Source organism: Varanus komodoensis, unplaced genomic scaffold, assembly GCF_004798865.1.
Source record: "Varanus komodoensis strain SLA01 unplaced genomic scaffold, ASM479886v1 scaffold6_1, whole genome shotgun sequence".
In the NCBI taxonomy this organism is placed as follows: Eukaryota; Metazoa; Chordata; class Lepidosauria; order Squamata; family Varanidae; genus Varanus; species Varanus komodoensis.
Window position 1 is genome coordinate 229,224 of NW_025336345.1, and position 72,089 is coordinate 301,312.

At 43.6% G+C, this 72,089-nt stretch overlaps 1 protein-coding gene across 1 annotated transcript; it reads right to left on the reverse strand.

Moving 5' to 3' along the window:
• Positions 1 to 11,712: 11,712 nt before the first annotated feature.
• On the reverse strand, positions 11,713 to 24,209 carry NMUR2 (neuromedin U receptor 2). Its single transcript, XM_044451024.1, has 4 exons — positions 23,490 to 24,209; positions 20,135 to 20,219; positions 16,320 to 16,445; positions 11,713 to 11,972 (listed from the first exon to the last, which is right to left on the reverse strand). The coding sequence occupies exons 1-4, from the start codon at positions 24,207 to 24,209 to the stop codon at positions 11,713 to 11,715; spliced, it is 1,191 nt and encodes a 396-aa protein (XP_044306959.1).
• Between the last annotated feature and the right edge of the window lie 47,880 nt (positions 24,210 to 72,089).

The following is a 72,089-nucleotide window of genomic DNA, read 5'->3' on the forward strand; positions in this document are numbered from 1 at the left end:
GGAGCTGATAGAGGACTGGGGTTATATGAGAATAATGCCCAGTCCCTGACAGCAGCCTGACAGCTCTATTTTGCACCATCTGAAGTATCCGGACTGTCTTCAAGGGCAGCCCCACGTAAAGCGTGTTACAGAAATCCAACCTGGAAGTAACCAATGTGGGTGTTACTGTTGCTAGGCAATCCTCCTCCAGGTAGAGATGCAGCTCATAGATTAGCCGAAGCTGAAGGGAGGCGCTCCTCGCCACCACTGTCACTTGGGCTTCCAAGGACATCTCCTGGTCGAGAAGCACTCCCAAGGTGCAGACCCTGTCCTTTAGAGGGAGTGCAACCCCATCCAGGGCAAGGCCCAAGTCACCTACCCCCAGGTGCTCGAATCACCCACCAACAGAACCTCCATCTTATCTGGATTGAACTTCAGTTTATTGGCCCTCATCCAGCCCATTACTTCAGCTCAGCCACTGCCTCACCTAGATTAGTTGAAAAAGAGAGGTAGAGCTGGGTGTCATCAACATACTGATAACTCCACAGCCCAAACCTCCTGTTGACCTCTCCCAGCAGTTTCATGTAGGTATTAAATAGCAAGGGGGACAAAATGGAACCCTGCGGTACTCCATTGCAAAGTTGCCATGGCGCAGAGCCAAAGTCCCCCAGCACCACCTTCTGGAATCAGCCATCAAGTCAGGAGCGGAACCATTGCCAAGCAGTGCCTCCTACTTCCAACCCCGCCAGCTTATCCAGGAGGATACCATGGTCAATGGTATTGAAAGCCACTGAGAGGTTCAGGAGGACCAACATGGATGCACTCCCCCTGTCTCTCTCCCTGCACAGGTCATCGTACAGGGTGACCAAGGCAGATTCAGTACTGTACCCAGGTCTGAAGCCAGACTGAAATGGATCCAGATAATCAGTTTCATCCAAGAATACCTGGAGTTGTCCTACCACCACCTGTTCCAACACCTTGCCCAGAAACAGGATGTTGACCACCAGTCTCTGGATCCAGAGATGCCTTCTTTAGGACAGGCCTGGTTACCGCCTCCTTTAAAGGAGCAGACACCCAGCCGTCCCTCAGAGAGGCATTAATAACCTCCAGGATCCAGGAACAATCCCATGTTTGGCTTTGGTCAGCAGCCACGAAGGGCAAGGGTCAAGTAAGCATGTGGTGGGACGTACTTGTCCAAGCACTTTGTGCACATCATCGGGCTGCATTAACTGAAATTCGTGCATTAATACCTGACCAGACAGAGTCATTGATGTCTCCCCTAAGAGAACTGAATCAATTGTGGAGTCCAGCTCGTGACAAATCTAAGCAATTTTCTCCTTGAAGTGCTGGGCAAAGTCATCACAGCAGGCCATCGATGGAGGTACAGGATCTTTCTTAGGGCCGGGGTATATCACCCCATGTACCACTCAAAAAAGCTCCACTGGACAGCACTGTGAGGAGGCAATGGAAGTGGGGAAGAATTTTTTCTTCGCCGCCCTCACCGCCACAGCATAGGCTCGATAATGAGCACGTAGGCGTGTTCAGTCAGATTCATCCTGTGATTTCCTCCACCTACACTCTAGTTGTCTCCCAACTTGCTTCATCGCCCGTAATTCAGATGTATACCATGGAGATGGACGGGCTCTGCTTGGCAGGAGAGGAGGCTTAGGGGCAATTGAATCAACCGCTCTGGCCATTTCCCCATTCCACAGTTCAGCCAGAGCATCAACAGGAGTGCCAGCTTTATAAACTGGAATATCCCCCAGAGCCCTCAGGAATCCATCCGGATCCATCCAGCTCCGAGGGTGGACTATCACAATAGGATTCACACCCTTACAGAGGGAGAGGCCAGCTCCAAGCTCAAACCTCACGAGGAAGTGATCTGACCATGACAAAGGAGTCAGACGCAAATTCCTCACCCTCAAATCACCCTCTTCCTGCCTCATCGAGAAAACCAGGTCCAGCATGTGACCACATTCATGGGTTGGGCCTATGACATGGAGGCCATGAAGTCCCGAGCCGCTCCAGTCAGAACAGTCTTGGCATGGAGATTGGAGTCCCCCAGGACCAACATCCTGGGGATCTTCCACACCAGGTCCGAGATGATCTCCATCAGCTCAGGCAGGGAGTCTGATGGGCAGAAGGGTGCATGGTACACCAGCAGAAACCCCAATCTGTCTCGATCACCCAGCGCCAGGTATAAGCTCTCTAGACCTGGTCTCGAGGGAACAGGAAGCCCTGCGAGGAAAATAGATGCTCGGTGAATTAAAGCGATCCCCCCTCTCCTCCCCTCTGGACGTGCTGAACTAGATGCCTGGGCGGGCACAGCTGAGAGAGGGCTACATCCCCACCCTCTCCCACCCAGGTCTCTGTAATGCAAGTGAGGTCGGCCTCCTCATCCACAATTAAGTCGTGGATGAGGGATGTTTTATTATGGACCAACCTTGGCATTAAGCAGCAGCACCGTCAGGCCTGAGAGGGCAGTTGATAAGCTTACCCGGAACCTTCCAGTTGGAGGAATAACCAAAAGGGGGAACAGGTATCAACCATCTATCCCTCCTTCTTCTATGCCGACATATTAATCCCCCAAAGCCATATCTCCCTTTGCCCAACACCACCCCAATGGTAGCGCCCACATGCTCCCCAGGCAACCCCATAAAAACAGCAGCCAGAAGTGGAGTCACTAAAACAAATACAATAAAATACAATTTAAAACCCTCCAGCCCACCCACTACAAAAAACACAAAGTTTCTGGCCCAGCCCAGCCCCTCACAGCTCCAAATGGCAACGATGCCCTTAGGCCTAAACAGTGACGTTGCCCTTCAGCCGCCGGCCCCTGGCCGGGGCCAGTGAGTTAAGTCCGCAGCCCTTCCCTGCGCCCCACCCCCAATCTGGCACGGCTGCCACTCACACCGGGGGGTGGGGGGGAGAACAAGGGCAGGGCCTGCAGAGAACTTGCTGGCACAGGTGGAGGCGCCACAGGGCAGCAGCGTCCCCGGCCCCGCAGTGGCTGCCGTCTGATGGAGCATCATCGTCGTCGTCAGCAGGTGCGGTGGCGTCTGCGGTGGTCAGTCAGTCCCCGGGCGTACTTCGAGTAATGAACTTGCCATATTGCTGAGCCAAGTATCACCCATCTTGTCATGATGCATTTAGTATCTTTCTGTTAGGTGCCTCCGTATTTGTCCCTATTTAATCTCATTCTGTCAATTTCTGCCCTGGCCTCCAATCTATCAAGATCATTTTGAATTTTGATTCTACCCCACCGAATTTTGTGTCTAAAAAATAATGTTACAACCAGTCCGGCCCTAAATCATAAATGTCCAAAAGACTAGTTGTGTTTGTTGCAGCAAAAGCAACAAAGGATCTCCTTTGTTACTTCTTAAAAATTTAAAGATCCAAAGGGAATTGGTGCCTTATATATTCACTACTTACTGGGTCCCTCAGTAACTAAGGCTCTTTAGGTGGCTCACAAAAATTGAATCCCTAAAATACAACACGCCATGATCAAACATAACAGAAAACCCTTGGAAGTTTAAACAGGAAGAAAAGAAATCACAACAAAACCCAGATTCAAATCCAGCCATCAGCATAATGATCTAAAAACACAGTAGCGTACTTAGATGACAGTCCTACTACTGGTGGATGCACTGGGTCGCCATAGGAGAAGGCAGAGCAAGGAAGGGAAGGAAAAGAAAAAGACAGGAAAAGTCTTCTGAGGTCACAGTGAAGACTTTGCCTTCTGCACTTGCCCCCTCACCAGCTCTTTCTGCTGGCACAGCTCTTCCTGAACTGGTTGACCCTGAGGACTGAAAGCCATATTTGGGAATGGCATGGGGGCTGGCATTCTGAGGCACTGCAGCTTCCCCCCAGTTCAGAGAGAGCCAAACTGAGGGGAGCACCATGGTCCTCCTTGCCTCCATGATCTTCCCACACTTGCTTGTATTCCCATAACCTTCTCAGCAGCTCCCGACCTTTCCATAACCTCCTCGGGGGGTGGGGGCGATTACAGGCATCCACACAGGGCTTGAAAAACAAGCTTAAAAGGGGTGGCTGTGCAGAATGATCAGTCTCAGCAATCATCATAGCCTGATTGTTGTGTTCAGAGATGAGAACATTGATGTTTCTTCTTCAGCTAATGTTGAACGTACCCCTCATTTAAACATTAATTTGATCAAAGGAGGCCCACAGTTCTGCCCTTGTGGCTCTTCTCTTCCATTCTGGTTTCCTTGTTTATTCGCTACTTCTGCTAACCCTCAAGGGCACCGGGTGGAACACCACTCAAGCAGCCATGCATGTAATCATATTTGTTTTCTTGCTGCTTTCCCCACTAATTCCTTTCCCCATTAGTTCCTGTATCCATTATAAGGGATATAAACAGATACATTCTCTGCTCATTTTCCTCTATTTGTTTGCTTCTGGTTCCAGTTTGGCCACAAGAGTGCCTTGACATTTCCAGTGGCTGCCAATTTTTGAAATGGCACAGCAAACATTCATGCTGCAGTCTGCTAGCATACAGGGCTCGAGCAATGAGCAAATGATAGAAAGTGAAGGTTTGGATGATCTTCTGCCCCCCCAAAGTCGAAATCTTTCTGGAAGGATGCTATAAAGTGGTGTAGTTTTCTTCTGTAGAAGTATGCTGGGATGGTAAGGAGCATAATCTAGGAGCACTGTTGTCACTTGCCTTTATGCCAAAAATACATTTAAAACAAAAAAGAACGAGAAAGGAAGAGAGGGATGAAAAGCCTCTGCTGCCATTGAGCAAGTACAAGTTCCCACCTCCATCCCAATAATCTCTGCAAGCACGTTCAGGCGATGCTGCTACAGAGCCCTGCATGGGCCTCCACACTCAATGTGGGGCTGCCTGTGAAGGTGGTCTGGAGACTTTGCTTGGTTCAGAATAGAGCTGCCTGGATATCAAGGGGGACTGGCAGGTATTCACATATAACGCCAGTCCTCTATTGCTTCCACTGGCTTCCAATGGAAGTCGGGCCCAATTTAAGGTGCCGGTGATGACCCATAAAGCCCTAAATGGCTTGGGTCCTGGATACCTGAATGGGCGCCTTCTTCCCTAGCTGCCTTCCTGCCCCTTGAGATCTGAGGCAGAGGCTGGAGGGTGGTTAGGAGGGTGGCTACCTGGAGGAGGGCCTTCTCTGTGGTGGCACCCCGACTGTGGAATACAATCCCCAGAAAGGTTCACATGGCACCAACGCTTTTTTCTTTTTGGCACCAGGTGAAAACCTTTTTATTTCCCAGTATTTTTAATTGCTAATTGGTCTTAATTGTGGTTTTACATTTATCACTGGGTGCTGTACCATTTTTATCTTATTTGTGCTTGGTGTAAACCGTCCTGAGTTGCCAGTAATGGGATGATATATAAAAGCTTTAAATAAATAAATGTACCAAGGCCTAATAGACACACAAGAGTGTGGGGATGTGGAGGGGTGCATGATGCTCAGGCCTATGTCCTCTTCAACATTTCTGCCCCACACAGGGAATGTGTGCACAGGACTACCTATCTGGGAAAGAATTACAGCTACTTTCTATAGATTTAAAGATACACACACTGGGCAAGCTATCAATATTGCAAATTACCAATGTTATGCACTGCACCTGACATTCTTAAACACGGGAAACACACATGGCTTGTGTTTGCAATCTGAAGGAGCAAGCTTTCCTAGTAAGCAACGGGTATATCTGAGAACCAAAACTCTTCAGAGAGGGATGGTCATGAGAATAAATAAACGAGCCATCTCATGCTTCTAGGAAGCTTTTAGTGATGGAGGGAGCATTCCTGTGACTCCTAGGCATTGGCTGGGATGCCATAGGAAAATGGGATGTGGAAGATGTTACCTCCTCAGAGCAGGGAGCTGGGGGGGCAGCCCTCTCTTTTCTCCACAGATGGCATGGAAAGAGCTGACCCGCTGGGCTCTCAGGTCAGCAAATCAACCTCAGTGGGGAGGAAAGGGGGTGTTCTGGTGGGCAGGTAGGGGAGGAGACTGGAAAGGCCAGAACACATTTATCCTGAGCCTCCCCTCAGGATTCCATCTGTTCCCCTCTGAAGTGGCGTTGCTGGACCTGTGTCTGTCAATCTTTGCCAATCTAGCAAACCAAAAACAAAAGACAATGAAAGCAAAAGACAATATTTCGAGAACAGGGAGGTGAAGGTCTCCTCCACCAGTCATCCAGTCCTGCTGGAACCCACTGAGAACCCATGCCTGGAACCCACTGAGATTGGGGGCGACCACCTTGCAGGGCTGCGGTGCGCAGGATTTGTACCTCAAGCTTCTTCTGCCACAAGGAAAAAGTCGCGGGGTCAGCACTTTGGGTCAGCACTTCCCTGGAGCCAAACACAGCACTATGCTCCTCCCCCACCTGCATTGTGGAGGAAGCGGAATGGTGGCTGGGCTGCCAGCACAAGGGCTGCTGTTGCATCTTGTGTGACAATGAAAAAGAAAACAAAACAACAGAAGAACCCAAAGTAGCTGTGCTGAAATTCCCTGGCAATCATGAGACCCACCTATGAGACGCTGTTGAGAAACACAGAAACAAAGCGAGCCAGAAGGGGTCTCCCGGGCCATCTAGTCTGACCCCTGGCTCCAGCCAGCTCCGCTCATGACATGCCTACCATGTGTACGTCCAACATGGTAGAACTTTTCCTCCTCTGGGTAAAATTTGGTGAAATTGATCCTTTCATTTCTTATCCAATAGACTGATGAAGGATGGCAAGAGTCCATTTGTTCATAACTCTACATCAGTGAAACTGAGAATCCACCCAAACAGCAAATGTTTGATGGAAATCTGGCAACTGGCCAACTCTGGCAATTGAGGCTTTGGAAGGAATCTGGTGCTCTTGGGCTCATGGTTACTTTCAATGCTGGTGACAATTCAGGAAGCAGCTGATGAGCCAGATTGTGCTCCTCAAGGCTCAGTGGGTCATGAGAGAGGAAGGTGAGAGGTGGCTGGGAGGAGGTGGTGCAGCCAGGGTTGCGGTGGGGCTCAACGTGGAGCAGCTGGGGGCTCTGGCTTTTGGTGGCTCCGCAAATTGTGAAGGGTAGTGGGACCTCCTTTGCCCCATCCCTAGCCATCCGTGATGTGTTGTTTTTCTTTTTCCGTCTTCTATGTAACATTGTACAAACATTTTGGTGTATAGGTTTTTGGTGCTGAGGGAAATCTTTCCCCTCATATGTTGCTGAGGTTGTAAGGGCACTACTTCCTCCAGTGGAACCACAGCTAAGCCAAGGGTAGCGATGGATGGAACTTTCCATTTTGGTTTCTCTCATTGTTTCATTTTTCATTCATTCATTTAAAACTAAATTCATCACAAACTGTAGTAATTTTCCCAATTTTAGGTTCCATTCATGATTTGAACTAATATACATATTTTGTATACAATTTTGAAGGAACTCCATTGCACCTTGCAGAGAAGTACGTGTATCAAAGGATAACTGTGTTTTGGTTCGCATTTTAGATAAAAAGTGGAAAACTGACTCAGTTTACATTAGAATGCAATTTTTTTCTGCATCTGTACAAGAATGTAGTACATTGGGTTATCTGGGTTCAGTTGCTGTCCTGGCATGGAGTTATCCATTCAGGAGACATGGTTCGAAATGTTGTCAACACTTCCACTGTTACAAAGTATGCCTAATCTAAAGAACACTTTTGACTGCAAGTTCAGTTTATTTAGGCACAGCAGAGTCACACAAATTGTGATGGGTCGATAATTCTTCACAAACATCACAAAATTATACACATTGAATTAGTCTGTATCTTTCTCTCTGCGTGTGTTTGTGTATGGAGTGTAAGGACACCTGGAAGGAATTTGTTCAAATTGATACATAAATACATAACAATAAATGCATTTCTTTGTCCACTTGGGGGTAGTAAAAGATTTGCCTATACCTACTGGGAGCAATAAAGTATCTTCAAAAATAAAGCAGACCCTTTTCTATCCAAAGTGATGCGTTACAGTGCACTGTTATTAAATATAAATTGGAATCAGAACACTATTGATTTAACTTCTGTGCCATTCAGCTGCAAGAGAGGCCTGGAGGCCTGTATCTCTGGATAAAGAAGCTTTATATCACCTCTGATAAATATGGAGTTATGCATAAATAAGATAGTTAAATATGCATGGAACTCTCAACGTTCAGAGATTTATGATATGTAGCAATTTCCTCAATTCAATGGTGTTCTTCAATTTCATTTCATTCTTTCATAAAATTTATAATAGCCTGGAAAAAAACAGGATCTATATGTCATAGGAATCATTGTGAGGTTGGAGAATATGATCAGCCACTATCTCTGAGTGTTGGAGCAGGGGATGAAGGAACCGAAGCAGCACCGCCTCTGAACACCGGATGCCTCTTTCCAGGGCATTTAATTCAGCTGAGTGTTCTGTGACCCAGTGGATCCTCCTGCACATTGCAAAGTGGGGTCCAGGGCCTCTGTTCATGTGCCAATGTACCTGATGATGCCTCTCCTTACCCCAAAGTGTCATAAAACAGTGGATCTCTGTCAAATCACACTTACAAATGCCATGCTTGTATCTGAAGAGCTCCTAGGTTGTCGTCGTCATCATCATCATCATCATCATCATCATCATCATTATCCTGATCACACCTTTTAATTATATATATTATCTAATTAATAACTATATTATTCATTTATATGTATTACTTTATTAATTAACTCTCTCTCTTTCTCTCTGTCTCTCATTCTCTGTGGCTGTGAAGACCTGTAGTTAGTAGTTTCCCTTAGGCAGATGCTTGACCTCGCAGCAATATGTGGAAACTTTGGTTCACAGACATATCCTTGAGGCTGGACAAAAACAAAGAACAAAAAGAAAAACAAAACATCTTCACTGCAGAATTCACTTCTGCTGGATACAGTGAGGGCCACCCATGCAGTTAGCTCTAAGGGGGAGGATCAGGCTATTCATGCCTTCTGGTCCAGAAGGCTACATGCTGCCAGTAGCAGTACAAAACTGATATACCTTTATAGTGCAAGTGTGTCCACAAATGCACCCACAGCTAGACAGTATTTATTTTGAGCTTCATCAAGCAATTATCAGCTGGAGCTCAGACAACTGCTGTTCTTTCATCATGGCCTTGGAAGTCCTCTTGACTGAAGCACAATACCAAAACACAGATGATCTCATACGGCAGAATTAGTTCTTCAGTTCTTTCATAGCCAGTCAACCAGTGACGAGCTCATGTTGGAGACAAGTGCAACTCACAGGCCAAGGATTGTTGATTCCAATTTGACTTTCTTCATCATCAGATTTTGCTACTAAACTTTAGTAACATGTAAAATTGTGCTAGTCTAAATTTTATCAAATAACTTGATGAGTGGTTGGTTGGAAGAGGGTCTAAACCTGATTAAGTTGAAATAGAAGAATAATATGCAGAGAAAGGATATTACTGTTTCTAGAATGACTGAGATGCAGTGGTGGACCCTTCCCTCTTTGACTCATTAGATCCAGTATTCCTATGTACCATTGATTCAAATGCTGGGCGTTCTGTCACACTGGGAATGCAGTGGGTCTTAATGTCTCAGGAATGACAGGGCAATATAACAGTAAGTGTTCTGTATCACAAGTCTCAGAAAGTAATTCTTAGAAAATCAGTATTAACTAAAATGTGTTCAGCTACAACATGATTATACACATGAGAATAAAGGAACTATTTCTGTCCAACTAAACCCTCTTTGCCATGGGAGTTGAAGACTACTGATATACATATGGATAAATTAAACATGAAGGTTAAACCAATCCTAAGTATGAAGGCCTAGATTTGTGCCACAGTAATGGCTGGATGTGAAGAGGAGAAATAAGACAGTGACTGCAGTGTACTTTATTAATTATTTTATTTTATTACATGTATGGCCACCCTACCTTTTCTCTATTGCAAGGAAACCAAGGCAGCTTACATGGTTCTCCCTTCCCCATTTTATCCTCACAACAACCCTGTAAGGTAGGTTAGGCTGAGAGTCTGTGACTGCCCCAAAATCAGTCAGTGAGTTTCATGGCTGAGAAGGGACTAGAACCCAGATCATCTGAGTCCTAATTCAACACTACAGCTCTGTAATGTATGTATAATTAAAATGATGTATGTATCAATAAACTTTTCTTCAATCTTACCTTATGGAACACATGCATAAAGTATGCAACAATAAAGTTTAATAAAATCTTGCCTATTTAATAAATTCTTGATTAGATTAGATTCTTGAACCCCATCAAATATCTTAAAATATTGAATAATAACTGTAAAATGTCTTTTATAACCTCTAAACAGGTACTGCAGTTCTAATCCTATCCCAGGACAGTCTATAAAACAGTTCATCATATGTTGGAAATCCAAAACCTGGCTTTTAATCTGAAGCATTTCCAATATTAACCTGAAGAAACATGAAAATCACTGGAATGGGGCAGAGCAGTCTTGCCCCGTTCCTCAGAACATGCCTTTGGCTAGTTCGGGGTCATTCATAAAGTTCTGTGAAGGGGGACATTCAATTTTCAGGGAGCAGCCATTTCAAACAGTGAGTTCTTAGAAAGGCAAAGAGAATTTTGGCTGTTGGGCAGTATGGAAAATAAACAAATAGAAATATGTATTGGTTTTACAGTGAAAATTAAGAATTTCTCACTTTATTCCAATGGCATTTTCTTTTTGATGTTGTTTGAACTTCTCTAGGATAAGCTCTGTGCAAGATTTTTCTAAAACATAGCTATGACTGTTATTCCTTCCTAATTTTTTATTCATCATAGGGATGAGTGAAGGGGCTTCAGCTTTGAGCAAACTTTCCACGGTCTCCAAATGAATTTGCAGATCTGGATGAGGTACATCCTGAAATCTGCATGCCAGCTGGACTGCTGAGGTGCTGCCTTCTGAGTTCGTTCTCCTTCTTTAACCACGACTAGTTTGCTGTGCTGAACAGGCCATCTGCATGGGCCTATGGAAGCTTTTATAAATGCATCTGGAAGTGGCTACAGAGGACGATGTGCTGTCCATTGCTGGATCACGAGGTCACAAAAAGATGGCTACTTTCTTCCATACCACGTCTCTGATACGTGTGGGACATGCTGCAGCTATAAATTATGAAAAAAGGAGGGAGGGAGGGAGGGATGGAGAGAGAGAGGGAAGAGCACCTAACCAGTAGTGACTTATAGAAAAGTATTATATACAACTTTAAATTTAAACTTTGAAGTTAAAAGAACTTAAATGTCCACCAAGCCACACACTTTTCCTGTTAATATCCACATGAAATTGGATGCAACAGGCTTAGATATGGGGGGGGGTATAAAAATCGGGGGGTGGGCAACACAGTCAGTCTGCCCTGGTTCATCATATCAGAAACTTCTGGAGATTAGGGGTATTTAAGAGATCCAGACTAGATGAGACAGGAGCAGCAAGGTGTGACCTTCAGCATCTGAATTCAAGCACTTTTCAAAGCCCCCCCCCCCTTTTTATCATACCTCTTCAGATCCTGGCTGTGGCTTTGCTTCACATCTCCCAGGAATGCCTCATCCTTAGGCATTAGAAACAGGGGCTCTTGAGACAGGCTCCCTTCTCTAAATGATGCAGTTGCATGAGCAGAGGGCCTGATCCAGGGTCCTTGCCTGTGGCATGGGCACTGCCTCTCCTTGTTAGGTTCCATAGGGAAGATCCTAACAATCAGCCGGGTCATTTTCATGCTCTCCCAGCACCACTGACAGGGGACTCTGGAGGGGCAGCAAGGTCACAAGCCGCTGGACAGGTGGGAACTGCAGATGGATGACTGATGCACACATGGGGGGGTTCCCTCTTCCACAAAGCCTTCCGTGTTGCGCTCCCCCAAGATGAAAATGCTGCGCTGGCATGGGGGGTGGATGGTGGTGTGCCGGGGGTGCCAGTACTTGCACTGGGGAAAGATGACGCTCAGGAAGGCTATCCTGAAGCGCCTGGACAGCAAGTTGTAGATGATGGGATTGACCACAGAGCTCAGATAGAAGAAGACGCCTGTGAGGCGAGAGCAATGACAACAGAAAGGAACAAGGGGAGGGGAGGGGAGAGGAGAAGAAGTTAGTGAGCTAGAGATCCTCTGAAAACTTATCCCTGTTTAACCAACTGACAGAAACCAGGTTAAGTGTATATAAAATGATGCCTTTGACTAGTTGATGCCTAATTAAAGGGCTTTCTTTGCATATATTATCTACTCTCACTCTCTTGAGTCTGAAAGGAAATTACAGCATCCCCATCAAAGCGATGACAGTGCTCCAATCCACATGCAAATTACTTTAGAGAAAAGGACACACTATACTACTCTTATGAAGAATGGTTGGAAGGGAGGGGACCTGGTGAGAAAATGATCTTCAGAAACTCGGGGTTAAACTCCCAATAACAACTGGCAGCACACCTGTGTCTTTCTGCACAGGTCTGCCTACCTGTGAACAAAGCAAGGAGGTCTGGCGGAACGCCCCATCGCGTAGGCGCTTGGGGAGGAGGTGCCGAGCCGCTGCTTGACCATCCCTAGTCCTGCTGCTTCTGCTTCCCCGACTCCGTCCTGCCTGGCAGTCTGGGTTCCTGGTGAGCACCCTCAAGACGGTGCCTGCCCTCGTGCTGCACAACGGCCATTGATCCACGCCTGCTACTGCCACCGGCAAGCAAGCAGGGAAGAAGGCCGATTGCTGGAAGAGCGACTGGTGTACCCGCTTGCCGTGCCACTTTCCCGCACAAGCTGCTGGCTCTGCTGCATGCCGTGGGTGGAGGAAAGGTTTGATCACTGGGAGCAGTGGCTGGTGTGCCCACTCACAGCTCCGCTGTTCTCCCACAGCTGCTCCTGATGGGGAAGGTTGCTGGTGGTGCAGCTGGGAGTCTGCAAGTAGCCGCAGATCTCCTTTTGGCCTGACTTGCTTTGCAGGACGGGGCCAAGCATGGCAGGAAGCCTGTGAGTTCTGGCGGAAGGGGAATCTCAAAGGCTTCTTCCTGGCCCTACCCAGCTTCTCCAGGAAAGGTTCCTGTCTGAATCCCAGAAGGCTGCTGCTGCTGGCCAGGGATGACACTGCTGGGGCAAACGGCTTCATTACTGGACTTGGGAATGTGCCAGCTTCCTGTGTTGCTCACACTAAAAGCCAGGAGAGGCATCCCAGGAGACAGGTAAAATGCCTTTTCTTGGCAAGAGAGCTCCTCATTGTGGCACTTTTTTGAAGCCAGCCAAGGGAAGAAGAGCTTGATGGTCTGAGACCTTTTTCCTGGCTTTGCTTGGACATCGATGGAGTTATGGAATGGCCTGGAATGGCGTAGGGTATGGAATCACTGCTTTCTGAGCTACCCGCCTCCTACCTATAACTTCACCCCATTTCAACTGCTCCACTGGATTATTTGAGGGCTTCTGCCAGCACTTCTGTCAGAGCAGCAGCTTATCTGGCATTTCCCTGGGGGCGGGTGCTTTCCCCAAATCCTATAACCTTTCAGCTGGTGAAACTTCAATAAAGGATTGAAACTGGGGCATTTGCATTTTATATCTAGTAAAATTCTTCCCCACTTCCTTGCACTCTTTAATGAGATTCCCTGCTTGGCTGAGAAATCCTCAAGGACAGCATTTTGTTTATTACCATCTATCTATATTAGAGATAAAGGGATGCGGTGGCGCAGTGGGTTAAACCGCTTAGCCACTGGGCTGGTTGATCGAAAGGTCGACAGTTCGAATCCGCAGATGGGGTGAGCTCCCGTACTCTGTCCCAGCTCCTGCCAGTCTTGCAGTTCGAAAGCATACAAATGCAAGTAGATAAAAAGGTACCACTTTGGTGGGAAGGTAACAGCATTCCGTGCACTTTGCTGTTTAGTCATGCCGGCCACATAACCATGGAAACCATCTGTGGACAAACTAGGAAATGGAGATGAGCACTGCCCCCTAGAGTCAGGCATGACTGGGCTTTAATGTCATGGGGAAACCTTTACCTTTTTATATTAGAGATGGTCTAGTAGCAACCCTAATGGCTTTTGCATATTGTTTCATGAGAAAAAATGCTGACTGGTATACAATGACATTTAGAGTGTATGTTTTCCTTAATTTTACAGATCTGGGCAATTCTTATGATTCCTTGCAAAATTCTCAAAGTTTTCCGGACTTTAGCACAAGTTTAGATTATGCATGATTAATTTTTGTCCAAGATTTTCAGGAGAGACAGTGCACACATTCAAGAGAAGGAATATTTGCAATACTTTCTAGAAAAATTGCTTTCTCTAATTGTGGTCTTGGTCACATCCACTGGGAGAGAAACAGCAGGCAGACAGGTGTCTGGGATTCACTGCAAATGTCAGCACGTGTGAATGGGAAGTGTTTCCAGTGTGCACGGGAGAAGTGGCAACTATTGGTTCAGACACCATGGTGCCCTATGGGGTACTGCTTCAGATGGCCTCCAAATCTTAGGGGGGATTTTAAAGGGAGGCACTGTGGGAAGTCACTGGGGGAACCGAGAAGTCCTCTCACACAAGCAGATGACTGTGTCCAGTGGACTGACTCCATGCTTCCTTTTGTTATTTACTATAATGTCTATCCATGTGCCCATATAGGCATTACAGAGCATGTGGCCAGACCAAACAAGGAAAGGACAACCGATTGGCTGCTTCCCCGCTGTCCTAGGACTGTGGAGCAGCGTCTCATCAACACACTTCCTCAGGAAGGCACTGGGGGACTACGCGGCCATCGTTCGGGCTGACATAGGTGGCAGGGATGCTGTGGGTGGTGGCTGTACTACTAGTAGTAGAGGGCATGGTTTGCGGAGGGCATCGCATATCTCATGACAATCCGTACAAGACACAGCTACTCTGCTAATGCGCACCCATGTTTCCACTTTTAAGCTCAGTGATATCTTTCTAATACTGGTAAATCATGTCATCTTGTAAATAACTGGGGCTTTCTTATTAATAAATAGATTGGGTACTAATTAGTGTAAAGTGTAATGGACTCTTAATAGAGCTAGAATGATTAAAACACAAATGCTCCATGAATGCTAAAGGATGGAAGAGAAAAAAAGAATATGAACTGGTGCTTCGGGGATAGAAAACAAGCTATTTAAACTGAATGGGAAAAGAAACAGTTGGTGACACATTTTGAAAAACTGGTGAGCTATTTTTGCCCTGAAGGTTGGCATCCAATTTATTCAGGGATACTATAATCACATTCTAATGAGGAAGAGGCATATGCTTAAAATAAATAACCATATTTTTCTTCCTAAAATAATTACTTCTAGTGAGGGTAGTGATGTTTGACAAACCCAGTACGTGTGTGGGAGAAAATCTAACAGATTGCCATGATTCATCCCCCTAGATTTCAGTTTGTTAGCCCTGTGGTGAAGCTAATTCATTGTGGTACAAGTTCAGCAAGTTGCTTTATCTAGCCAAGCTAAGATCTACATTTTCCCAACTCTAACCTGAAGTTTAACTCCAGCCCTAAAATGCAGTTAGAATCCTATAATTCAGAAACAATACAGAAAAAGAAAAGTCAGGGTCTACCTGTTGAACATCCAGCCTTTCTGACTAACACCTGGGTTTAACTCCTATAGCTTCAGACAACACACACAAAGGCAGCACTCAGGGTGTTCTTGTTGCCTGGTCACTTTTTCTGCCAAATCCAAGCTGTTTCTAGGTCCTTAGACTTTGCACTTGAATCAGGTGATCCTAATCCTAAACATAATCTGGAGCTTAATGCAAACTCTAGCCATGTTGCTAACAGAGTCACTGTGGTGCACATTGTTGCTTCAGTGCAAATGACATTTGTGCAAAAAAAATCATCCTAAAACTCAGTAACTTCATTGTGATTCATGCAGAATTGGCCAAATTGTGCAAATCATGTGTGCAAGTACAATCCCATGCAAATTGGCTGGTTCTGTACAAATCAAGGTAGAGCAATGCAGGGTTTCAAGTGTTGCTGTGCTCAAAATGCATTTGCTATTTTAAAAAGTGTGCAAAACACTATTGGACTTAGGGGTGGCAGTCCAGAGCCCCCCTCCCCCGAGAACCTGCCTGGCTTTTGATCATCAGATCAGGAGCAGACGGGAAATCTGTCAAGCTGAAACAAGCCAGATTTCCCTGTTTTGGCACACCCCTAGTGAGGACCAGCCCTACAATTAGGCAGAGGGAGGCAGCCCACCTTGTGCAGCTGATCTGGTGTGTCACAAAAGGGCAGTGACTTGTTTGGTACTCAATTTATCATTGCACTTTTATTCCCAGGAAAGGCGCTTGTGGAAATCTCTGCCCAGGGTGGCAAGCATGATCTGAGGCAAAAGACAGGAACACCAGTTTCTGCTTGGCCTCAGGGCAGCCAGTTGTTTCAGAATCAAATTCTAATACAGAAAAGATTACCTGACACCACATGGATTAAGTTGAACGTATTGGCAAGGGATTCTGTCCAGTTGATGACAAAGCTGTAGAATAGTCTGTCTGTGTGGAATGGAGCCCAGCATATTCCAAAAATTATTACTAGGATGACTGTCAGAGGGGAGGGATAGAGGGAAGGAGAGACGAGAGAAAAACACATAAGCTGCTATTCTGTGAACCAGCTGATACAATAAAGTGAATGGATTCTCCATAGGGTTTTCCACCTTGTCAAATGGAAAGGCCATGCTGTTGCCTCGAATGCTTTTTCTTTTCCTTGGTTCTGTTCCTCTAACATGCTTCAAAATTGTTTCCAAAGACAATGTAATTGCATGCTGATATCTAATCCTGCTAGTCAGAATGGGAGGCAGCACCCAACAGTGTCCTTCTGCTAGTGCAAATGGGCCGAGGGGCCGTATTATGTGTGATAAGAAACCAACCAAAATTATGTTTTCACATGTTCGGTTAAGCTACCAGTTGCCCAGCTAGTTGTGCCAGTTTATTGGGCAAATACTTGTGCAATGCCAGAGATTTGGTAGTCCTCAGCTAGTGCTCTTCAAGTTTATGAAATGATTCTGCTGAATATTGCCTGGGCAGATTGATTTTTCCTTTCCTTTCCTTACTTTTCTTTTTAATTTTTTTAAAGTGCAGAAAAAGAAATACATCAGCTGTTGCTGGCTAAAGCCAGAATGGCATTGGAATGAATGTGGCATAAACATGTAAATAAGCACTAGAGATTCTACTTGGGTGGGGCTTGTGAGGATTAAGGAAATTACTACATACGTGCTTTAATAAAGTATTGCTGAAAGCTTTTGGAAAGTATTATTTTAATGGTATCTAATACCAAGCATCCTGAACACACACAGACAAACAGAAGCACATGTTTTAGCAAGGAATGTTGGAGATACAATCTTTCGGAGCATATATGGGGGTGAGGGTTGGGTTAGAGACACACCCTAAAATAAATCCATGTGGTATTGCTAGTGGACCCTGTGCTGATATCGTGTTCTTGGGTGAAGAATGTTATCTAAAGACGTTGAAATAGTAGAACATTCACTGTCTGCAGCTGGACTGATTAGGAGGAGGAAGATTAATCCTCTTTCTCTGAATGATTGAGCCATGTGGGTTATATGTCTCCATTAGCCTATCCCTACCCTGAGAGAAGGGCAGAGAGGCGGCAGAGAGCACTCAGAGAATCCCACCTCAGGGGCGAGGGGGATCATGCCCGCCTCTCTCCCCTGCAGCAAGTACAGTACCCCCCCCCAATGATGAAGGTGGAGCGGCAGCAGCCCACTCTCCCCAGCTCCTCTCCCCACCTGCTGCTCTCCCTTCCCTGCCACACTGAAGGTAGTGCTGCCACTGTCGTCCTTCCAAAGGCAAGGGAAAAGCCACGGCTGGCGAGGGGTCCTCTTGGACTCCCCCACAGCCTGGTGGATGTGTGATGCGCATGAAGGCCAGGATGCTCCGAACATCACCTTGCCACCCATCTCCTGCCTGATCCCTGTTTGCCTTTACAAACCCTGCTTGCTCTGTGCTAACACCAACCTTGCACACCCTCAGCAGCTGAGATCTGAGCAAGTGCCTAAAACTAATATATGCAACTTCCTCCATAGAGTAACTTGGGGGCAGAGTCTGACCTTAGAGGAAAGTTGCAGGAATCAAGCAGGGATCAGGAACCAAATGAACAGGACCACATTCTCAAACATCTGCAGATATGTTTGTTTGATATGTGCTCTCACTCACAGTCACATCTGGAGCTTTGAATGGAGCCTTCTGAGGTGGTCCGCAAACAAAAATGAATTGCATATACATCCCTATTACTCTCTTCCCCCTCAAAAATGAGAATAAGGGGGGCTGGTCCCCCCCTTCCCTACTGCAGTGCTAACTTCTTGCCTCTTCCCTCAGCTCTGGTGACACTGGCAGGAGCTGTTCACCTACCACTGCCTCCTCATCCTCGTCATCCTCCTCCTCCTCCTGCTGTCACTGCCTCCCTCTTTCCCACTGCTCTCCTCCCTTCTCTTCCCTCAGCTTTGGGGGTGGCAGCCCAGGCCAGCTTGCGCACCACCCCTCTACTTGTCTTCCTGGCCAAGATGGACCGCATTCCTCCTCCTCCTCCTCCTCCACCTCACTGCCGCCACCTGGGAGTGGCAGTCCTCCCTCCAGCTTAACTGCCTTGCTTGAGAGGCCCTTCTTTACAAAAGGTGGGGAGCTGGTGGGGAGGCGTCCCTGCACGCTGCCTGCATCCAGGAGCCCTTCCTCACTAAGGCCTCATTCTACGGGAAGGCTGCTCCCAGTGCTGAGGGGACCGCACTGGCCATGCGCTCTGCTGAAGAGCCACAGGGGCTTCCCAGGCAGCTTGGGGCAGGGGACGCATCACATCCCATGGCAGTGCTGGCCACACTGCAGGGATGTATTAAAAGAGGGAGTTTACACATCCTCTCTGTTGTTAATGAAGGACATACCACTGCTCAAACATTTGCTTCACTGGAGATGTAACAAAACTCAGGTATTTAAGTGAATAACTATACATTTTCAGTGCTGAGAATGGTGACAAACTGAACTATAAACATTTATGAAACAGCTTCATATTCTTTCTATTTTACTTCCATGTGTGTTTATATATTGTTTATAAACAAATATATTATTGCTGTCATCCTTCTCCTTCTTCTCACTTTTAAAGCTTTGCCAGTTTTAATGACATAATCCTTATATTGTAGATTTGAAGGAAGAAGGGTGAGAATGAGAGAGAGGAAGAATTGGGTGTGCTGAAATGCAGCAACAATTACCAGTGTGTGTGTGTGTGTGTGTCTGTGTGTGTGTGTGGAGAGAGAGAGAGAGAGAGCGAGCGAGTGAGCGAGCGAGCCAGCCAGCCAGCAGTGATGGTAACTCCAGTGCTGGCAAATGGACCCCACGTGCCAGCGCAGGGCCAGGTTGGCTGTGGGTGGAAAGGTATAAATTATAAGTAGGTATAGACAGACTGCAGCTCCTGCTCTACTGAGTATCCTGTATCATTTCCAACATTGCTAAATAACAGCTACAGGTTTAGCTGAACCAAAGATTATTAACACCTGTGGCCCTAGCTCAGTCTCATGATTTGTGTGCTGCCTCCTCATTCTCAATTTGGGTGCAATTAATGGTCAATAGAGAGGCATTCTGTTTCTTGAAGTCTTTTCTCTTGGTGGCTCACCATGATTTAAATCTGAGAATGATGAATAATTATTTCATTACTTTTGAATGAATAGAGGAGGGTAGATTTATCCAAATAAGAGATTCAACTTATGTTACAATATTTTGAACAACCTTATAAGTTGCCCTGTACTGGTAATATAGAATGAGATGGCTTAGAATAGAGTGAAACCCAAGAGTGCAATTCTATGCACTGTATTCAGAGATAAACATCATTGTTTTCAAGTGGGTTTTCTTCCCTGGTAAGTGTGCAGAGGATTGCATTCTAACATATTCCAGCATTGTCTACCCTCAGGATGCGATGGTCAGCAGATGGAAGCACACACCATGCCTTCATCTGCATGACTGATATAACAACTTCGCCAGAATATCCATTCTTGTGTCAGGAGTTAGGGTAGCAATGGCTGCCCAGAATGAATTATCCATTATCCACCCTTCCTTCCCACCTGTTAGTTGGCAAAACATGGATAAAGAATTGGATCAGGCTGAAAAGCTGGACTCAGAACATGGACAGTCAGATATATCTGAATGACGTCCAAATGCCTTCTAAAAGACATTCTTCTGTACTATGCTTTCTCACAAAATCCATATTTATGACACCCTTTCTCAGTACTTACATAGCATTTTAGTAATGGACTTTCTGGACGATCTGTTAACATTAATCCCCATTTCATCTGTTTCCAAGGAACGGTCTCCTCTCAGCTGGTAAAAGGGGAAAAAAGTTAAGACAAAAAACTGCTACGAGAATAGATCTTACAGCATTTCCTTTTTGCCTGCTAACACTGTGATCATTTGTGAAGCAATGACATTTATATAGCTCTAACCCTTTGGCAGCCAAGAGAGGTACTTTTGCGCTTTCTCCAAAAGCTTTAGGGGCCCGGAGAAGACTAAAGATGCATCTCCTCTCTTTTTAAAGGGACACTGAGTGGACAGAGAACAGGTGGTTGTCAGCTCCAGGTCATTTAAAATAGGGAGTCTGGTAGGAAATTGGGTGGATTCATTCTGGGATGAAAGCCCTGAGATTCCACCAGGAACTTGAAAAGGTGAGGATCTAACTGAGAAGTGGGAGAAATGCCTCCAAACAGCCCTTCTCAGCTGAAGATCCCTTGCGGCTTGGGTTTCTCCTGGCTGAACAACTTCTCCAACCTGTCAAGGGAAAACACAAACAGTGAGACTCTCAAAGAGGGTACCAATTTCATTTTCAGCGGGCTATAGAATAGAAAAGGGGTGTGATGCTGTTTCACAGCATTATCCTGGCTAATGAATTGCTGCCTTTACTCCAAATATTCTTCACTTTTCCTGGACAATAAGTTTAGGGAAGCTGCATGGCATTGCAGTCACTATGGACCAGAATGGGACTTCCTGGAATGGGTAGCAGCTTGTTTTCACCTTTGCCTTCGTATCACTTACAAACACCTTGAAAAGACATACTTATACTAATTCATCCAATACCTCAGCTTGAAAAAACAAAATATAGAAATGAATTTTAACATGGAGGCTCAGCATGTGTTATTCTTTGATGCTGCTGATTTCTACTGGAATCCAATGGCAACCGTCTAGATAAGTCTTTCCAAGACAACCTCACCTGGAACCTTCATTGTGATCTTTCCAACATTAGGTGAAGACTTTTGATATCCTCGGGTACTTTAGTCTTGCATTTGCCTTTGTTTTCAGTTATTTACTGCATCTTAAATCTTTGCATTACTGCTAGGTTTTATTCTGGCTCGTATGTCTATGCTTTACTGCAGTTTTAAATGTTTATAATGTATTTTATGGTTATAATTGTGGTGAACCAGCTTGACTGCTTTGAATACTGGGTCAGATGGAAATGGAATGTATGAATGAATGACTGGCAAGGCGTGGGAGCTCCTGGACCAGTTTGGACTTTGGCATCACAGCAGCAAAAATTGTACTGTAAGGCTGAAGAAAATGATACCTATACTTTGGTACCTTGTGGTACCATCACAGCTACTGTGTTGGCAAAGGCTATACCCCGAGTCAGTAATTAGGGACAGTCAGGAGATCAACACAGTAAACAAATACCAGCAAATAAAGAATGTGGAGGGCTCATGTCCATTTCATACAACTTCTCATTCCACATGTGAAATATGTCCTTGGCAATCTTCTTCAAAAATGCACGTATCCCCTGAATGTGTGAACTAACGTGAAGTTTGTATCCTGAATAATATTCAGAAGATACATTTAAGCCCGAAGGAACCTTTATGCCCTCTGAGTGCAACAGATGCTTGAGAGTCTGCAGACTTCAGGCTCTGCCTGATACAACCAGCATGGGAACCTTGTAACATTCACAGGCAAGAGCAATTGCCAGCTTTCAGGAGTTATTTTCAGCATGGCTTTAGACCTCTCAGGGATCTCTGAAGAAATCTTTTCACTGAAGAGCTACCATTCTGAATCATTCCCAGAGTATGTTGTGAATGAAAGAAAGAAACCTACAATAGTGAGGAAGTGGTCATTTTTGCAAAAACTTCGCTAACTCAAGGTTATTAAAGTTATTACTTCTTCATACTCAAACTCTCAGCAGTTAAGACTTCATACATACTGTACTTCATACACATACTTCATTTTTTTCTTTTCCTTTTTTTTGAAACTCATGGCAAAGAAGAACAACTGGCCAGAAACTCTGGCTAGTATATGTTGGAGATATATGTTGGTTTCATATAGACTTCAGTGCTCATTATGATTAGTTTTATCTAACATCAAAGCATCATATATTCTCTTACAGAACTGCAGTAGCCATTTTTTCCTTCTTCACACTACATAATGAAAGAGAGAACAGATCAGGATGATATCTCATAAGTCGTTAATTTGGTGGTACGTGGTCATGCAAGAAAAACAATGAAGAATTCTGTTAATGAAATAAACAATAGCTACCTACTCATATACCTTCATTTTACAGAAGCAGCTTGACAGCAGTATTCTGAATTGCAGCGAAGATAATGTCTTGGTGAAAGGCAATGTTTATGTCAATGAGTCCACAGCCATTGTCTTCTGTGGATTACCTCAGATGAAGATTTTAGGATAGAAAGCCACATGCCACAGAGAAAAGAACATAGACAAAAGTGAGTCTTTTGAAATTATCATCATCGTTGGATGACTTTTCATCCAATTCAAGAAGAAAATTGTCCATTTTATGGGGAAAGTCAATTAAACAATTTCTGTAGGATTTCTTTTAAAAGCTCCTCCTGCTTGTGCAAGGAAAGAAAAAGTAATTCTGTGGTCATAATCAAACCACCAAAATTGGATGGAGCAAAGGTTTGATTATGTATATTTACGGGAACTATCTTTGTCTGTTTTCTAAGCTTAGATAGTCCTCTCTCTGTCACTAATTCCATTCATCATTAGATGCCTGTTTTTTTGTTTGGCTACCTGCTCAAAGAGTGTGAATGGAAAGTTGTTTTGCATACTTCTGGGCAAAGTTGGAGTGCTTATAGTAACAGGTTCTACTCCAATTCAAATTCAAGGCATATGCACGGATTTCTTATCCATAGGCAGTGAGCTCAGTGGCATTGCTGCATAAAACTGTTTAGGATTAGATAAGAAAGAGGTGAGACATGCTGAATTTTTTCAAAAACTTAATATTATTTTAAAAGAATAAATGCAAATATTGTTATGTCAAAAGTTAATCAAAATCAGAAACCTGACTTACTGCTTAGTGCTGTACAGCATGAGTCTGTAAAAATGCTAGATTAGGATGCAACTGAACAGTGAAATGATGTTTTACCGTAAAAATTGGTCAGATTGATTCTCTGTTACTTTGCTAATGGATTTTTATGGGAAATGGATTGGAGGAATCACTTCCCCATGGTAGAATCTGAACTTAGTCCAGCTGGACACTGCTAAAAAAGGAAAAGTGCTGTAAGAGTGTGGAAAGTGGCTAACTTGGAATGCAATGAAGTGGTATGGCATGAAGGAAGTTATGCAGAAAGAAGGCAGGGTTTAGTCAGGACTCACTTTCAGCCCCATCAGGCAGTACAGCACACTGATGACACTCATGGGAAGTATATAGAAGAGCAAAGAAGTCAACTGGATGATGCAGTTGTAGATCCACATGGGCTTGACCACAGCACATGTAGCAGAGCCAGGGACTTCGGTGTGATTTGGAAAATACTGCAGCACGATGCCATGGATGCTGGTGTTGGGAAGAGCGAAGAGAACAGACAGGACCCACAGGGCAACAATGATCCGCAGCGCACGCCGCCGGGTGCTTTTCAGCTTGGCTCGGAAGGGATGGAGGATGGCCACGTATCTCTCTATGCTCAGGATGGTGACATTCAGGATGGACGCGAAGCACACGGTCTCAAAGAGTCCAGTCTTAAAATAGCAGCCAACCAGTCCAAACAAGAAGGGGTAGTTGCTCCACATTTCATAGATTTCCAAGGGCATCCCAAAGAGCAATACCAGCAGGTCTGAAATAGCCAGGCTGAAGAGATAGTAGTTTGTGGGGGTTTTCATATTCCTGTGCTTAAGAATCACCAAGCACACTAAAATGTTGCCAGATACTCCAACTATGAAAATCAAAGCATAGATCCAAGTCATGGGCAAGAACAGGTGGCTCCTCTTTGGTCCATATAAAAAGGCAAGGTAGTCCTCCGTGCTATTTATGTAGTTACAAAGTGGATCGAGTTCTTCCATTCTGTGGACGCACTGAGAGATGTTAATGCTCTGATCCATTATAAGTTGTGGAGGAAGGATCTTTTTCTAAGTTTCTGTTTTGCTTAGATTGTTCAAGATTTCCTTGTTCCAATGACTCACTTTTCCAAGTAGAAAGGAGAGAAAGAGATGGGTTCTTGAGAAGAGGCACACACGGAGAAGGGCTTTTCAGACTCGGAAGCAAAAAAGGCACCGAGAGAAATAAGTGTGTGTGTGCATGGGTGTGTGAGAATGCATGTGTGTGCATGCACCTTTGCTATTCTAACTGCTCTGTTGAGAAGAGCATCTTTAATGATAAGCTCCTCCTTCCACAGATCCTCATTGGTTAGCTGCATGAATCAAATAATAAGTCACAGAGCCACTTGCTTCAGCTTTCCTGGCAGAAACATTTGCTGAGCAAAAGGTAAAGGTTTAGTGAGAAAAAGTGGGAGGAATGGAGCTTTGAATCTGGGATCTTTCATGTAATGCTCCCTACAAAATGTGCATCCTTGTTAACAGGCTGAGAGTTGGAAGGAGGAGGGAATGCAGGATGAGTGTTAAATCCAAAGTTATGCTAAAGCGAATTCTTCCATTTTCTCCTGCTGGAAACTCTCTCCCTCTCTCTCTCTCTCTCTCTCTCTCTCTCTCTCTCTCTCTCTCTCTCACACACACACACACACACACACACAGAGAGAGAGAGAGAGAGAGAGAGAGAGAGAGAGAGAGAGAGAGAGAGAATATGAGGTTTCCTAAGGGCCTTACTGAAACTTTACTATACAGCAAAAAACAGCTATAGATTGGACTCTAGTACAGATCTATGCAGACACATTTCTAATATTTCCAGCATGTGTGGAGGTAGAAATTCATTGTATCAGAAATAGGGTGCCACACAAATAAGCACTTTTCAGCATGTCAGAAACTGTCCAGCCATGGCATGTGACTGTGGCTTTCAGCTTTATCGTGGATGTTAGCATTGGCAATTTTGCTGGAGCTAACAAGGTCTTTACGAGTAGAACTCAGATGTCAGTGGAGATACAGAGCTGAGGGAAGAACTGGAGTTAAGCTGCAACAACCCTCACCCAGTCCTGATGTGAATCAAAACTAGCAAGGGAAGCAGGACCTCAATGTTTATCCTGCAAACAGTATGAGGTTATTGATATGTCCTTAAAAATCTGTCTGTAAGTAGACTGAAAAAGGAAAACTTTTCAGTTCTGTATTGAGAACTGAGAAGCTTTGCTATGTCTGTTTTAAAGGTAGAATTGAGCTGAGAACATCTGCATAATATTTATTAAAAAGCAAAATGCATTCCAATCTTTCGGACCTTTGTGTCTGGCTAAAATATTAGATAAACGCTTTTTTGATGCTCAAGATATTAAAGATAATTTTGCTGGCTTCGTCAGTGGGTTTCTTTAGATAATATGAATTTTACATCCTGCTTTTCCTCCAAAAAGTCATGCTAAAGTGGCAGAGCACATGATTTACATGCACAAGATCACTACTTTAGTCCTCAGGAAGAACAGTGAAAGGATCCTGCTTGGAAGCCCGGAAAACTGCTGTCTATTAGTACTGAGGTTCCTGGGCTAGGGGACCAGTGCTTTGACTCCATGCAAGGCAGCTTCCACTGTTCTTAGGAGCTTAACGCAGCATACCTGGTTCTACCTCTTCCTGTTTTAGCCTCACAAACACCATGTCGTGATACTTTAAATCCAAGCCTTTCCAGTTCTGGGACAACAGTCTAAGCACTCCAGCACTGCATATTGCAAACATGAATTTAGATAGGTCGTTCTTGCAGAATTTCAGGCTGAATGTAGACAATCCTTCCTCCCTTCCTTTTGTTTTGACTGTTGGAAATATTTGAGATATAGATGCTTCATTTCCTGTGCATAAAGTTTCATGCTCTCTTTTTCACTTGTCCCCTTGTTGCAGTGGGTCACACAGGTTTGGCATACTGGGCAACAAAACAAACATTTGAACAACCCGTTTACTAGAGATGGAATGGGATTATTGTGCAGATCACAGTGATCTCTTTTTAAAGCTGCCTTCCTGTCTGACAAAGCCATCATCCAGCTTGGAATTTAAATTATCTGGTCACCATGAAACATATTTTTTGCATTACTGGCACTTCTGTCCTTTTCTGTGTAGAGGAAGGAAACTGTTTAGCCATTTTAAGTTTATTCTTTGCTAGCTCGTGGACAGTGGTGGTTACACAGTGAACTGAGGAGACAAGACTTTAAAACAGGAGAAAAAAGTGGTACCCAGTCAACATCTAAAATGATCCTAACAGGTTTGAACACTGTGCTGAAAGCAACTAGATGTAATTCAGAGATGAAGGCACTAATAACCAAAGGCACATATGGGAGGCCTGGACTGGCAGCAGAAGGTGCAAAATGGCTCTAGGCATCTGAGTTTGCCACCAGCTCGGCATGACACGATATCACAACGCAGCAGCTAGCAATGCTAATGTAATCTTAGGCCACGCAAGCAGAAATGTAGCAACTAGATCACCAGTGGTGATAGATCTGCCTAGGGGTTCTGGGCCTGGTTCTGGGTGCCACTATTTAAAAGGACACAACCAAAGTGGAACATGCTCAGAAAAGGGTGATGGGTTTGGGAGCCAAGTGCTATTAGGACTGGTTAAATTAACTGGGGATGCTGAACATGGAGGAGAAGGGACACCATGCGGAGCACAGAGCAAACTTGCTTTCTGTTTGTCCAGAGGACAGGACGGGAGTACATCACTGATGTATTGTGGTGTAACTGGATGCAGCATTTCAGCACCAGGTGTGGGGATTGCTTGAGAGTCAATGGTTGGTGGAATTTTGTAGCCTGAATTTTACAGCCCTGAGGATCAGAGTTTGTTATGTCAGACAGGGAGGGAGTTCTGCTACTTCAGGATGGTGACATGGTTGCAGTAGTCCAGGCAGCTGCCTAGAGCACTCCCTCCATTTTGGCATCAGCTACAGACAGGAGTGTAGGTCAGTCAGGACCACAGAGAGAAAGCTCGCTAGCTGTACCGGCCTTCTGCTTCTGGTGTGCTGGCTGAGCCTTTGAATCTTATGGTGCAGAAGGTACTGCCAAAGTGGTCTGAATGGCTGCTGCTGGCACCAGTGTGTATCTCCCTGTGTTCCCAGAATGACTGCTTCAGAATGGGGCAACGCAACTGATTTGTGTACTGTATGTTAAGGTCGTGCAACCTAAAAAGGAGTGCATATGCATCTTTAGTGTGAAATGCTCAAAACCAAATTTTAGGCATTTTTTTAAAATCACAGATTGCTGCAGAATTGGAGGAGACTTGTTTTTTGTTTCACTCTGTCCTGATTTTTTAAATGCAATGCAATGAGGTGGCATGAGTTAATCATGAACTTTATTTTAAAAATTGAAAATCTAGAGTATAATCAATAATTTTACAAGATGAGACGACGAAAAGTAGTGTAGGCATTCCTAGCACAGGTTACCGATACAGATATGTCACAATTTCTATTAGAAATTAAATATAGATATAGATAGATATATCTGACAGATTGGAGAAAAGGAATCCCAGATAGTTGAATTGCAACTTTTGAAGAAGAGTTTGTCACTATGTGGAATAGAAAACAATGTAATGTCATTAGTTATACAAAGAGACACCTTAAGGTATACTCTCATAAGAATCGCAGATAAATTGAAATGCAGAGATAAATGCTTTAGGACTTCCAAGTAAAAAAGCAACAGAACAGAACATTACAAATAAGATGTTCAAAACCTAGCTCTTGATTCCCCAAATCTCTTTCAGCCTTAAGGGAACAACGGAAGGCTTTGCTCGAGAGTTTAAAAAGAAAGAAAAAATCCTTCAGGAAGAAAAACAAATAATGTGTTAGAAAATAGGTCTTTCAATTTGAAAGTGTCAGGGAATGGCAAGAAAGAACAGCTGGAGATAACATTTTAAGCTGCCGGGGTGACATATGAAATATTACACGTTGTATTCCACTTGGTCCATTATGTTCCAGAACCTGGACTTTTTAAAAATGCAAGTTTGAATGGTGAGAACAGAAATAAGATACAGGTCTAACAGTGCAGTGCAATCCTAGGTAGCAAAAAATCTGCTTATAATCACAACGTGTAGGATTCTTTCAAGCACAGCATAGGCTCACTGTGGGGTTTTTAAACATAGTACATACCTTAAAATGAGGTTAGATTAAAATTAGTCCAATCTGAGAATTCAGACTTTTAATTTACGTAAAAAAAACAGTACTGAAACACTAGAAAGTGCCTCATATTCATATCAGTTCATTTCCTGGCATCCTTAGAAAGCTCATAATAAACCTTTTCTTTAATCCTCTCTGCAGTAGCCATGGATTACTCCCCTGATTAAAACAACATTGAGGCAAAACTGCATCTCTGGGGGACTCAATTGATGTAGATTTACACTCACTGGTCTTTTGTCAGTAGAAATTCCCATGAGTCAGGAATTCACTAAAAACTCACTGGAGTTGCTGGTTTAGCAACACCTGGCTTTGTTTTTAAATGAGGTCCTCTGCTGTAATTGGATTCTGCAGTAATTGGGGGAAGCTAGCAGAACTGAAAAAGTAGGACAGACTTGTGAAGGAGTCCTGCCATCCAAGCACAAGGAGAACTCCAGGGACAAAGTATCAAAGCAAAAAGAAGTTAAGTGTGCACCCAACTAGGGATGCAGAACTGATTTATTTCAGGTCAATTTTGATCAAGATTCACCCAGTTCCCACCTTCTGGACTGCACATAATGCCTGAAGTCTGTATGTTTCTGACCTTGCTTATCCAAAATGTATTTAATCAGTGATGTACATTTCAAAGACATGCAAAGTATATTTTATTTGGGAGAATATGCCCCCAAACACACAATTTTTGTGTGTGAAAAAGATCACAATCTGATGGAGTTAGAAGAAGAGACATTCAAGAAGCAAAAAGACAGTTATCTGAGCAGGATGCACCAGCAAGGGGTTGGACTTGATGGCCTTCTTGGCCCCTTCCAACCCAGTTCTATGATTCTATGATGCCCAGTGGAATCTGGAGAACTACAATTTCCTCAGGTTGTGCTTGGGAGTAAACCCCTGCGTTTGGCTGACACCCTTAAAAGGAGTCCAACCTTCTGCTAGTAAAGACCGTAGCAGTAAAAGTTCCTGTAAAAGGTCAGCCCACTCAATAACAAGAGCACAGCTATGAAGGTAGAAAGTTATTGGTGGCATGGGGGCTATATAATGCATTGCACAGTGTCCACTATCGCTCTGCTTGCTAGACAGAAGTCATAGATCTGTGCTCACTGCAAGGAGGTCCTGGTCCTTGTGGCACAAGGTCAAGGTCACTGACTGGAAAAGCAGAAGGAAGCCGTGACCCATTTCAGGGAGACAACTCCTCTGCCCTGCTGGAGAATGTGGACCTCAGGGATAAGAGGGCAGCATTTCAAAGAGGGAAGCAATCCCTCAAAGATATCAAAACTAAGAGATGCACAGATGTGTGGGGGACATACATCTGGGCAGCAAAGGGCTTGTGGTGATGAGTATTTGGGCTTTGGGGTCCTGTTTTTGATTGGAATATAGACTGCAAGGTGAATTACTTGACTGCTGAAAAGGTTGCAGATGCAGCCTAGTGCTGAGTTCAGTGGCTGTACTGCACACTGACACCGGTTAGATGTAGAGCTGTAGCCATAAGTTCTGGGTAGTAAGATTTCAGTTAGTAGGAGGTAGAAAGCCAGGACCTCTAAGCTAGCCTTATCTGAAATCCTGCCTATCCTATATGCAGGGCAGATTAGCAGCTGAAGCTGAGGGGTCTCAGCGCATGAATAAGACAGTGGTGTAGACAGGAGGGACTTAAATCTGTTAGGCATTAGGGAGTGTTTTGGAACAAGCCAAGATCGCACAGGATGGGTTTCACTTGAACCAGATGGATTCAGATTGCAGGGGCCAAGTAACATCAAAAATATGGCAGGAGAGCTTTGATACTGAACTTTACAGTAAAGGCTTCTGGTAGGGTAATCGTGCTTTTGATTCACTGTATTGCTATCAGATTTAATTTATATGTAAGTAGAAATTTGTCAACAAAAACTAATTTAACACAAGCACATTTATCTTCAAAAGTAGAAGCGTTATCTGAATAATGCTTTTCTTTCTCTCATACGCAGGCAGTCATAAAAACGGTGTGTGTGGGGGTGGGAGGGGGAGGTTAGTCATGAAGGTCCAAGCTTTCCAAAATGCTTGAAGGTTACTCACAATCAAAGTCATAGAAACAAAGTCACACAGACTCATCAGTATGGCTGAGAACATTCTCAAGGATGCTTATAAAGAAGGTTTCCTTCGAACATTGGAAACCTTGCCTAGATCAGGAGAACAAAATGAAGAGAATTTGTATAAAATCAATACAAGCAAGCAATATAGAATGGGCTTTGAGGCATGTGTTGCTAAAATGTTGGCAAGCTGACATTAGATATATATTTTGGTGAGTAAGCTGGTATTAATAATGGTTAATTATTCTCATTGCTGCCTTTTTGAGAGTTTTAGCCACCAGATAGTATTTATAAAATGTCTTTAAAATGGCTTTTATTATCATTTGATCATTATAATTTTATTGCTAGTTTTACTTTTATTGTCTTAAAGTTTTATTTTTTTAACTGTCCCATTGATTAATTGAATGGTTTAATCCAGGGTTTTATTGCTGTACTCAGAGAGCCTTTTAGCTAAGGGTGCAGCATATAGATGTAATACATACAGTACACAATATAAAATACTATATAACCAGGGTTCTCATTTCGTTGTTCCAGTTATCCCCATCATTCCCTTTGACTCTTGGACACTTATTTGCTTTCTGAAATCAGTCACCAATCTTTAAACCAAGCAGCTTTGCCTCCCTGACCCTCTTTTCAAGAGCACCTGATCCAGGCAGTGTCATTCTAAGAGTTCCTAAAGACCTCAGATGTGAAACCGGTGAACTTCTAATGCCTCTAAGACATTATACCAGCAGACTAGAATATAGGCAATATAATGTCAGCTTCTAAGAAGAGATCCAGAAAGGATCAAGAAGTCTGCAGGCCAGTTTGTGTGACACCTATTCCAGGTAACTTGGCAGAAAAATTGGAGTGAACACAGAATTGTCAAGGATGGAGAAGGACAATTCTGCAAAGGTGAGTTCTATCACATTAACTTTTTAGGTTTCTTTGCACATGCCAAATGGATAATAGTTATCTGGAAGATATTATTTACTTGGATTTCCAAAAGGCTTTTGATAAACTCTCTCACCAAAGATGCTTGAGCAAACTTGGCAGCTATGCAAGAAAAGGACCAGTAAGAACAGCAAACAGAGAGTGGAATAAATGATAAATTCTCCCAATAGATTCCCACAACTATCTGCATTGGGACCAACACAGTTTAACTTATCAGAAATGAGCAGTCAGGTGGCCAGGTATGCTAACAAAACCCACTTGTTTAGGGTTTTAAAACAAACAGGCAAATACAAGTTTGCAAAGAGCTCCGAAAGACTTTCTCACAACTGGAGCAGAGAAGGCATTCAATAGCAAATTGAGCCATTTCACATAGAAGAGTAGAGTTGGAAGGGGCCAGGAATGACATTGAGTCCAACCCCTTGCTGTTGCAGGACACCATGTTACACCATTTTTGAATGTACGGGAGAGCCCACCACCTCTCTGGGCAGCTGGTTTCACTGTTGTATTGCTCTGACAGTGAGGAAGTTTTTCAGACTCATGACTCATGTTGCTGATTTAACCCATGATGAGCTGTGACCCATGACATGGAAACCTCATTTTGAATATGCTGACTCTGATTAGGGGTGTCATGTTATGCAAGCCTGGACATCAGGCTTGTGTAAGGTGTTAAAAGACTGAACCACCTGAATGGGATGACAAGCAGGGATAGGAGTGATATTGTACTCATGTCGTACTTCCAACTTTCCAGAGGCATCTGGTTGGACACCATGCACACAGGATGCCAGACCAGAGGGACCATGGTCTGATCCAGCACATCTTCTGTTCTGATGGGTTATACCTAGGAATGTGTGATGAATCCACCTGGGGAGTGGGAATCCATCAGGTTCCCTCAGCTCAGCTCTTCAGATTCCAGCCCATTTCTTGTACCAAGAGTCATACAAAGCACACCAAACATTCGTGCAGGTTCCCACCAGGAACTGAGTCCTGCTGGAATGCTGTGCAAGCAGCATCCCTCTCCCAAGCACATGTTCACGCTGCATGTGCTGCAGAAGATTGCTGAGGGTGCAGCTGTAGTCCTATGAAAGTTCATGGACTTCCTTTCAGCTCAACTAGTTTCCTAAGTCAGAGCCAAGTGGGAGGAGAAGTCTGATGAACAGAAGAGGGACAGGTCCTGAAAGGATTGCAACAACCCTAGTTGCATCCAATGTTACTCTAACTTAAGTCCCATTCATTTCAATGGGTCTAATCTAAATCAGGTTAATGTCATATTAATCTGACATCATTAATATGAATTATATGTGCACTGACATATTTATTTTTAAAAAGTGAACATGAGGCAAGTTGGGGTTGCAATGCCAGATCAAGCCAAAAATCCACCCATGCAAAGAATAATGGTGAGTAGCAGATAACTTCAATGACTGCACAAGCTTTATAATGACTAGCTGTGAAGCAGCACATCCAGAATGGAAGTTTGCTTTGAAGCATGGGTCTTGTTATTCCTTCAAGTACCAGGAAAACACAAACATAACCATAAACATGTGAGACTTTCATTGAAGGCATTTTCAAAGCAGCTGGTGTCATATTTCTCTCCACAGAGAAAGACAAGAGGCGATGTTTAATGGTGTTGTCAGGCAATACAAGGAGTTCGGATCAAACACAAATACAAAGAAAAATGCTTTTCTCTTTCTTTAAAAGCACATTATTGGGCAAGGAAGCATTTTCCCCCTCTATCCATTCAGGGCTGCAGTCATTGAAGATTCTCATCTGTATTCATTGCATGAGCACAGCAAAGTCATTGGAATATCACCATATGAAGCATATACCCGAAATCTAAGTAGTGCAAGCTCCTATCGGACTTTCCACCTGACATGCTTCGGCTGTAAGTGTGTTCCAGCAAGACACACAGCATGCTCTGAACACATGCAGAATCTAATTTATATTTATTTATTTAAAGCTTTTATAGACCGTCCCATTACTGGCATCTTGGGATGGTTTACAACAAGCACAGATAAAATAAAAATGGCTCAGCATCCAGTGATTAAATATTAAAACCACATTTAAAACCAATTACCAATTAAAATAACAGGAATGTAAAATGCTCCAGGGTGCTTCTCACACATGCGTTCCAACACTGGTAACCATGGTACATCCGTTTGAGTACTCTTGGACAATTACCACCACCATTGCCCTGCTCAATCTGCTGGCCTGCCTCTGGTCATGTCACAATAACACAGAGAATTGCCAAATATGCTGTCTAACTAGAGCCAAGATTAAAGATGTAACCAATAAGTTCACACATCTCATACAACCCATTGACAAATGCCCCTTCCTTCTTATCTATGTGGGAACTAATGACACTGTCAGGAGAAATCTGACATACAATATCAAACTTTGAAGCTCTAGGAAGGAAGATCAAAATCACTGTGCTCCAGATAGTTTTCTACCAGTACGCGGAAGAGGAACAGATTTCAAATGAATGCTGCTGGTGCCGTAAAGAGATGTTTGGATTCTGGGACCATCCAATTTGCCATCCTAGAAGATGGACTATTGGCAAATGATGGGCTGCACCTCACAAAGAAAGGAAAGAATATGTTTGGTCACAACATGAAAAAGTTCATCAATAGGGCTTTAAGCTGAAACTTCCAGGGAAGACAGATGTGCAGCATGGCAAACCATCACCTGACAAAAACTTATGTATTTCAGCAGAGAAAAAACCTCAAGCAGGGCCAGGCATCAGTCTCCCAAAAAGTGCAGGAGGACAACCAGGGCACAACAAGAATGAACTTTGCTTTCTCTACACCAATACCCAGAATATGGGAAACAAACAACATGGACATGTGCACATCTGTGTAAGGGCGATTACAGTCTTATAGAAATAACTGAAACTTGGTGAATTGACTCACTTGACTGGAACTCTACAGTTGATGGATACAAGCTGTTCAAGAAAAATAGAAAAGATAAAAAGGAAGATGGAGAGACACATATATACCTAAGAGACATACATATATGCACAGAAATATAAGAAGAGGAACTCAGTAGCCCCACTGAAAGCATATGGCTTAATTTAAAGGGAGAAAAAAAATAAGGGAAACAGTTATTGGCCTCTGTTACCAGCTACCCAGTCAAAAAGAGGACAAGGGCCTAAACTTCGAAAAGCAACTTGCCACTGTTTCCAAGAAGAATGATGTGGTCATCATGGGGGATTTCAAGTTCCCTGATGTATGCTGGGAGACCATTTCTGCCCAACGTGGTCCCTCCAAGATATTCCTGTCATGCATGACAACAACTTCCTCCAGCAGAAGGTAGAGGAAGAAACTAGAGTAACAGCTATCCTTGATTTGATAGTAAGTAACAGGGATGACCTAGTGGATAAAATAGTGGCCACAGGGATGCTGGGGAAAGTGACCATGTGATACTTGAATTCTCAGTTATAAAGGAGACAAAGATTAACACGGTACCCTGGACTTCAGGAAAGCTAACTTTAGCAAACTGAGAACAATGATAAGTGAGGTGCCATGGCAACACACTCTTAAGGGAAAAGGAGTTGAGGAGACACGGGAAATCTTGAAAAAGAAGATTCTTCAAGTAAACTGGGAACAATTCTAACAAGAAGAAAGTGTAGGAGACAATAGAGTATGCCCACAGGGCTCCACAAAAAGTTAAGTGACAACATGAAAGAAAAGAAACATGAACGAAAAAAAGAACAAGAACAGGAGGTGGAAGCAGGGCCAGGCCACAAAGGAAGAGTATAAACAAATAGCAAGGAATTACAGGGATAAGATCAGGAAAGCTAAAGGAGGAAATGAACTGAGAATAGCAAGGGATGCTAAGAACAAGAAAGTCTTCTTCAGATGTACATCCAAAAGACATGCAACAATAAGGTGTCCAGCTAGTTAAAGGGGATGGTGGAGTGTTAACAGATGACAAGGAAAAGGTGGAAGCACTCAATTCCTTCTTCTCATCAGTCTTCTCCCACAAGAAAATCTACAAAGATGTACAAGCTGAAAGTGAGAGATGGCAACCCAAAATCAAGGAATGCCTAGATGGAATGAACACATTCAAATCTGCAGAGCCTGATCAACTCCTCCCCAGAGTCATAAAAGAGCTACTGGAGGAACTCCACCCCAGAGTCATAAAAGAAACTCTCAGAACCACTGGCTGTTATCTTCAATAAATCTTCAAAACCAGAAAAAGTGCCAGATGACTAGCGAAGGGCCAACTAACCCTTTCCCCCATCTTCAAAAAAGGGGAAAAAGATGAGCCTGGGAACTACAGACCAGCTAGTCTGACATCAATTCCTGGAAAAATTGTGGAGCAAATTATTGAAAAATCATTGTGCAAGCACCTTGAAGAAAATGCAATGATTAATAAAAGCCAACATAGATTTATAAAAAATAAATCCTGTCAAACTAATTTAATCTCATTTTTTGACTGGGTAACCCCCAAATAGACAGCAGAAACATTGCAGCTATAATCTACCTGGACTTTAGCAAAGCTTTTGACATAGTGCCCCACAACGTTCTGATAGCACAAAGTGGACTAGATAGAAAGACTATTAGGTGAATCCAGAATTGGCTGCTAAATCATATACAAAAAGTGCTCATCAACAACACCTTCTCAAATTGGATGGAGGTAACTAGTGGGGTGTGACAGGGTTCAGTCCTGGGCCCAGTGCTCTTCCACATCTTTATTAATGATTAAGATGAGGAAGTGAAAGTGAAAAGAAAAAGAGTTGTGGACAACAGGCTAAATATGAGCCAGCAATGCAATGCAGCTGCAAAAGGGGCAAATGCTATTCCGGGATGCATTACCAGAAGAATTACTTCAAAATCACGAGAAATAGTAGTTCCTCTATACTCCTCACTAGTCAGACCTGATCTGGAATACTGTGTCCAGTTCTGGGCACCAAGATTTAAGAATGATGCAGAAAAATTAGAAAGGGTCTGGAGGAGGGCAACAAAAATGATCCAGGGTTTGGAAACACTGCCCTATGAGGAGAGATTGAGAGAACTGGGCATGTTCAGCCTTAAGAAGAGAAGACTGAGGGTATGAGGTGGGTCATGATATTCTATAAGTACCTCAAAGGCTAACATAAAGAGGAAGGTCAAGATCTCTTCTTGCTGATGCCAGAGTGTAGGACCCGTAATGATCAAGCCACGACAACCCAGAGTCATGTTGGACATCAGGAAACGTTTCCTCACTATCAGAGCAATACAATAGTGGAACCAGCTGCCTAGAGAGGTGGTGGGCCTTTTGGTACTGTCCATGGGGTTTTCATGGCAAAGATACTGGAGTGGGTTGCCATTTCCTTCTCCAGTGGGTCACGTTTTGTCAGAGCTCTCTGCTATGACCTGTCCATCTTGGGTGGCCCTGCACGGCATAGCTCATAGCTTCACTGAGCTACGCAAGTCCCTTCATCACGACAAGGCAGTGATCCATGAAGGAGAAAGCAACATTGCCACTTTTTAAATCCTGCCATTTTTGTGCAAGTCACAAAACTTTAACAAGATTTTAATGATAAAAATTATCATCAAGAATAAATCAAGAGAATGAAACATGTAAATCTTAAACAAAGCATGCCAAGGGCAGAATTCTGAGAATAGATTTACATAAAGAAAGGATGCTGTATGAAACTCTAAATTGGTCTTTATCTATGCAGTATCTTCTTGGAACTGGCTGTCTAGCTGTTTATGTATGTTTAGGATTGGGCTTTGAAGTAGAACTTCAGAGATCTAGCCAGCTGAGAGGTCTGCACAACTGCCAATGCCTGTTAGTTCAAAATTGGTGGCCTGGTCCCATCCCATTGACTTTGAATTCATCATTCTTTTGATTTTCTGCAGTCACTGGGTAGTGAGGACACACATCTTACAAAGTAACAGCACAGTGGTATTGAATCTCTTTGAGCCTGAGGACAAAATTAAAGTTAGGAGAAACCTGACTCTTTGGGTTGGAAAGGATCTGGGGCATGATAAAAAAAATCCCTACCAGCATAAAGCTCTTAGTGTCAATAACTGAGCCTTAGGAGAGCATCTCAACCATTTATACTGGGGCAGGGGGTGGCGGGAAACCACCCAAAGCTTGATAATCAGAAAGGCAGGGGAGAAGAGCATGGCTGCCTGTGGAACTCCAGAGGGCTGTACTGCAACTCCAGGTGGGCCAGATCTGCGGAAGCAGCACTTCATGCTAACTTGCTAATTTAAACTGCCATGGCCCATGCAGGTGCACTGCTGCCCTGTGCCCCGGCAGAATCTCCCCCTTTCTCTTCCTGCCATCACGGTGGCTTAAAGAGGAGCTGCCCTTTCTTGCTCTTTGTGGAGATGCAGGTCTGTACCATTGGTACCTTCTCCCTTACAGTAGCTGGGAGCCTCCTAGCACCCTGCACTCTGCCAAAGGAAAGCATTTAGGAGGCCCTGAGATAATGTGCTAGGTGAACCATGAGTAAGGGAGAAAGCAGCCACATGTTCCTCTCTGCATCAGGGGAGGGTGAATGTCTTCCTCATTAGTGATCACAGGGGAGATGGCTTTCATTGTGCTTCTATGAGTAGCAAATGGCCAGTGACCACTGAGCAGTTGGATGGCTGATCCTCTAAGGAAAGAGGGAGGTCTCCCAAGGGCTCAGCAGACCAGATGAAGGAAGCCTGCTGTCAGATGTGCATTCCTATGTTTCCCTTTGTGTAATGTTGGATGCCATAGTGCATTTAATATTTTGATTTATACAGCCACATCCTAATAATTTGATTTATAAAACACATATGGTAGAACACCTAAGAAAGGGCAATGTTGTTATCATTCCTCACAGGCGTACCTGAGAGGAATACATGATATGGGAATTATTTAGCATAATAATGAGTCAATAAGGAAGACTTGCTACACTTCCCTTTCAGTATTTTTAAGCGATCCCTAGATCCCTGGCTGTCCTATTTGTTTTCCCCCACAAAGATACACTTTCTCTCTATGCAGATAACTGAGGTAGATTCACCCGAATCCGCATATATTGGTTGAAATAATGTACAAGGGAGCTCATGGGCCAAGTGGGTACATCCAACACATGGGGGAGCGTGGCATGAGGAGTCCCATGAACCTGCCTCAATGCTCACCCATCCAAACCAAAAGGTGCAGATCATTGTTCATATTAACAGTGAATGAGAATTTGCTATGCCTTACTTTTGAGGCTCAGAATTGTTCCATTGTTCCAAATGAATCCATTGTGGCACTGAAGAAGGATGATTTCATCCAGATGTTTCACTTTTCTGGATGAAGGCTTGGATACCGGTTTTTCATACTGTCCAGTACTCAGTTGAGTCTGCCCATCAGATGCCTACATGTATTTTGCATCCTAAGGCATGATCATAACTGAACATGACAAGTGGGGAAAATGAATAATCTTTCTCCTGCTGCCTAATCTCCAATATCCTACCAATGTGTCCCTGTAATTTATTTTTGCAGCTATCAGAAGTACTCCTAGAAAGTGCTTAGGTTTCTGACCTTTATCTGATTTGTGCAGGATATCAAGTGACAAGTTTCTTTGCATTTTGAGTGCTACATGTTCTGATTTTCAGAAGATGAAAGGTTCACAGCTTTCCCAAGATGATTACTGCAATGGAACTCAGAGATAATAGGAAACTGTATTAGCAGTTAGGAATCTATTGCGTAGATATATTTCTTTGTAAATTCTAATGCAAACTGCCTGGATCATTTCTTGCTGAGCTATTGAGCAGGTTGCAGTGTAATTATCCATTGCAATTCACACTTCTCTGAATTTTGCAATACATAGAAACATAGAAACAGAGCAAGTCAGAAGGGGTCTCCTGGGCCATCTAGTCTGACCTCCGGCACCAGCCGGCTCCGCTCACGACATGCCCACCATGTGGACGTCCAGCCTATCCTTGAACACCTGCACCGATGGGGCCTCAATGACCTCTCGTGGAAGCCCACTTCACACCCTCGGGGTCCTGACTGTCAGGAAGTGCTTCCTGGCGTCTAAACAGAACCTTGGCTCCCTGAGCTTTGCTCCGTTGGAGCGCGTTCTGCCTTCCTCTGCAGGAGAGAACAGGTCTCTACCCACCCCCGTGTGACATCCCCTCACATACCTGTATGTCGCCAACATATCCCCTCTGAGTCTCCTCTTCTCCAGGCTGAAGAGACCCAGTTCCCTCAGTCTTGCCTCATACGGCATCCCCTGCAAACCAGCCACCAACTTCGTGGCCCTACGCTGCACTGACTCCAACCTGGCTATATCTTTTCTGTAATGAGGGGCCCAAAACTGAACACAATATTCCAGTTGTGGGCGCACCAGAGTCATGTAGAGTGGTAGTAATACCTCTCTTGATCTAGAAGCCACACTTTTGGCTATGCAACCAAGGGTGGCATTCGCCCTCTTGACCACCACATCACACTGCTGACTCATGTTTAGCCTGCAGTCAACCAGTACCCCGAGGTCCCTTTCAAAAGTGCTGCTCTCCAGCCACTTGTCACCTAACCTGTACTTGTGACACCTATTCCTATGCCCCAAGTGCAAGACCTTGCACTTATCCACATTGAACGCCATCCTGTTGTCTCCTGCCCACTTCCATAGTCTGTCCAGATCCTTTTGGATCTGGAGTACCTGCTCCTCAGTTGTGGCCACTGCTCCAGTTTTAGTGTCCTCTGCGACTTTGATCAGCAGACTGTTCACCCCTTCTTCCATGTCGTTAATGAAAAGATTATACAGAATTGGCCCCAGGATAGAGCCCTGGGGGACCCCATTTGTTACTGGCCGCCATCCCAATGATTCCCCACTAATGGCTACCTTCTGCTTTCAGTCAGTCAACCATGCCCTAATTCACTGGACAGTGCTTTGGTGTATCCCAAAACTCCTCAGTTTCTCCACCAGGATATCATGGGCCACTTTGTCAAAGGCCTTGCTGAAATCCAGGTAAACCACATCCACTGCATCCCCTCCATCTAGCCATCTCAAAGCCTTGTTGTAGAATTCCACAAGGTTTGTCTGGCAGGACCTGTTTTTGCGGAAGCTGTGTTGTGTGGCTGTCAGTCTCCCTTCCCTATCTAGCATCACTAGATCTCTCTCTATTATGAGCCTTTCCATTGTTTTTCCTACAATGGATGTAAGGCTAACCGGTCTATAATTCCCCATGTCCTTTCTACTACTCTTTTTGAAAATTAGGACTACTGATGCCACCCTCCAGTGCTCTGGAACTTCGCCTGTTCTCCACGAGCTCTCAAAAATGGAGGCCAGCGGGCGTGAGAGAACCCCTGCCAACTCTCTAAGTACTCTCGGGTGTAACCCGTCAGGGCCTGGTGCCTTTGTAATGTCCAATGCCCTGAGGAGCCCCTCGACTTCAAGGGGAGTGACTCTAATCTGTGCCCCTAAGTCCCCAGCCTCATCTAATTTCCTATGCGGATATCCCCCGTCCTGCTTTGGGGAGAACACAGAAGCAAAATAGTCATTTAGCATCTGTCCCTCATATCAGTCACTGGATCTCCTTCCTCCTTATTTAGTGGTTCCACCACTTGTCTCCCCTTCTTCTTCCTATTTACATGCTGAAAGAAGCCCTTTTTGTTGCTCTTGATATTCTTGGCAAGTCTCAGCTCGTAATCAGCCTTAGCCTTGCGAAGAATCCTTCCGCAACGGGCCTCCTCCTCTTGGTATACCCTTTTGTCTATTTCCCCCAGTACCCATTTTCTATGGAGGTTCCTCTTTCATCTAATCCCTTTAACCACCTCCTTTCACATCCATGGCGGCACTCTCCTCCGCCTCCCCACCTTACTGACTAGAGGTATCGTCAAGGCTTGCGCCTCCAAAACCTCCCTTTTGAGTGCTATCCACCCCTCCTCAACTTGCTTACCTTCCAGTAACCTATCCCAGGAGACTTTCCCCAGTCTGGCCTTCAGTTGGCCAAAGTTGGCCCTCTTGAAGTCCCAGCTTCTAGTGCTTGACCTGCTGCCCGTCCGCAGTCCCCTGATCTCAAAGCAAAGGATGGAGTGATCACTCACATCCAGAGCTCCCCTAATCTGTACCTCATCTATCAGCTCCTCCCAATTGGTCAAGACCAAGTCAAGGATGTTTCCCCCCCTCGTCGCCTCTCAGACCCTCTGTGTGAAAAACCCTCCCTCTATAGCTTCTAGGAAGCGACGTGACCTGGCTGTCACCGCTGAGTGAGTCTCCCAAGTAATATCCGGGAGATTGAAATCTCCCATAATTACTGTGTCTCTCCCCCGAGATATCCATAGAATCTGGTCTGTCAGGACATCATCCAGGGTCTCAAGTTGACCTGGAGGGCGATAACATACCCCCACTGTCAGGTCTCTTTCCCTGTCAAAACCCCTAAGTTTCACCCAGACTGCCTCTACCGAATCCCCATCTGTGCTGCATTCTATCTCACTGCATCCTATCCCTTCCCTGATGTATAAAGCCACGCCCCCACCTCTCGTTCCCTTCCTGTCCTTTCTAAAAAGGTGATACCCTTCTATGTTCACATTCCAGACCTGCCTTTCATCGCACCAAGTTTCTGTGATTCCCACCAGATCATACCCTCCTATTCCCAGGAGAGCTTCAAGCTCTTCCTGCTTATTACCCATGGTGTACATGCACCTCAACTCCTTCCCACCGCTTCCTTTCCTTGGAGTTCCCAGCCTCCTCCTTCCTCCCATCCTCCCTAATACCTGGCCCCTCTCTGAAGGAGTCTTGTCAGTCCCTGCAGTATCTCTATAACCCTGCTCCCAGAGCCCTGATCCTCCCCCACACTTGTTCAGTGCAGACACATTCCTGGGGGGCCTGAACCCCCCCCGGCTCAGTTTAAAGTCTTTTCCCCATCCTCGTGAGGTGTAACCTGTCCCTTGCCAGAAGTCCATTGGCAAGAAAACGAGTGCCGTGGTCGAGGAACCTGAAGCGTTCCTTCTGGCACCACACCCTAAGCCAGTCGTTCACCTCGGAGGCCCTCCTGTCCCTTCCTGGCCCAAATCCTCGAATTTTTTAAAAAACAAACCAAAATCCATTAAACAATATATGTATTATTTTTATATTTTAAGATAGGTTTGGAAATGAATACTTGGAGATAAATACAATTTTGGAATTTACATTTTGTAAGAAAATCTATTAAAATAAGGATTTCAATATGATTTTTTCAGGAGGTGTTTTTTCCTAATAAAACTATCAATCAATGGATATAGAAAATGAAACAGATTTATGGTTTAAAGCACATGGAATTGTCATGGTACTGAAGTTCAGGAGTGGCACATGGGTAATTTTTTCCTCTGAAGAAAGCATCAGATTGAAATTTCCCATTCATGTGATAGTGAACAATTTTAGTTCTACTCTGAGCATCATTTTAAGGACTGCCCTCTTCAATTTTTAGCAATTTTGAGCCATCCTGACTTCTTATATTTTCCTACTGGATTCATCTGAGGAGTGCTCTTGCTAGATCCATGTAAAAACTCACATAGGACCACACAGAACATTGCAAAACCTGGTCTCAGGTATGGAGGATGGAAGATAGGAAACCATTGACTATCTGAAAAAGTTACCCAGTAATGGTACCTTGCTTTGGCAACCTAGAAACCTAGTATGCTTTAAGATCTTAATAATTTTAGCTCAGTGGCAACTGCTCCTTTTCAGGATTATGTTCCTGAGTGGGTGATATCCAACCAGCTCCAGGCACAATCTGGCTCCATTACCATCATGGTTCAGGCCAGTGTTGGGACAGAGGTAGCATTGGTCACTCTATATGATGACCTATGTTGGAAGAGAGGAGGAATGTTATCCTGTTGATACTGCTGGATCTCTCGAGAGTTTTCAATATCATTGGCTACGGTGTCCTTCTAGGGCGACTCTTTGAATTGGGAATGAAGCAAATTGAGTTGCAGTGGGCCCGCTTCTATTTGGAGGGTGGAAGGGAGTACTAGGGAATATTGTTTAATTCCATGGATTCTTCAGCATGGGGTTCTTCAGGGATTCTCTCCTATGCTATTTAACATATATATGAAATGGTTGCCCAGAGTTTAGAAGTGCGTCTCCATCAATTTATTTATTTATTTATTTATTTAGAGAACTTCTATGCCGCCCCATTTGCCGAAGCCTCGGCGAATACACTGATAACAGACAGCTCTCCTTCTCATTTTCCACTCCACTGGGTGAGAGCTTGCAGATGAGCTAAATCAGTGCCTGGCTGTGGTAATGGACTAGACGAAGGCTATGAACTTGAACGGATAAGAACCTGAAGCTTAATTTAGACAAGGCTGAGGTGCTGTTGGTGTGTGTGGGTCAACCTTTCTGGATGGAGTTTCACTCCTTGAAGTATCAGGTTTGTAGCCTAAGGTGCTCCTTGAAAACCTGGAAAGACATCACCTCATTAGCATGCGGTACCTTCTGCTAGCCTCAGATTGTGGTCCAGCTTTCCCCTTTGTAGTCAGGGACAGCCTGGTTTCTGTATCTCACGCTCTGGTACTATCTAAAAAAGAGCATTTGCAATGTAACTTACTGCAATTCCCTTGAAGAATGGTTAGAAGGCTGTGCAGAACATGGCAGCCAGACTAACAACAGAAGCAGTAGATCTGAACATGACCAGTTCTGACTCACTGATTCCAATTGCTGATGTAACCTATAAAGGCATACATGGATTGGAAACAAAATATTTCATGGGATGCCTCTCCCAGGTACAATCTACCTGTACACTATGGTTACATCCGAGGCCTTTCTTTGAATGCCAACTCTGAGGCAGACCCAAGGTTGTGGGGGAGGGGGAGAAGAGATAGAAAGAAAAAAAGGGAGGGTCTTCTCAGTGGTGTCACTTTCCCTCTGCCTGGTGCCTGGTGCCAACCATGTTATTCTCTGGTGCCAGGTTAAGATGGCCCTGTATGCCAAGGCATTTAAAGACATTCAAGGCCATGAGATGATCCATTGCAGGTGTTTGATAGGTCTCCCCTGTATCATATGTTGCTTTAGCTCTTTTTTTAAAATTTGTTTTCAATTTTTGTATTTTTGAATTTTATTGCATTTTATTATATTATCTGCATTATGAATTGTGGTAAACTGTGAATTGTGGTAAACTGCCCAGAGATCTGTGGCTACTGGTCAGTTCAGAGATGAGATGATAATAGGAATGATAATTGTTTACTTTCCTACCTTCCTTCTCCACAGCACCTTGAAAAGCCTCACCTGAAGTCTGGGGAAGCAACCTGAATGGAGGGTGGTGTGGAGTAGGATGTGGAATGGTGTGGGGGCGGCTGTGGGATGAAGGGAAAAGGGACTTAGGGAAGATCAGGCGTTTTGCCCAAAGTGGGTATTATGCTGTTTGCTACACTGCCCTCCAAACTGTATGTTATGCATTCAGACCTGCTCTAGTTTTCCCTGCCAGGAGCTGATCAGGCCTTATTATCTGCTATCATGCACTGACTGCTTGTTCTGGGGGAGAACTTTTCGTCCCATTAAGCTTCAGAAGGAATGACCCGCTCTCCAGCCCTGTTTTCTGCTGCTGTTTTGAGTTGCAGTATGGAAAGTCTGGCTTTATATTTCCTCTACACCATTTCAGCCCAATTCAGTTTCCATTCACCCTGGTTAAGTGCTTGATCCTCTGCATTTATTAGTTGCTTTCTATTCAAGCTGTGTTTTCAGTAATGCTCAACACTGATTTACATGACAGTATGGATTAAATGTGAATTTAACTGCCTGGTTAAAAACACAGCCCATTGTGTTCGAGGCCAGAAAATCAGGCATCGTATTTGTAAATAACAGCCTGATCATTCTGGATCAGGGTATCAACTTGCCTTATTCCATGTCCTGTATGCTCTTTGCACCACAGCAATGAGGATGCCGAGCAAGGCTTCTCTATGGATCATTTCTTCCACAGAAATCTGCAAAAGACTTCCTTGTTTTCCTCTGCCTTCATGTAAAAGACAAACTATTCAGCTTTTCAAGTTAATTTGAATTTGTTTCACTGAATTCAGTCTCGTTTCCTGGATCATAAGTGATTGTTCTAGGAGGCAGGATGGGAGTGGGAGAGGAGGTCTGAGAAGCTGGATGTGTTGTAGTTGCGTGTTTTGCTTATTGGCCTTTTCTGCTGCAAGGGGTGCTTAGGGTCAAAGAGGGCAGTGCCTAAGTTGCCCACTCCCACCAGGCTTATGGCTTTGCTGACTTTTGCTCTTGCATCGTACAGCTGCACTAGTGGAGCTAGGCTGGCAGTTGCATGACAGAAACATCTTGCAATTCGGATTTTGCATTGCTGTATTTTCACATAATATTATGAGAACCAGTGTGGTATGGCTGCTAGAATGTTGTGTGGGGTCCTGGGAGATCTGGGTTCTAGTCCACACTCAGCCATGAAGCTCACTGAGTGAGCAGTCACTCACTCTCAGCCTAACCTGCCTCAGAGGGTGGTTGTGAGGATAAAATGGAACTATGTTGCTGCTCTGAGTTCCTCACAAGAGGAAAACAGGTGGGATAAAGCAATCCAATATCATCCTCATCCTCATCATCTACACTACACCAGCACCTCAGGGTTTAGTTCCAATTTGATCCAACTGGTCCCCCAGTGAAGTATCAGAGTGCATTGCATTTACCTCAGCCCCAAGGCTTCTCAGAATAAGGCCCCAGTCTTCAGCATATTTACCAGGGAATGTGTGTCACTGAATTCTGCAGAGCTTACTTCTGAGCAATTAAATCAATAACGCCCGTAACAGTTTCCTATCAGCATTAGAATAGAACTAATGTGGAAGGGAATCCCGAAGGAAATAAATTCACTCTTCTTGCACAGGGAACTCTTGTCCTTGTCTGGGAGGCAAACAATTCTTCAGTCCCCGGGTGAGGCCCTGCAATCTCCTAGGCTCCATCCTACCCCCATTGCAGCTGGTGCAGAAAGGACCGTGCCAGCTCCCCCACCCCACCTGAGGTCACAACGGGGCCTCAGAGGGGGCCAAAGGGGCCTGCAGGAGGGTGGGGATGGGAGGAGGCTGAGCCAAGGACTCAGGATCATTCCTGTGGGCCTCCTTGCTTCCTCTCCCTGGGCAGGGGGGCAGAGAGTATGGCAGTGGCAGAGCCTGCTGCTGTCATGGGGTGCACAACATGCCCCCCTCCCCCTGAGATCAGAGGCTTCTGTACAACAAGGACACAGGCCTAGGACTGTGCTCTGAAAGAAGCACCACTATTATTATTATTATTATTATTATTGTTATTGTTATTGTTATTGTTATTATAACATTTCTATGCCGCCCCTTGCCGAAACCTCGGGGCGGCTTACAACATGATAAAATACATTGAAATACAATAGTACATAATAAATTACCATTAAATATAAAAATACAAAAAATACATTGCTTTACAAATACAAAATTAAAATTATCAGTATAAAATAAAAATATAGGAGGAGAAAGAGAAGGAAGAAGAAGTTGCCCCGGCCAGATCATATGTTTTAACAATTGAAATGATGTTTAAATAAAAAGGTCTTTACCTGGCGCCGAAAAACCAGTAACGACGGTGCCAGGCGGACCTCTTTGGGGAGTGAATTCCATAGGTTGGGCGCCACCGCAGAGAAAGCCCTCCTCCGGGTACTTACTCTCCTAATTTCTTTCATGGAGGGTTCCCGGAGAAGGGACTCTCCCGCAGATCTCAAAGGGCGGTCGGGCATATACGGACGTAAGCGCTCGTTCAGGTAGCCAGGACCCAAGCCGTTTAGGGCTTTGTAGGTCATAATCAACACCTTGAATTGGGCCCGGGCTTCAATGGGAAGCCAGTGAAGCTGATGGAGGACTGGAGTCATGTGAGCATAACGCCCCGTCCCCGTCAGCAACCTGGCAGCTCTATTTTGCACCAATTGAAGTGTTCGGACTGTCTTCAGGGGAAGCCCCACGTAAAGCGCGCATTATTACTAGTAATAACAAACACCAGGGAGACAGGAAGGTGAGAGAGAGGGTCATTAAAAAAAAAAAAATCAAGATGGAATGGTGGCCAGGAAGAGCAGCCAAGAATGCAGAAGAACAATAAAAATAGAAAAAAAGGCATATGTATTTATGAAATGTAAACAGAATGAGCACAAAAGCAAGGGAGGCAAGGACAGTGGGCAAAAGAAAAATAAGAAGCTCTCAGCAACAGAGACAATAATACTGAAATGTACAGAACACCACTTTTGGGTGGTGGTAGTGGGGAATGGCCAAAGGGAGGCAAAACCTTGCAGATTAAACAAGTTCAATATTGGGGACAGACTCAATATGACTGTTAAGAAAGTAGCAGGATCAATGCCTGTTCATTTTTAATGTGAGACTGAAATAAGCTTTCTGTCATAACTCAGAATATTGCTTTTTTAATAATCTTGGTTTTCATATGTCAGCTGTTTGTGAATGAAGGATGCATCATTTTAACTGCCTTATCCAGGCAGCTCAAAAGAGTTAGAAAATATCATGCTTGGTGTTTTTTTCTATATTTGGATTTTTATGAATCAACAACTCACTACATTTCTTTTCATAATCCTAGTTATCAAATGTCTATCCATCCAGTGCTGCAAGGTTATGTTCCTATATCAGCGCAGTAAATTATATTTTGTAATTTAACCAACGAGCTTTACCATTTTACGCATTAATGTACTGCCAAGGACAGCAATGTTGGCAATAAATTTAGGAGAAGCATGAAGAGATTGGCTTATTCTGGGAGTCTGCTCACATTTCTTGTGGCTGCCTTCAGTGATGCACATTCTGTTTAAAGGGATGCAAATTCTTATAGCTGCATTATAGCTGCTAGCCTTTGGCTTTAAAAAAATCAGTGGGAATGAAGGTGATGAATATGATGTATCCCAACTCATTTTTTATTTGTATTTGTATTTCATTGTTCATTGGGCAGTTAAATCATCAAAACTCAAGCTCATCAAAGTTCCCTGAATTCAAGCCATATTCTACCTTAAAGCTCACACAAAAACTTGTGCCCATATCAGACAGCAAACTTCCTTTTTCCCCATATGAATGACATTTTTTACATCTTGGTGTACCCATTTTCCAAACGTAGACTTCCATTGTGCACATTTTGAAAGCTACATAGTCTTTTTTTATTGATTCAAACATACACATGTGCACATGTTAAAACATTTTTCATGAACATTTTTCAAACCTACGCATGCTTTCAAATACATTTTTGGAGTCTCTGAATCACATTGCATCCTTAAAAAGAGATTCAAGTATAAGTCTAGATTAATCCTTCTCACACAAAAATGACTGTAACTTCCAGTACAGGCAGAGGAAAGTGGAAGATTCAGGATTCAATCCAAGCTCACCGGCATGCTTAGCTATCAATGCTGAAAATTCATAAACACAACAAACAAGAACTCACTGTCTATGGAAAGTGTAGGTATATATTCTGTGGCAGGATCTTAGCAACACACAGGTCAGAGAGACAAGGATCCAACCTGGAAGAAAGAGAAGGAGAGATCATGTGAATAAGGCTTCAAGTGGCTCAAATAGTATTAATTCTTACAGTGGATTTGGGTTAGTAAAGGTGAAAAAGTTCCTCAGCAAAGCTTCTAGCCTGAACATCTGCTTAAAAGCAAAGATGTGGCTATGATAGAAGGGATTTTAGACCTTTGCCTACTGTTCTACCTTTTGCATCGATGATGGATGTTCCAAGCTGATATACTGGTGACCTTGTGAAAGCCCCACAACTCCTGTTGCTCATGTTACAGGCTGTTAGCTTGTAATGGCATGCATGGGAATGATTTAACTCTTACTTTCTGCCCTAGGCTTCCACCTACTGATCTGGACTAGAAATCTTCCTAAGCCACTTTCGGTCAGCTTCTGACTAGGATCCACAACACTGGGGCTGGGCCTCAACTCTCTTGGATATGATCAACTTTGTACATTTTGATTTATTCATATCAAAAAGAAAATATTCTTTCATCTGCACCAGCCAAACTCACTGACTGCAGCTGTCCCTGCCATGGGTAGGGTCACGCTTCTGTTGAACATGAGGAGACTTCAGAAGAGATGTAATTCAGCAGTAACATCATTGTCACAGCAACCCAACTTCAGCTTGGATGGAAAACCCTGTCAGTTCCACTTTTTTCAATCTTGAGTTCTTTTTGTCCTGGCTATGGAGAATGCTCTCTAATGCACGTGGTTTGTGTACACATTCAAGTCATGTGTACATTGCTGTGAGAATGCTGGAAGCTAAGGTATTCAATAAAGGCCTTTTCAGAACACAGTGTACCTTGAGTAACAGAGAAGTTACTGCCCTGGCCTTCCCCTGATCACCTTGCCTTTTGGTAGAAACTTCCACAGTTTGCACAGCCAGGGGGACAAAGCTGGTTCAGGTACTAAAGTGGTGACGTCTACAGCCTTTGTCCATTCAAGGGACCTTTGTGAGTTGTGATTTCTGCTCAGAAAGAAAGAGAACATTCAATTTCAGTGCAAGCTTTCTCCACCACAAAAGTGGGTGTCATATGCGTTTCTGAGCTGCTGTCCATACCCTGCTACCATCTCTCAATTGGCTGTTTAATAGTTAATCTCCATGGGCAAAGGATGCATTAAGGATGCCTAAACACATTCTGCTTAGATTTACCAGTTGCATCTAAAAGCTCAGCCATGTTATGGGGTCCAAGTTATATTAAAGCAGTGTCAGTTTGGCCTCACCATCATTTCATTCAGTTCAAAACAATGCTGGTGGTCTACAAAGTAGAGCAACAACATTTCTAGGCCAAGTGTGCATCATCACAGCAGCAAAGGAAAGGCTGAGGCTCTTCATTTCACAGCCAACCGAATGAATAGGATCCTCAGAACATGCTCTTCAGATATCCCTGCCTGAAAGCACTTAGTACAGAACTAGGATTGGCTTTCCTATTAAATCCACTCTTGCTAATCATCTAACTTTGCTTCCCAAGAGTATTAAGGAGGCTTTACTGATCTTTACCTGAAGCTAGCAGTGACTGGCGATTATATTAGCTGTAATATAGCTTTGCCACTTCACGCATCCACTCACACTCCAGCTTTCATTTCCCTCCATTTCTGCAACTTGAAGTGGGATAAAAATGATAGGGCACTCTCCTGCAGTAGGGGGAAGGGGTGAAGCAGGTAGATGGAACCAGCGGTTGAAGCTTTTGCTAGGAATCTATGGCACATCCAGCTTACTTTGGCAACATCAGCATCCTCACAATGACTGGGTCCAGACAACATGATTGGCTGCACTCAAACGTTAAGTATGGGCTGTTGTTGAAACATGGGCTCTCATTTTTTCTGAACCTGTAAAGCCATGGTTCCTTTGACCATGAACAACCCATGAAGAGATCCTATGATTTGTTGTTCAGTTGAGAACTTGGCTGGGTTCCGGCAACACAATAGTCCCTGTTGAATCCTTGATTCAATGATAACCCATACTGTCATTGTGTGTGGGCAAACATGTTGTCTGAACCCAGTCAGTCTCTATCTATTTTTGGACCTAAACATTTTCTCTAGCATGACATGTTCTTCTGTTACAAAATAGAACACGATCAGTGTCTTTGGAACCTTAATAGCCTAGTGTTTGCTCTTTCTTTTTTTTCCATTTATGGGCAGACATATGCATCCTACTATCTGTGCAACGTTCATCATGGCTCTATGTGATCTTGGTATACACATGAATATAAGGGCTTGATGACTATGGATGAGCTTCATATCTGAAACTGGACATCCTTGACTGTTCTGGATTCAGAGGGACACAGAGAAACAGGCTGTGCCTGTCTAAAATTTCATCCATGTCTTTCAAACCAGTGTGGCGTAGTGTTTAAGAGCATGGGACTGGGACTCAGACGACCTGGGTTTGAGTCCCCGCTCGGCCATGGAGCCAACTGGGTGACTTTGGGCCAGTCACAGACTCTCAGCCCAACCTACCTCACAGGGTTGTTGTTGTGGGGATAAGATGGAGGAGGAGAATGATGTAAGCTGCCTTGAGCCCTTTGTAGGAAAAAGGCAGGACATAAATTGCAATATAAATAAAAAATAAATAAACCTCCCTATATAATACCAGACTGGGGAAAGGGAGAGAAGGGGTACAGTTTTATGACTGGCAACTCTAGCCATGGTGAATGACTTTCCCAGGGCTCTCCAATGCCAGTGCTTTGGCGAATATAATTATTTCTTCCAAAAGCAGGAACATTAAAAGAAAGTTTGGTGGCGTTTGTGAGACTTGGAAGATAGCATTGTGTACTTGCTTGGAAAATGCTAGCTGTTTAGGTACTTCTGCCTCTGCCATTATATGCTCCAGATTCATCATCTATCCCTGTTCTTTTGCAGTTTCTGTGACAGGTGCCAATTGAGCAAAATTCCCAGAATTCTGCAACTGAAGTTCATTTGGCATATCTCCTTAGCACTGGCACCTTTTCTTCTGAAACGCTGCCTAGGATCACAGCTGTGGGATCAACCATCTTCATACAGATTTCCAAAACAAAACAAAACCTCACCAGAAGCAATAAATCATTCTGTTCCCATCTGAACACTATTCTTTCACAACAATAACAACATAACATTGTGCTATCCTGAACAATTTCAGGTTTCATAAACAGGATGAATCCTGTGCTGTGTGCCATGTAGATAAGAATTGAGAAACAAAAACATAGGTCTTGTAGTAGAACACAAGAAATAAAGTAAAATGTTTGGGCACTTTCCAGTCATTTTGTGAGGAATGAGCCACTTTCCATCTTTCAGAGTGCTTAGCCAAGGAGTGAGGTCACAGCTATGATCAATATTTGTGAGAGTAAAGACTAGAGTGGAGATTTCTGCAGAAGGAATATCCTGGTTCATATTTAAATCCTCCCCCACCACACACAATTTTGGTGTATCCGGTGGGCTAGTGATTAATACCCATTGAAAAAAATTAGGAATTCCAGAATTTGTAGAGAAGCTGTGATATTGTGGTATTCAGTGGTGTCCAGCCCCAAACAATGGATAGCAGAAAAAGCAGGAGCTCATGTTTGTTCTTGCTCAGGTCTTATTTTATGCAACAAAAATAAAGTTTATTGCTATTTATTTAACCATTTGAAAAATAAACTCCCAACATAAATAAAGCTGTGAGGAGTATATTACACTTCTATACTGCCTATAATCAAAGTTCTGCAGGCACTTCGTAACATTTAAGTCCCCCATCCAAATTTCAACCCTGCTCAGTTTCCAAGATTAGGCAAGATCAAGCACTTCGGGCTATACGAAAGCTGTAAATACTGTGGCTGAGTACAGGTTACAGCAGTGCTGCAATGTAGCCCATCACTGATAAACTCACAGAGCTGGGAAGCACGGTACTGAATGCCATCACCACAACATCACTGCGATCAGAGTTAACTAGTCTGCCGGTTGCCAGGGATGGTGAAGAACTTAATGAAAAGAATGATATGTTCCTTCATTAAATACTCTCTGAACATGATTTTCTACAGACCTCACTGTTTAAAATTCACCACATGTATTGTGTATGAACTTAAACATCTTAATAGGACTCTGGGCATCTGCTAAAGTTGGCCACAAAAGCTCGTGCTAAAGTCAATGTGTCAGTCCTTAAGATGCCACAAGAATCTCTGTAGTGCTCTTTAAAATGTGTTTCTTGGAGTGGATGTTAATATAGGAGATGGAGGCACAGAGAAGAAATGTTGAATGCTAAATAGGATTGATATGAGATGGTGTTAGACTTTCACCTTTTTTCTCTGGATCTCTTTCAGATAAATGCCTGGATGCATCTTGTCTTTATTACCCATTAATATAAATGAGTGCACCAATGAAGCGATGCACAGGTGGCTATTTTGCATGCTAGGGAAGCTTCTTGTGAACACTAATTAAAGCAAATACATATTTCTCATATAGAATTATATACTTAATTTTATTATATTTCTATTATGCTGCTTTTATAGGAACTAAAAATCTTTCCATTTTTACTCTCACAAAAATCCTGTGAGGTAGGTTATGATAAAAGGAGTGGATTGGCCCTGAACATCCAATGAGATATATAGAAACATAGAAACAGAGTGAGTCAGAAGGGGTCTCCCAGGCCATCTAGTCTGATCCCCGGCTCCAGCCGGCTCCGTTCATGACATGCCCACCATGTGCATGTCCAGCCTATCTTTGAACACCCTCACCGATGGGGCCTCAACCCACCTTCCGTGGAAGCCCATTCCACACCCTCGGGGTTCGAACCGTCAGGAAGTGCTTCCTGGCATCTAAATGGAACCTTGGTTCCCTGAGCTTTGCTCTGTTGGAGCGCGTCCTGCCTTCCTCTGCAGGGGAGAACAGGTCTCGACCCACCTCCGTGTGACACCCCCTCACATACCTGTATGTCGCCAACATATCCCCTCTGAGTCTCCTCTACTCCAGGCTGAAGAGACCCAATTCCCTCAGTCTCGCCTCATACGGCATCCCCTGCAAACCAGCCACCAACTTCGTGGCCCTACGCTGCACTGACTCCAACCTGGCTATATCCTTCCTGTAATGAGGGGCCCAAAACTGGGCACAATACTCCAGTTGCGGGTGCACCAGAGTTGTACAGAGTGGTAGTAATACCTCTCTCTAGTAGTAGTAATACCTCTAGAAGCCACACTTCTGACTATGCAACCAAGGGTGGCATTCGCCCTCTTGACCGCCGCATCACACTGCTGACTCATGTTTAGCCTGTAGTCAACCAGCACCCCGAGGTCCCTTTCACAAGAAAAAGGAAGCATTCGTTGGCCATCTGCAGACAGCCAGCACTGACTGTATATGTCTGTGACTGGTTTAGCCGAGCAAGTTTTCTGTTTATTTTGTCTGCATGCTTTAGATCAGGGTCCCCAATCACTGGCACACCCAGCAGGAGGCGAGTGCCAGGAAAGCGAGCTAAACTTCATCCGTATTTGCAGCCACTCCCCAGCGCTTCCTTCTCCGCCTCAACTCTGCCTCAGCTCGTGAGGCATTAGATTCTCACAGGAGCGCGAACTCTGCTGTAAACCGCGCATGCGAGAAATCCAGCTTGCACGCTCCCACTGAGTGTCTCCAACTGATTCTGCATTATGGTGAGTGGTATCATTATTTCATTATATATTACAATATAATCATAGAAATAAAGTGCACAATAAATGTAATGTGCTTGAATCATCCCAAAAACATCCCCCTCACTCTGGTCTGTGGAAAAATTGTCTTCCATGAAACCGGTCGCTTGTGCCAAAAAGGTTGGGGGCTGCTCCTCCTTGTGACTCCTTGTGCTCTGGCCCCTGCTTTTCTGAGCTGCATTCCAGCTGGGCTCCAGCTTGTTGCTGCCTAACTCTGGTTTGTTCCCACCTTGCTCTAACTGAATATCTCTTCCAGCTTGACCTTGGACTGGTAACTTGCATTTGGCCTCAGGTTCCCAACTGGTTTTGAAGCTCCAACATGCATAGGTACCCTGGCCCCAGGATGCGGCTTGTCCCAGCCACTGTCCACATCCTGTTCCTTACAGGGGCAAAGGCATAGGCCTGGTCTAACAAATGTGCAAAACCACACACACACACACACACACACACACACACACACACAGAGAGAGAGAGAGAGAGAGAGAGAGAGAGAGAGAGAGAGAGAGAGAGAGTTTTCACCATTTGTTGATTTCTTATAACAGTCAGTGCAAGGCATGCACATCTGGATTTCTGAACCAAGATTCTAAGTTGGACCTGAGTCAACGCTCACAGCATCTGAATCCACCCAAACTGAATCAGGCTATTTGCTGGGTCACCAAATCAGGCTATGTGCTGAAGCAAGTTCTGTGGCCAGGGCACACCCATCTCGGTTGGCAGTGGGATGCCTCGTACTCCCATATCCTTCCCTGCCATCTCATTTGTCACTGTGGTAGACAGCTTTGGTAACAGCTCTGTGGGCACATCTCAGCCAGTCACTTCCAGGAGCGAGCTACATCTGCTGCATCCACTGTAGAGATATTTTGTCAAATCCTTAGGTTCCTTATTTGCTGCTGTTGACATGCAGCTTTTTTGTCTGTTGTTTCCATCCTTAATTTGCATAGAGTTCTGCAAAACTGATTTTAGTTTGCTCCTGCTGTTCTGAGACCTTCACTGACAAATAGCGCTGTGAGTATCTTTCCTTCTGATTCACGGCCTTCCACCACCACCCTCAGAATGCCATTTTCACGAATAGAAAAGAGAAAAGCATAGCAACTGGTGCTAGCAGATACTTGCAAGCTAAGTGCTGCTGATAGGGAGAGAGGGATTTTAAGGCACAAGGAAATTCACTTGAGTGCCATATTTGCGTGTCATTTTGCTCATCATTGCAAAATCTCAGGCATCCACCATAATGAAACCATGGAGGCATACTTCACATGCACTTGCCGAGTTCCTGTACTGCTCCGTCTGTGGTAAGTATCTACAAATCTCTGTGTAGCAGCACAGATGCACCAGTTCAATTCACAGAGCAGAAGGGAGCCTCACACACACCAGTCTGAGAGTTCTGGAGGACTGCTGCTCTGGTTTCAGTGTGAGCAATTCTCAGAGGCCAAGGGTTCTCAGAGTTCAAGGAGGAGAGTCAAGACAGGCCCAGGTTTGAGCATAGGCATGGCCGGGCCTCTGCCCAGGGCCCACTCCCAAATGTCCCCAGTAATGGCTCCCTGGTTGTGCTCCTCCTCTACACCATCAGCTCTCAATTCTTCACCTCCCTCCCACCCAACAAGGAGAAGTCAACTTTGCTGGTCTTCTTGGCTGAGCTCCAGGGAGGGCCACCACTGGTGGTTCTTCTCATCTCTCTGGCAGCCAGGTCCAGACTCTGCCACTGCCAGTTGCCTCTCTCCTCTGGCTGTCCAGAAACTGCTTTTGTAGCTGCTAGGCTTACCTGAATCTGCCTTAGCCATGGTGGATCAGAACACACACCTGTCTATCCAGCATTCTGCTCCCACAGACAGAGTTCTGATAAGGCTTTTATCTCAAAAGCCTATTTCTTTATATCAAATACAAGGCTAGAGTTTGTCTTTGACATGACGAAGCCTAGAGTGAAATATTCATATTCCAACATCTATTAAAGGCACCTCCTCCATCCACCTAACTGTGTGTGTGTGTGTGACACTTCACAGTCCTCTGCAAAGTAATTCAAATTTGCACTGTTTCCATAACTCTCAATCCCCTCTTTCTTTCTTCTGTGACTGATCACTCGCAGTTGGATTCTCCACCTTTTTTCACAGCTGGAAATTCTGTGGAGAAATTTCCTCATTATCTTCTCAGATTCCACATAATGACTTACCCAAGCTTCAGGAGCTCATGCCAGATGGTTTCTTGGATGTGTTAAAATCTCTGTCGTGATAGACTGAAAATACTGTCTGTGCATCCTGGAAGTAAAAGAATTAAGGAAATGCAAAGAGCTGACAGTTTGCTGGGTCTCCATTAGTACTGGTGGCAGGCATTGCATTTTCAGTGTTAGCAAATGCAGTTATGAAAAGCACCTAGTTGTAGCAGGAAACCTACAAGTTGGCAATTATCTCAACATACCCTTCATGCTCCTTGTGGCTTTCTGCAGGAGCAGCCCTGTTGTGACTGTGTGAGGCAATGCATACGCTGAAACTGGAACACGTTTGGAGAACGAAGAGCCTGGGTTTACATGGCCACACTCATCACGATCAAACAGAGCATACTGCAGACACGAAAGGCCAGCAGGACCTTGATATAGGTCAGTGGGTGAGGTCTCAGCTAGGGATGTACAGAGATGTAGCTGATGGTCACAAGTCATGCGAACATATCCTGCTTGCAATCTGGAATAAGAACTCAAGTGGAAAAGTATGTTTGCCAAAAACATTTGCAACTTCCCAGACTTACATTGACATTGCTTCATGGTGTGTCAGACAGAGCAGATATGAAGTCAGGTTACTGGGTCTGTCTAGCCCACTGTGATCTTCTCTGACTGTTGACTTTTCCAGTCCTACTACCACCTCTTCTTTCACTGGAGATGCTTGGGTTTGAAATTGGGACTTAACATTTTATGCATGAAGCACATACTTTGTTACTGAGGTTTAGGTCAATGAAAGGCAACGTCAGGCCCTTGGGTCCAATCTGACACACAGCATTACCCAGTCCGGCCTGTGGAGAGTTGGGCACCTTCCTCCTCCTCTCCAAAGCTCTCCCCATCACCTATTCTGGAGAGGTGAACTTCTTCTGATGGGGAATAACAAGTGATTCCTGTGTGCCACTTTCTTTTTCAGTGTGAGAGTGAGTGGTATGAAACTTAACCTTTTATCTCCAGTAAAAGTCTACAAAGTGTTTGTCCAAAAAGAGTTTGGCAATAACTGGTCCTCCAAGTCATGCCCAAGTGCCTTTCTTCACTGCACATGCCTTGCTTTAGTTAGGAGAGGTGTGGAAAGAGGAGGCCTGATTCAACTACACTCAATTAAGTAATAGGCAATCTAAATATAGGCATATTTAATATATATTTTCTATATATATTATGTAATAATTTATTTATATGGTGGGTTTCAACAGTATACACCACAGGATCTTTTTCTGTCAGGCTGCAAATTGTCTATTCATTACTTTTAAAAAACAGCTTTTCTTTCTGTCATTTTTACCTCCATGCAGTGGTAATTTGAGCTATTTGAAATCATGTCCTTGGGCCATCAGAAATGAGCAAAAAACAAACAAAAAAAAAAAAACAAAAACAAAAACAAAAACAAAACAAAAAAACAAAAAACCAAACCCAAAATTTAAGAGAGATTTACAGTTGAGGGTTAATGAGACATTTTGAGGTTGTGCCAGATTGGTCCCATTTAGTTGTTTCACTCCAAATATCTTCCCACAGTTTCTGTTTGCACCATTAATATCATGAGTGGGTGAACGAGATACTGGATTGCCAGCCAAGTCCTGAACAAATATATATCGGTAGATGACATGAAGCAGTCCTCAGCTTGGAGATGTTTCTGAGACTCTCTTGGTGGCTTGCCATCCTCAGTCTCACAGTGATGCCTGAAGATAGGCTAGGAGCAGGTCTTGGCTTTTCCAACACTCTGTCTGGTTCACTAGATTACATATACGTACAGCTCATTCACCCAACCTCTTTTGAGGAGTTCTCTCCATCCTGTTCAACAGACAGCATATGCTGGGATGATAAAGACATCAGAAAAGCCCTGCTGGATCAGACCCAAGGCCCTTCTAGTCCAGTGCTCCGTACACACGGTGGGAAACTGGCTGCTCACAGGATCCCTCAGGCAGGCTGCATGGGGCAAGAGCTCCTCCAGCCCAGCTCCCTGCAGCCGGGTATGCAGGCAGGCCACCTCAGCCAGCAAGGCTACAGCGTTCCTCTATTCTACCCCTCCTCCTGACTTGCCATGCCAAAATTCTTACGACTGGCTTGCTGGTGGTGAAATATGAAAAAGAGCTCCCTATAATGTAGCTTTCATCTAATGCTCTCCAAATGCCCCCCCCCCCGGACCATTGGCTGGGTGGGGCTGATGGGTATTAGAATCCCAAACACCCGAATGGCACTAGAGTATGGAAAATTGCCATACTGGACTGCACACATGAGCCATTTCATGACAATTGCGATATTTCTTAAGAACAAACTAGACACTTGCTTAAATTGCTTTCAAAGACATCTTTTCTGAACTGCACAATCTGTAGTATTTTATCTATTGGCATGTTTTTGGCAGTCAGGCTGTTTTTCTTGAGCCTACTTCCTACTGCAGGTTCAGTCACACACCTTCTAATTATACTTCCCGGTCCCCATATAGCTTCCTATGATCCTTTAAGTTTTACCAAATGCTTTGTTATTAATGCAAATAGCTGATAGAAAATGAAGTCCTTCTTAGCAGGGCTGCAGGTCCTAAAGAATGAGACCATCTCCTTATTTCCTAAGAGATACTAGGCTCGGTTATCCAAGAAATGTGCAGGAAAGGTAGGGGCAAAATATAGCCCTAATAATTCATGGGAAATGATGTTCTGTTTCATTTGAAGCTTAATCCAGGTAAGACAGAGGTGCTACTGGGGGAAATCTACAGTAGGGATTTTTACCATTATTGTAATGCTTGACTTGCTAGTGTGTCAAATGAAGTACACCCCAACATCCTTCCTCATGCCATTTCTTAAGCAGCTGTGTGAGTTTAGCAACAGGGCAAGGAAACCAGGGCAGAAAACTCTGTCCTCCCTTCCCATAGTAAGGCTGAACTGTAACTAAGAGTAAACTCTCCATCTTCTCCCAGTAATAAATAAATAATGCAAACAAACAAACCCAGCCATACTAACTAAACAGCAACAGTTAAATACCCAGTTATGAAGGTAGAAAGCCAGTAGCAGTGTGGAAGTAATCCAGTATACAGCACTGAGCACCAGATGTAGAACTATTGTAGGAACTGGGCCCAGTTCTTTCAACATAGAGCATTTCAAACTGGGAAGCTCAGACTCTGGAAGTGAGCTAGAAGAAGAGGACAGACTGGAATGTGTTCCTCAAGTGCTAAGGTCAATGGGTGAGATCAGCCACGTGCCTGGTAAAAACCAACCACCTCTGGTTTAGAGGAAAACAAGGAGGGTCAGAGGGAGAAAGGTGTGTTTTCAGAAACCCAGTGTTTCATTCTCAAGCAATATATGCGGGCTAATTAAGTAATGTCCAGCATCCCTGCTATCAGGCCAACAGGCTGTCCATGAGGTGGACTTTCAGAGAGGAAGGGAGGGGATTCATTCTGGAATCAGCCCCTGACATGGGCAAGAGCTGACTCCACCAATCACAGGGATCACTATTTGAGAGATGCTACTTGTTCACAATTTTATTATGTGTTTTATTGCTCTGTATTGCAAAGCCTACCTAACTCAATAAGGAACTTTATTTTAGATGATTTTCACCTTGCTGGAAAGGGAAAAAGAAAAGGGGAGAGAGGTGCCTATGACAACTATCAGCTAGCTGGAAAAAGGGTTGTGGGTGTTTGCTCTATGCAATGAGCTCCTGGCTTTCATGAGCAGCTGAAATCAAGCCATTATTGGATCAGCATGGCAGAAATATAAAAAGTGAGCAGACATTTGGATTTATATAACTAGTCTTCAGAAAAAGCAAAATGGACTTTGGAATGGGAAAAGGGGGAAAGAACAATTGAAGCTTCTGCACTTGGGCTCACGAAGGTGAAGACTTTCATTTATCATCTCAAAGTGTGAGGCACACATAACAGTCATGTCTGAGAAAAATATTACTATTAGACCTGTGCAGAAAGTACCAGGTTTAGAAGAGTAAGGAATGGCTCAGCCCGATGCATGTTTACTCAGAAGGCTCACTGTGCCCAATGGAGCTTCCTCCCCATAGGGTAATCTTGAGCTTGCCCATTAAATTCAGTGAATTCAAATCCCCATTGAATTCACTGAGCAAAGAGTGCAATTAGTCTCTTTGCCTCAAAAATGACATCTGTGAAAATTAACTTTCACCAGAGGCATCCAATATTTCTTGGTAATTGAAGAAGATGTTGTAATTTTAAGCAGGCAATATTGGCTTGCTAAGAAAGCACCTCAGCTGCAGTGACTTTGATTAACATTAAATGGAAGCTTCCTGGAAAACTGACAGGCAAGGAAGTAAAGCAAATCAACCCTGGGGGTGGGGAAAATCAAAGCCTTTCAAAGGAGTTTCTTTATGTTTGTTGTGCTCTTGCTTTCTGGTGTAGAACTTGGTTCCACATCATCTGTTGCATCAACACATTTCTCCCAAACTGCAAAGTGCAGAGAGAGAGGTAAGAACAGGAAGCTTCCATTCACTCAAGTATGTGTTTTTGATTAGCCATCATTTGCCTGAGTTTGTTGCTCAAGATCTATAAAAAGGACACCATCTAGAAAAAGCTGTTGCAGCCCAATCTAGTTTCAGCTAACTTGGAAGGAAGTCTGATTGATCTATACCCTTACTCCATAATGCATAAGGATCATCCTGGATGTGACATCATCTGTGCACTTTTTAAAGTAAGTGGCAAGTAGGAGGAAAGAAGAAATCCATGTAGGCATCCTGGCAGGTAGAAAAGGCTTTGCTTCTTGGCTCTGACCCCAACCCTGAATGCACCTATTCCTTGCATTAGGACAAAAGCTTCCTTTGGCACCCACAGATTCCTTCTGATATAATCAATAGGAATGTGGGGGGGGGGGGAGATGCACATTAGGACCAGAAGGAGGATAAGCCAGTTAAATGCCCTACTTTGATCCATTATGTACTAAAAACACAATAAAACCATCCACCCATTTGCTAAATCTGTGAATGGACAATATTGCATAGGAGGAGTTGCAGCATTTTTCCTACACTACCCCACAGAAATGGAGTGGGGGTAGTTATATGTTTGTTGTTGTTCTCCCTCTCTTCCTAAAAGGACGTGTCTAAATTGAGAGACAATGTTTTATAAAGGAATAGCTAGTGAAGATATTGCAATTATCTTCCAGATGAAATTGATTTCCAGTAAATTCTAGAAAAAATAGAGGTGTTCTAATGTGGAAAACATGATTAATTCAAGGAATTCATAAAAGTAATGCTATCCGAATTAGATTAGATGGATTTTTTAAAGGAAATGACAAAGACATGGAGGATAAAATTATCAACAGCTAATGGATATTAGCTGTTGATCATTCTCTTCCTCCCACTCTCTTTTCTACAAATGGAGGTTGAAGACCTTGAAAGAGCTCTCATCTGAATGCATCCTTTGAAGAAGGAAGGTACATCTTATTGAACTTGTTATCTTTATCATGCAGCCAAGGGAGAAAGTCACAGCCTCCACATTTATGGTGCATCTGCACAATCTAGCATGTTCACAAAACAAGTTCTGCTTGGTAAAAAAGCACTTGGGTGCAATTTGTACTAATGCAAAGGACTTGGTTCACCCCATGGAAATCCGCTTTGAACATTCATTTTCCTTATTAAGGGAGGCAGTGGCTCTTGTTGTTTTGCAGTCCAAGTAGAAATTGGAGTTGGCTCTGGAATCTCAATAAAACTTTAAAATCCTATTCAAATGCATCAGAAATTCAAATGCTATGTGGATCAAATTCAAATGGAAATTAATGGAACAAGTAGCCTGTCAGATTTCCTACAGGGAAGCAGCACTGAGCAATAGCAGGGAGGAAGGGCCGACAGCTGACAAGGCATCTGGGATGTGGCCATCCAACATGAAAATGAACCTATTTCCTTTGAAATTCTCATCTGCCTAAATATGTCTGAAAAGAATGACTGACATCAGAAAAGCTGGATAATGAGGTACAGAAAGCAGCTAAGTGACTAGAGCTCTCTCGCTCCCATCTTCAAGGGGCTGAGGCTCCTGTTGCAGAGGTGCCCTGACACTCTGGACACTTGTATTTCATGTTCTGGAAGACATGCCTCGGCTCAGAAATCCATTTTGTTTCCAAAGCAGCAGTCAGACAAATGAGCAGGGACATGGATAACACCCTAGAAGGTTGCTACAGGGCCAGATTTCTTGCAGGTGTGATTCCTCCATTGATTAGATTAATTCTGCATTCCAGGAGCAGGTGAACTGGGAAAAACCGCAATAAGACTTCTGGGCTTAGTGTAGAAAAAGTAGCTAGAAATGCTGCGGAATTTTCCCTAGTATTTAAGCTGGCTGCACAGCAGGGTTAGAATGTAGTTTTAAAAGGCTGTTTTTTGGGGTATTCCATTCTAGCTTGGACCTTGAGGAACTGTGTTCAGGTTCCTGCTTATTAAATCTCTGAATGGCCTAAGTTTCCTATTCATATTATGGGAATAATCATGACACCCTAGCAATATTGTAGGGCTGAAAGGAATTAACTTTGCAAAGCACTTTGCAGATTAAAGAAATGCTATTGAAAATATTGAAAAATAATTACATTGTGGGAGTTACAGTTTTTTGAGCCCTATGAAACCAAACTGTAGTTCCATATAATTAACAGTTGTAATGTGATAGTCCATTTCTCTCTCTTGCTCTCGCACAGACACAGCCACAGTGTATATATTGTATTTGTATCCAGCCTTTCCAAAATGCTTAAGGTAGCTTACAGTGCATAACCCCATGTCTTCAATGGATATTTTGTGATGGATGAGACTTACAAAGAGGAATGAAGAGTTGAGGTATTTAATAATTTTTATTATTGAGAAACAAACCATTTTGAACAAGAGTCAAGAATTTGACTTGCTTGATAGCAGATTAAGTGACAGTCCAGTAGGAAGTTTAAAGGTCAAAAGTGACACATCAAATGGTCTACATTTCTCAGGAAATGAACTCAATATCAAATGCCATTTTACTGGACACGTGCTCTTTGTCATGTGGTAAAGGCACAAAATCAAAATCTGTGCATCTTTCACACGGGATAGCATGTCCTTATGGGGAGCTCTCCCTAGAAGTCAGGCTTACTAAGGCAATGCACATGATTTAATAGAAGAAGTCAACTTTGAGCATTTAATTTGAGCTATTCCAAGACGTTCGTACCGGACGGGTTAGAAAAGCTTTTAATAAATACATATCCTTACTCTTTTGTACAATAACTATTTTTAGACTCAAACTCTGGTTGGAATGTGCTTCTCTTTCTCACAATTAATGTGATAAACATCTCCTGGCCAGCACAATGTATAAATCTAATTCTGTACACTTTTCTGTTAGTCCAGTTACACTTGTACGTACCTGGGGGGAACTGGTGCATCTTCAAGAGGGCAATTTTGCACAACTGTGGAGGGACACAAATTGGCACATCTGATTCCATCAATGAGCACGTGACAGAATGGACGGCACCTATAAAAAGCAACGTATTGCTGGACTGGATTTTACAGTGTCTGTACATCCTCTTTAGGCAACTTTCTATGCTTTATGGAGAGATGGAGTTAGATAGGACTGAAATGGTGAGGAGGAAGATTTGAAAATGGAATTTGTTACATATCCATTCATATCCATATCCATTCAGATATTCCTGGTATTGATGAGGTATACAAGAAATGGCATACCAAACAGGAGGAAGTTTTCATACAAACTTAGTAAACTTGATGTAATAATAATGCAAAGAAAATGTCTTAGGAAATAATTAATCTACCTTTGGATCCCTGCGGTCTTTTGGAAAATGATGTTGCTGGAATCTACTCAGCCTCCCTTGAAAGTTCTGCTATGATGCCCATCTCCCATCTGATCCCTATGTGTCCACTCAGTGGAAGTTCCACAGGGATTTGGAAACACTCGATTCCCCCTGGGTTCCTTGCCCTCCTGCCCAGTTAGGCACCCTAGCCTAGACTTATATGCCTGCCACATCTGCTTGGGTTCAATTTATCCCTAAGGACTCCTGCACCATTCTTTTATTCATCTTGGCAGACTAGAAATACGTATTTTTTTTCTCTATCATCTGCACCATCCCTCCTGCCTGGCCAGTCAACCCACCCCTCTATCTCTTTTCCCCACTTTTCTTCCTTCTCTTGGCATTGTCTCCTGCCTTGCCCCCTTCTGTGCAATCCAGAAACAGCTGCACGGGTGAAAACTTCCAGTAACTGGATTTCTCAAAACTATTATTGGTATTTAACAAGTATTTCTTTTTGTTCCCGCTGGGCCAGTCACTGACTCAGCCTAACCTGTCTCACAGGGTTGCTATGAGGATAAAATGGAGAAGAGGACTTCCATGCATGGTGCCTTGGGTTTATTTTAAGAAGGAGAAAGGAAGGATATAGATGCAAATATGGAAAATATAAGTACCAGCTCTGCTTCACCTTCCAAGGAATCTTACAAAGATATTCCATTATTCAGCATGAAAGTACCAAGTTGTCCATGTTATACTCCTGTAAATTCAGCAAATGTGCTGGCTCTGCCTATCTGTCAACAGCCATAACTCCAGGAGAAACAGACCTGGGGATGCAGAAGCAAGAGGTTCCCTTAGCACCTGGCTATGTTCTCCCACTCTCTTTGTGGTGGATCCTTGAAAATGGAAATAAATATGACATATGCATATCTGCCAAAGGTGGTAATGTCAGTCAAGGAAACAGTTTAACAATAGAAATTTAACCTGCAGAGTTTGGCATGTACTTGCTCTCCTAAAAACCACACTGGAATTATATCTGCAATTCGAGTCATTGATTCAACCTTCCCTTATTTATCCTTCTGCACAGAATGAAGGACCGCAACATTTCTTCATTGCATATGCACTGACTGCTGACCAGGGTGAACACGCAAACAGAGACAAGATCTAAAAACAGTGACAGCCTGCTAATTCCTTCCAAAATGTTTTTCTGCCCCATCAAAAAATATCTTTAGCAGTTGCTGCTATATGACAGTAGCAATTTTTCTATTTCTGATTCCGAAGTCTCATTTATCACTGACTTGCTTAGCTCCACTGCAATTCCTTAATCATTTATCAGCAAGGATAGCTAGACAAAGTATGACTCATTCCATGCTTGAGAAGTTTGAATTATGTGTGTCCCTATTTATTTAAATCCTACTTTACTGTGGATATATATATTATCACTGGTCGCAAGGTCGTATCCGACACATTGCAACCCCATGGACAACATTCCTCCAGGCCTTCCTGTCCTCTACCATCCCCAGGGGTCCACTTAAGCTCACGCCGACTGCTTCAGTGTCTCCATCTAGCCACCTCATTCTCTGCCGTCCCCTTCTTTTGCCTTCAATTGTTCCCAGCATTAGGGTGGCCAAAGTATTTGAGTTTCATCTTCAGGATCTGGCCTTCTAAAGAGCAGTCAGGGTTGATCTCCTCTAGGACCGACCGGTTTGATCACCTTGCAGTCCAAGGGACTCACAGGCGTCTCCTCCAGCACCACAATTCAAAGGCCTCAATTCTTCGGTGCTCAGCCTTCCTTATGGTCCAGCTTTCACAGTCATACGTTGCAACTGGGAAAACCATAGCCTTGACTATACGCACTTTTGTTGGCAGGGTGATGTCTCTGCTTTTTAGTATGCTGTCTAGATTTGCCATACCTTTCCTCCGCAGGAGCAAGCGTCTTTTAATTTCTTGGCTGCAGTCCCCGTCTGTGGTGATCTTGCAGCCCAAGAGAATAAAATCTGTCGCTACCTCCCTTTGTTCCCCATCTATTTGCCAGGAAGTGAGAGGACTGGATGCCATGATCTTAGTTTTCTTAATGTTGAGTTTAAAGCCAACTTTTGTGCTCTCCTCTTTTACCCTCATCAAGAGGCTCTTTAGTTCCTCTTCACTTTCTGCCATTAGAATGGATGGAAATATAAGCTCTGCTACCTATTTTCGTAAAAATGTTCTCTCCCTGAAAAATAGTTATTGTTCTTCCTTTGTCTTTTACAGAGGGGAAAAATAATGTTCCCATTGGAAGCGGGGGCAGATTTTCCATTTCCCCTTTTTAAGTGTAGGAGTTAGAGGTCTTTTTATGTTTACATTTTAGTGCTGCCTGTGCTCTATGTTAGGAGCAGGGTCATTCCCTTTTTATCAAGCTCAAAGCAAATCTTTAGAAGCACAGTTCTTTTAGGAAAACTTAGTAATAGAACAGTACTAATCAAAGGAGTCTTCTGCTACAGAATGGGAGAAACACCTGCCCATGTAAAGAGCTGAATCCAAATTGAGAGTTCCCTTCCTTCCCTCATTTTCAGTAAAGCTTTTTGACTGCACCTTGAGCTGGGCAGTGGGAGCACTGGAGACTTTTCCGTTGGTCCTCTTGACTGGGTCAAGAAGTGCTTCCCACGTCTGTTCTCCCTCCCACCCTGAAAAATCCCACCTTGCCCACTGCAGGCAGATTCTCATGCTCTGCCTGAGAAAGTTTGTGAGGCAGCCTTGAACTTGGACATCCCTCCTTGCTCCTCCACCTCCTCCTCAGAAGTGGGCACCTCGGTCTGGGCAGAATGTGATATGCGAGAGAGATATGCCCTTCTCTGCAGCTGTTACAGCCTCACAGGGTCCTTTTTGCAAACGTCGCTGGCCTGGCAGCTCTCTCCGATGGGTCCCGCACTGCTGTAAGTGCACAGGACGTTTTTTAAAGTAATAAATCAAAATAGAAAAAGAGCCCCTCTCCAGCCATCTCCTTCCAGGAAAAGGCAAACAGACCCTGTGCTGCTCCCAAAGGCAAGCACTTAGACATTCTCACATCCCTGGACTCCTTTGCCAGGGCTTCCATTTCATCTTCACCCCTCATGGATTGCCAGAAATGGAGGATTTGAAATATATGGTTCAGGACTAATATTTTTCAGATGTTGGACTAATCCTATCTATGACTTGTCCTGATTCAGTGTCCTTACACTGTGTGTTCTTTCCCTTTGCTATCTAATACTGTCAACAAACACATAATCAGAGGGTTCGTTATAATACTTACAATAGGTTAAAGGTAAAGGTTTCCCCTTGACGCTACGTCCAGTCATGCCTGACTCTAGGGGGCGGTGCTCATCTCCGTTTCCTGGCCGAGGGAGCCAGCGTTTGTCCGCAGACAGTCTCCATGGTCATGTGGCCGGCATGACTAAACACCAAAGTGCATGGAATGCTGTTACCTGCCCACCGAAGGGGTACCTTTTCATCTACTTGCATTTGCATGCTTTTGAACTGCAAGGTTGGCAGGAGCTGGGATGGAGTGACGGAGACTCACCCCGTTGTGCAGATTCAGACCGGCGACCTTTCAATCAACCAGCACAGCGGCTTAAACCACTGCGCCAACTGCAGTCCCAATAACCCTAATTATAATAGAGAATGACAATATTGTGCTTGTTTGGGATAAGCTAGTCAATACAGAAAAAGCTCTTAGTGGCGTATGAGGTAAAAGCATTCCTATGTCCCATCTAATGGTCAGAAGTGGAGTAGTAAGCACTAATTGTACTAAATAGAAAAACAAAAATGCAATGTGCAAAAGGCGCTTAGCTTAATAATTCATGGTTGTGAAGTGCAGTTGCCATGCATTTTCCCTTCCCATTTTGTTTTTTTCACATTATGGCCATGATCTGATAATGTAACAAGGCTTCGCTCCACATTGAATTCTGACCAATTATTACTTTTTAGTTCCTGTTTATCCAAGTGTATACTATATTTGAAATAGTTGCGGGACCTGCCAAGGCAGATAGGATGAGCAGCTCCATGTTCTTTCCAAGTCTGATATCTCAGCATTCATGTGGCTTCCTGAAGGAAAACATCCACATAGGGAGCTTTTCATGCTTAGCAAATACCACCTTATCATAGGGTAGCTGTCAATATTTGCCCCTGAGGATTATAGGCCACAGTGGAAAACACAACTTGGAGTGATAGTCTTGCAGGAATAGCCATGCCTGTAAGCTGCTGTGTAAGCTGTCTCAACCTGACTCTACGCAACCAAGACACTTGCCTAATGAAAGCTGACTGGGTACCTTATGTGTTACAGGTTGTGATGTTGTTATAAATGGTGGAGTGAAATAATGACTAATTATCTCCTGCAGAGTCAACATGCTGGTACTATATGTTTACATCGCCACTGGAGCTCCATCACAGGCCAGCTATTTATTTAATATAAATAGGATTTTAAATGCTTAGTAGTGCTTACTTTCTGCCCCAGTGTGGATATTGCCTAACCCAGGCCCCGGGAAAAGCCAGGTTCAAATCGCCACTCACTTACTATCAGTTTGTTAAATGTATAATAGGCAATCTGTGATCTGAAGAAAGTTACGTTGAAGTAAGTTGCAATTAAAGTTAATGAAAGGCATGGACCACCTTCTTAGTAATGTATTGTTGATGTTGTTTTATTTTCCAAGGGTGACATTAGAAAAAGCTTCCTGTGGTTAGACTTTGTTATCTCCCTATACATAACCCAATTTCTTTCAGAAAGCAGTATGAAAGAAGAGGAAAAGAAGAAGAGAAGTAGGAGTAGGAAGAAGATAGATAGATCATCTTGCACATTTGAGACATTTTCAGAATCTCTTGAAGTAAATCAAGGGAATGATGCTAAAATTAATATGACAACATTTATCTGATTTATAATTGAATGCCTGAACCACAGAATGATGGAGAATCTGAACATTTTTTGTTGGCAGATGCTCGAGTAAAATTAGGTCCCATTTTCTAGATTAATAATTGTACTGTGAAGAAAAAGATGTTCTTTTTTGACATGCCAAAAAGGCACACTTTCCAAACTCTAAAATCGCTATTTAAAGTTTGCTATGACATAATGATGAATCAGCTTCAACTATATTTAATGCTTTCCACTATTAGAAAAAACAGCTTATTTCATCTCTGCCTTGGCACTTATGAGGATTAGATAAATAAAAACATGAAATTTAAAAAGTATGGAACTCGGGAGAGATCATGCCTTAAATTCCTTGCTATTCCTTAGCATGGATAAATATTCTCATTCATTCCTTAGAGTACTTATGCTTATATTGTATCATTCACTGATGTTGATTTTCCAAGAACAAAGAGGATGATCCAGACAAAGTTAGACAATATTAGGTCCCAATGGTTTAAAGAGTATGTGTACCTCTCTATTAAACCAACAAAGCTTCGTAAGAGATTGGGTTGAGTCCAGATTTGATCATACTTAGAGTAGATCCACTGAAATCTAGGGTTTCATTTGCACTAAGTTTGGCTAAGCCTAGATCCAATTCATTTAATTTTGCTGGAACATACCTATTGTATTTAATTACAGAATTTTTAACATCAACAAGAACAAGAACAAAACAGTATATTCCAGCACAAATGAAATGAATGGCCATGTGCGTTACAGTGGTAAGAACTTGGAATGAGTCTTTGTGTATTTTGCTTTCATTTCTCCATTTACTTCTGTGGAGCAGACAGCCCTCCATCTGTGTCTCTTTCACTGAAATAATTAGCTGGACAGAACCTCATGAAATTCAGGAAGTGTGTGTGTGTGTGGAGACAGTTTGCTTGTATCAGGAAATTGAAAGGATAGGGTGTTTACTTGTATTCAAGTCTACTATCAAGAAAAAAGAATTTAGATCAAATATGGATCCTGCTTAAAGATGTTTATTTACGATGCATGGGTTTAACGTTGGGTTTAAATCTTGTAATGTTTAAATATTGTAAGCTGTCCAGAGACTCCATTAGGAGTAGGGTTCTATCACACACAAATCCTGATTTGATCATATGATTATATCAAAATTCCTTCTCGCTCTGTGTTCCTTTGAATGCACAAGTATTGCATGTGCATTGTCATTGATTAAATCACAGTACATAAAGAAATCTTTACTTGATTATGTGATCATGTTGGCATCCCTTTTAATCAATGTACATATGCACCAGTTTTTTTTAGTAACCTGTAGGAAAAAGAAAGGACAATACTTGATCTTGCACTCAGTCTCCAGTGAAACCTCCTTACAACTGATGAGTTCCTTCATAGCTTCCCTGCCAAGTCTCAGTCCCCATCTAATTTCTTGTCTGCAGACTAACTGCAGGTGACTGAACGAATGTATGCAAAATCTTTCACTATTTCATTTTTTTTTTCACTGTTGGGGAGGGAAGAAAGCTGACAAAACCAAAAAGGATATGTTTGAAACATGGTGCTGGCAGAGTGCTCTGAAAATACTGATGGAAAGATGAGCAAAGAGCTCCTAGATCAAATCAAGCCAGAATTTGCCCTGGAAGCAAAAATGACAAACCAAGGCTGTTGTACTTTGGGCACATCAGGAGAAGGAAAGACTCACTGGAGAAGGCAGTGATGTTAGGAAAGTCCAAGGCAGAGGAAGAAGAGGAAGACCAATTATCAGATGGATCAATTCCATAAAGGAAGCCACAGCCTGGAGTTTACAAGAAATGAGCAGGGCTGACCTGGCAGGCCTTTCTGGGGGGCAAAATAACTCTTAGGGTCACAATAAGGAGGATATAACTTGATAGCACATAACAGTTATTTGATGTGAGACAAAATTACATTGACAGTGTAGGAAGAAATCAGTGCCAAAATTATTGAAGAGAGCATGAAATCCTGAATGCTGCATTTGTCAAATTGTTCATTAAGCTGGCATATTTTGGAAAAGTTCTTTAAAATCAGGAAGCATTGTCAGAAAAGCCCTTAAGACCAGAACATCCTAGCAGTTTTCAACACTTACAGCAAAAATAGATGTGTTAAAGTGTAAAACTACAGTATAAAATAAAAAAATAAAGACCAGGATAAAATCTAAGAACAGCACAAAGTAACAGATTTAAGACAGATGGTGAGATTTAAAACTAAAATGCCTGGGAAAATAGCACCAAATATCACAATGCCAGCACAAGGCAAATCTTTCCGGAAAATTCACTCCACTGTTCAAAAAAAAAAAAAAAAAAAGGAAAGGAAAGGAAAGGAAAGGAAAGGAAAAAAAAGGCTTTCTTCTTAGTAGTCACCCACTTCATTTCCTTTGGCAGGGGCTGCTGAGCGGGTATATAAGGAAGAGACGGTCATTTAGGTAATCTGGTCCCCAGCCATTTAGGACTTTGCATTGGGGTCAAAAAGGGATTGGCAGCCAGTCAGTGCAGAAAGAAAAAGATATTAGACCAGCTGATGTTCCAGACCTTTTCCAAGCAGCTGCACATATAATGCATACATTCATTGCAGATGGGCTGTCTCTGTCCATGTAAGGGCATAGTTGGTCTTAAGCTTAGTCCCATGCCACTAAGTCCACCTTGGTTTCTAGCGATGAACCTGGATCCAAGAGTATCCTCACACGCAAACGATAAACCTTTGGGGAATGTGATCACCTTCCGAACAGGTTGAATGTAACTTAGCTGAGTAGTTGAGCCACCCACTAAGGATGTCATGGGCAAAGTCAACTGTTTCTAATCTACTGCTAACCCTTCTCCATTACAAACTCTAGGATTATATCTAGGATTGTCCCCTTAGTAAGGATGCCTTGTCCCCCCCTATTCTTTTTTCCTCACATGTTTGATTATAAGCAAGTGGGTTGTTGATTATTTGTAAGTTGCTCCAGAAGCCTTTTAGGCTGAAGAGTGGTAGCAAAATACTCTAAATAAATA

Excerpts from the sequence above, each read along its gene's own strand:
- NMUR2 (XM_044451024.1), bottom strand. The coding sequence starts at position 24,209 with ATGGATCAGAGCATTAACATCTCTCAGTGCGTCCACAGAATGGAAGAA. Across the intron at positions 20,220-23,489 it reads ACTGCCTGATGGGGCTGAAA|CTGAGAGGAGACCGTTCCTT; the intron begins GTGAGTCCTGAC and ends CCCTTTTACCAG. Across the intron at positions 16,446-20,134 it reads GTCCATTACTAAAATGCTAT|TCATCCTAGTAATAATTTTT; the intron begins GTAAGTACTGAG and ends CCCCTCTGACAG.